Source organism: Aplidium turbinatum, chromosome 3 (assembly GCF_918807975.1).
Source record: "Aplidium turbinatum chromosome 3, kaAplTurb1.1, whole genome shotgun sequence".
NCBI classification, from domain to species: domain Eukaryota; kingdom Metazoa; phylum Chordata; class Ascidiacea; order Aplousobranchia; family Polyclinidae; genus Aplidium; species Aplidium turbinatum.
Genome location: NC_137474.1, coordinates 12,629,886 through 12,691,640, shown reverse-complemented (window position 1 = coordinate 12,691,640; position 61,755 = coordinate 12,629,886). Strand labels below are relative to the sequence as shown.

The 61,755-nt window shown below is 37.0% G+C and overlaps 4 protein-coding genes and 1 long non-coding RNA gene across 7 annotated transcripts; 4 read left to right on the top strand and 1 right to left on the bottom strand.

The window, feature by feature from the left end:
• The first annotated feature begins 6,757 nt into the window (after positions 1-6,757).
• On the top strand, positions 6,758-8,161 carry LOC145767376 (cytochrome c oxidase assembly protein ctaG-like). The gene has a single exon (XM_082579185.1). The coding sequence runs from the start codon at positions 6,762-6,764 to the stop codon at positions 7,746-7,748; it is 987 nt and encodes a 328-aa protein (XP_082435311.1). The 5' UTR covers positions 6,758-6,761; the 3' UTR covers positions 7,749-8,161.
• A 115-nt stretch (positions 8,162-8,276) lies between these two features.
• LOC145766321 (transcription initiation factor TFIID subunit 6-like) lies at positions 8,277-22,913 on the top strand. Its single transcript, XM_082578003.1, has 12 exons — positions 8,277-10,776; positions 11,237-11,308; positions 11,767-11,935; positions 13,719-13,894; positions 14,387-14,515; positions 15,241-15,420; positions 15,977-16,159; positions 16,388-16,462; positions 16,735-16,860; positions 18,594-18,776; positions 19,311-19,472; positions 20,054-22,913. The coding sequence occupies exons 1-12, from the start codon at positions 10,597-10,599 to the stop codon at positions 20,102-20,104; spliced, it is 1,686 nt and encodes a 561-aa protein (XP_082434129.1). The 5' UTR covers positions 8,277-10,596; the 3' UTR covers positions 20,105-22,913.
• Positions 22,914-25,477: 2,564 nt separating this feature from the next.
• Positions 25,478-26,533, top strand: LOC145767302 (uncharacterized). Its single transcript, XR_014288759.1, has 2 exons — positions 25,478-25,597; positions 26,163-26,533. It is a non-coding gene; the product is annotated as an uncharacterized LOC145767302 (long non-coding RNA).
• Positions 26,534-29,677: 3,144 nt separating this feature from the next.
• Positions 29,678-43,019, top strand: LOC145766749 (integrin-linked kinase-associated serine/threonine phosphatase 2C-like). The gene is made up of 11 exons (XM_082578454.1): positions 29,678-29,830; positions 31,705-31,739; positions 33,291-33,336; positions 33,759-33,830; positions 34,866-34,989; positions 37,917-38,023; positions 38,634-38,727; positions 39,824-39,911; positions 40,360-40,481; positions 40,985-41,186; positions 41,880-43,019. Exons 1-11 carry the CDS (start codon positions 29,731-29,733, stop codon positions 42,027-42,029), a joined length of 1,140 nt encoding a protein of 379 aa, XP_082434580.1. The 5' UTR covers positions 29,678-29,730; the 3' UTR covers positions 42,030-43,019.
• Positions 43,020-45,309: 2,290 nt separating this feature from the next.
• Positions 45,310-51,354, bottom strand: LOC145766300 (uncharacterized). Of its 3 annotated transcripts, none has more exons than XM_082577977.1 (5): positions 48,271-51,354; positions 47,939-48,064; positions 47,380-47,829; positions 47,203-47,234; positions 45,310-46,747 (listed from the first exon to the last, which is right to left on the bottom strand). In XM_082577977.1, the coding sequence occupies exons 1-5, from the start codon at positions 48,605-48,607 to the stop codon at positions 46,409-46,411; spliced, it is 1,284 nt and encodes a 427-aa protein (XP_082434103.1). In that variant the 5' UTR covers positions 48,608-51,354; the 3' UTR covers positions 45,310-46,408. The 3 variants fall into 3 exon arrangements, with proteins under 3 accessions (XP_082434103.1, XP_082434104.1, XP_082434105.1); XM_082577979.1 differs by having other exon boundaries at positions 46,535-46,747; positions 47,489-47,829; XM_082577978.1 differs by lacking the exon at positions 47,939-48,064.
• Between the last annotated feature and the right edge of the window lie 10,401 nt (positions 51,355-61,755).

The window sequence follows — 61,755 nt, the reverse complement described above, 5'->3', positions numbered from 1 at the left end:
CGAGCAGCAGTAACGCGGTTAAAAGCTGCTTTAACATTTCCAATCTTAACATTACGCACAGGAACTCTGGCACGAGCATCATCTTTCCCAACAGAATCCAGAGAATCACGTGACGTCACATAAAAATCATGCAGAAGAAAATAGTGTTTCCTATCGTTGTTAGGCCCACACTTACGACAGTTATTTGCATGAACGCAATCCCTAACCATATGCTGGCGCAAACAATTCAAGCATTTGCCAGCTTTCACAATGACATCTCTCCGATCTTTAGGTGTCAAGCGCAAAAATTCTTTACAATTAGACAAAAAATGATATTCAACTTGACCACGTGACGAACAACAAATGCATGCCGGTAGGTTTTTACGTCTGGCTTCACCACCGCGCGGTGCGCCAACAACAGTCGAGTACTGCGAACTCCCTGACATCACATCATCATGGGGTTTTACGGACGTCTGCCTAACCGGACATGAAGGCAATTTTCCTTTGCCAAACTTTTTAAATTGCTGCAACTCACCAGAATCGCCCATTAGCATAATGCTAAAATCAGTCGACTTACGCGTTTCCTCTCGTACAACAAAATCGAACAAACTCTGAAAAGTAGGCTCACTAGTGCCACCATACTGATCACCTAAAAAGTCAAGATAACGCTGCTTAGCGTCAAACGGGAGTCGCTTAGCCAAATCCAAGACAAAACGTCCTTCCAATTTGTCACGCTGACCATAAGCTTGCGCGTAAAGCAAACACTGTGATAATTCATCCTTAAACTCTTTCAGATCACTGGAAGAGGTCGAAGTCAATTTGCTACCATAGCGATACTTTCTAATTTCTGGTTCTGCGAAAAGACCTCCACGAACCCCAAAACGCTGGGACAAGCGAGCTAACGACATTTCTATCCTGTCTTCCTCTGACAAGCCAGGGGTGTCAGAAACCAAATTAGCAATCGTTTGCGCAGCTGTTCTAACACAAGCTGCTTGTAACAAAGTCAAACAAGTCCCCTTAAAGGGCGAAGCTGCCATTAAGGCCGTAACACAATTTTTAAAGAAGATAAATGGCATATTATTACCATCGTAACCAATCAAGGCCGCCTTATCGAAAAACGTCCTACTATTTTGGTATTCAAAAAAGCAATCCTGCTGTTGAGAACTCGATTTAGCGGGAGAAGACAAGCTATATCCCTTAAGGGGCTGAGTGGGCTCAGTCACATGCACAGCCCGATCACGATCCTCACACACGTTAAAATCAGGAGACGCGATACGCCTCTCACAACCACCCAAATTACGTGCAGCTGGGCGATCAAAACCTAGCGGCGCAGAAAACTGTGAAGGGGGCAAAGCATTACTACTAATGGCGACCCCGTGACCTGTACGCTCTGGGGGAGGAGTTCGGTTGTAATTCGCAGACCTTGGCTCTACAGCATTCGGAAGACTCTTAGCCGCGGCCCCGAGACCTCCTGAAACAGCTGGAAAACGTGTGGATTGCCCTGGTCCACTCACAGGTTGAACGGGCGTTTGGAAAAGGTTATGTAAATTAAACTGCGATTGATGTTCATTTCTGGAATGCCTAGAAGAGCCCTTCTTAGAGCTACGCCGAGAGCCCACCTCTGATCGATATTCAGCTAAAACTACCTCTTTACGTTGTTCAGCCCTCAACTGAGCGTCTTTGAGTGCGAACTCAGCAGCTCTAGCTTCGGCTCTCGCGGCGGCCTCAGCAGCTCTCGCTTCGGCCTCAGCTCTCGCGGCAGCCTCAGCTCGAATGGCCTCAGCTCTCGCGGCAGCCTCAGCAGCTCTCGCTTCGGCCTCAGCTTGTATCTGGAGCTCCTCTCGTCTTAGCTGCAGGTTAATTTGTGCCACTATCCGAGACGAAGTCCTAGACATCCTAGTGCTTACATTTGAGGCGCTATCCTCAGGATGTATGTCAGCATCCAACATATCTGAGAACTCACTTTCTTTTTGTTCAAAGTTATTTTTTAACGAGTTAAATTCGGGATCTACCCTATCACGAAGTTCTGCCAAGATTGCAGAGTTAAAGATTTTAGTCAAAAGAGCATGGAAATGCCGTAATTCCTCTTCTAAAGTAGATAACTTAGATCTAAAAATTAACAGTTCCTGCTTATCACTCAAAGAACCTAAGGCTACAGAAAGTTTCCCAATTTGAGTCAAAATATCCCGTCTAAGATGCCGGGCCTCTCGAACTGACTTAGCCTCATCGTTACTGGGTCCCTCCCCAGAATGGCCTGCCCGACCGCAAAGAACATCATCAGGCTTAAACTCAGTCGAGTCTACGGCGGTCGAGTCCTTGTCGCCACCGAGTGTAGACATATTAAATGTTGGGGCTAAATTAACAATTAAAAAAATTAAGTTACACAAACACACAAAATTATTAGGCTACAGTAGTTATGAAAAACTTAACTGCAAAGACCGTAAAAATACAAAAAAGAATTTAAATGCACGATACCGTAGCTGTACGGGTATGAAGTCCTAAAGTCCACAAAACTTGCTTGGATTCTTCCACTTGAATCTACAAGCACAGATGGATTGTCTTTTAATCTTCTTTCTTGCCAATGAATGTCAAAGTTATTTTTCTTCTGTACCAAACTGAGAAGAATTGTCTTTACTTTTCTTTGCTTCTGTAAGAGTGTAGACTACCAACCAACAAATCTTCTTTTATTATTTCTTGTACTTCTAAGTAGTTCTTCTGCACTAGCTGACAACAAACACGTCGTTTATTTTTATGCCTTCAAGTGCTTCTTGGCCTACCAGCTAACAAATCGTTTTTTATTTTTCTTGCTTTAATTTCTTCTTGACCTACCAACTGACAAGAACTCGTCTTTTATTTTTTTTTTGTGTGCTTCTAGTGCTTCTTGGCCTACCAGCTAACAAGAACTCGTCTTTTATTTTTTATGGTCACAGCGGTAAACCATAATCTCTTCGTGGCAAAATTGTAACATAAGATTCCCAAATCCGTTCGTCTGCATGTAGGTGACCGAAAAATAAACACTCTTTCGAAACGTCTTTTCAATAAGTGTATTCCTGTAAAATTAGCCCGCGGCTATCGAAATCGAGATGCAAAGCCGTACACCTCTAAAACTGTCACTACGATACAGATTACTTGGATAAAAGACGGAGAGTTTGTCCAGCTAGCAAGCACCAAATAAACCAGTTAAATGTGCGACCGACTTCCAACAAACAACTTCAAGAATGAATCAGAAAAATTTGTGATAACTCAAAGGCACGCCAGCAGTAGCGCGACGCGACATATCATGTCCAAACAGGTTTCAAACTGAAACAGGTTTAAACAGGTTTGACACAGTCTTACGAACGATGGCGCAATTTTGGCTCATGTTTTAGGAATTTCCATGACGTAATATTCAGTAGACTTGAACGGTTTTTATATGACGTTTGACCAGGCGAACAACCGTCTGGAACAGCTGTTCGTATCCAAAGTTCCAAACAATAGCTTATTATCGACACATACTATTCCTTCTGCTTTAGGCTGTCCGTATCCAAAGTTCCAAACAATAGCTTACTTGTTCTGAAATTCTTTCTTCAGCCATGTATTTTTCGAGAAAATGATCTTTCACCTCTAAAAAACTTCGAGAAAATGATTTTGCACCTGGCGCCAAAAAATCACGTGATTCTCGTGACGAGATGAACATGTCACGCATGATTGCGTACCTCTTCGACCAGTGGGTAATGTTAAAGTGCCTACCACAGAACAGAGGCTGCACGGTTGCCAATTTGTTTGTTTTTTGGCTGTTTTTTAACTCCTTAGAATTAATTTTTTAAATAAAAAAAGCCAAAAAAATTAGGCTTTTTCTGGCTTTTTTTCATGTTTTATCAATTTTTTGACAAATTAATAAAAAGCCAAAATAATTTTGGCTTTTTTTGGCTTAATTTTTTCTTTCCCGATTTTTTTTAGAAAAAAAAATTCAGTCAGCGTCAATCGGAGCAGTAGCCTAGTTTGTAGTTTCTACCTTATATTTGGTTGTAGGTGTCCGACTAAATGTCGTTTTGAAGCCGAAACTAAAAAAAAAATTCTAGTTGCTTGTCTTTTCATTAACTATGTATCTCCGTTGTCGCTGAAGTCAAAGTTGGGTGGGACACTATTTGGTTGTGCACTTTTTATGTATATGTGTATGTTTTATTAATGAATACTAATTGGCTTTTTCTTGGCTCTTACACGTATTTTCTTCTGGCTTTTTTTAGACTTTTTTGGTGAAGACAGGTTGGCAACTCTGAGAGGCTTTTCATCATATTCAAGTGGTAGCATAGACATCTTATTATTAAGATGTCTGTGAGTGGTAGGCACTTTAGCATTACCCACTCGTCGAAGAGGTACGCAATCATGCGTGACATGTTCACTCGCGATTCATCTGATTTCAGTCATGTGACTCGACACGTGATATTCTGATCGAAAAATTTTGATACAAAGAAATTTAACTGAATGCTTTGCCACAACCACCGTTGCCTAATGGATAGGGCAGAGGAGTAGTAATTTCGATTTCGTGGGTTCGATTCCCACCCTCTGCTAATACTATTTTTTCTTCTGCAACTGAACTGAGTGCAAGAAGGATCTTAATGACTGCAATCAATGGAGTTTATAAGGACAATTGTGACTAAACAAAACACAAAGCAATTTCACATTGAAAAGCAGGCGCTCTTCGACGAGGGGTGATGTAAAAGTGCCTACCTATTCAAGTAGCCAATTGCAGAGTTGCCAGATGGCATTTTTTAGGCCAAATTCCAGAAAATTGGCCTTTTAAAATTGCAGTTGGCCTAAAAATAATGATGCAAATAAGGCCAGAAACAGAAAATCTGGCCTTATTTGGCCCTTTTTATGGCTGCAAGTTTTGACCGGTTTAGAAAGTATTATTTTAAGGAAATTCAATTTCAATTGTAATATAAAAGTATCACTTATCAATCATCATCACTTAGAGGCTGACCTATATTCGTTTTAATTTTAATTAGTGAGTAGAGACATAGGTAGATAGTAGAGAATGTGTTAGCGGTGGACAGGGCGGTTCTATTAAGTTGCACCTGCCTTAAACCGTAAAGTATACACTTGCCTTGTTTGTTAATGTGATGTGTTTGCATTCCATTTGTGCAACCTTGTCGTATTTTGTTTGCTGCTAAATAATTTCAAAACCGAGTATTAGTTTTAGTTCTTATGACATCTTAAACGTATTGATTTCGTACTGGGTTAGTCTGTGAATAAGTTTATTATAAAAGCCTACGACAACACATTTCACTGATTGTTGAACACTCCACGTTTACTTCTGATCCGGTTTGCAATACGCAAAATGCTACAGAACGACAAGGAATCTTTGCATTCGTTTATTTTTGATTTTTTAGATTCGTGGTTTTAAACTTCTATACATCAAATAAGTTTTGATGTGAGTGAAGGCTATATTTTATATTGTTATTGCAAAATTAAATTTTATACATTCTTTAGTTGATACAAACAGTGTTTTATTTTAATAATTCTTCTTTAGTCATGTATAGCACTGAAAATAGTTTCCAATCCTGTAGTTGTAGACATCCCTGGTACATATACTCAATAAGACAAATTCATGCTTATTGCTTAGCTAGATGTTCCGAATAGCACTGTTCATGAATTGAAGTGATAATGGTTTCTAGTTTATCTGTTACTACAGTAATTTTTCATTAATCAAATTATGCAAACGAACCGGTCATTATGCTCTGACAGTGCTAAATTATTATCTGTCATATTTGATCGTAAAAGGGCATTTTCAAAAAATTATTTCAATTAAGTTGTTAGCGTTTATTTAGCCTTAGAACTAAATAAAAAATTTGGCCTTTTTTTGGCCTTATTTTATAATTGGATTTGGCCTTACTATAGCTTGAGTATCTGGCAACCTTGGCCAGTTGCCTACTGCTTCTGTATTATGTAAGGAGGAGTATTGCTAATGTTAGGTTACAGCCTAAGTAGCTAATGAAAGTAAAGTATTAAGAGTGATATTAGTCATGAGGATGTATTCAATTTTATTTTTTTGTTGCTGAGGCGAACATCTAGGCTATTCTAGAGAACAAATAAAATAAACACATGAATTTGTCACCAACAACACTTTTCATTAGGCTGTCATTCATTACTACATGTGTGCTTCTCTCTGTTTTTGTTTTATTTTTTGCTATTTGTTTTTTTGGGTTTTGTGGCCGTGCTAACTACTGATATATGGCCTACTACATAATTTTTCATTCAGGCACGTTTTAAACCTTTCAAGGTTTTGCCACCTTTTCCCGTTCGTTAACGTGCTGGTAGGTTTATATCAATTTTTGTAGTTAGTATCTTTTTCGTCCCGGACGCGTTAATGACGAAAAATAAAATGATTGATTAGAAAGATGTACCGGTAACTGAACGGTATAAACCATAAAGCTTAAAATATGCATCGATAAAACAGTGTTTAGAAAAGACTATCTTAAAACTGCACAGCTACCAAACCTAGAAAAGAAAGACAAGAAAATAGAATCTATTCGAATAAGCTTAAGTGAAGATGATCGAGCTGATTGAAATCGATTTTTAATTATTTATGATTGAACTGACTCGTGTGAAAATAAATTCTTTTGCATGTTTTAAATCCTATTGATACACATTGGATTGCTATTTTTTTTAAAAAATACGTATTTCAGGTTATGATTGGTAAATAAGTTTTAGTATTCATTGGTTAGGTCTAAGCTAAGAATTAACAAATTGTTTTTGAGCGGTAGCCTATTGGCTTGCTCTGATTGTTAATGCACTTTGAAATGAAAAACAGAGGCTGTGTGACATTGCTAGCATGCTTGAAAATTGGTTGCAACATTCAAAGTCGTTATTTTGCACAAAGAACTAGCTTTCATACCAGAAGCATGACTCAAGTGAAGTTGCATAGTTTGTACTCACTTAACAACAAAAGAAATGCTGTTGTTCCTGTGTTAAGCATTTCAAGTCGACTTGTCTGCTTCAATTCTCCATATGCAAAACACTACAAAGCTACATTTAACTTTTACGACTTGTTTGGTTCAAAGGCTCAAAAGTATTTTCAGTTTAATAATCTTCAATCAGATGCAGTATTTCAAAGATTTTATTCCTTATCTTCACACCACTTTCAGTCAGAAGGACATTATCATTTTGCGCAGAGTGGAAAAAACAACAGCAAAACATCATCTGTGCTTTATTTCTCCTCTGTTCTTGTGTTTATGGTTGGACTTGCTTATGCTGCAGTTCCTCTGTATCGTATGTTTTGTCAAGCAACAGGTATTGGTGGAGACCCAAAACTTGGCCACAAGATAGACAAAGTTGGGACGATGGAACCAATCAGAGCGAGAAAGATTCATGTAAGCTTCAATGCAGACCATCATGCTTCCATGCAATGGAATTTTAAGCCAAGTCAAAAATCCATTACAGTGGTGCCTGGTGAAACAGCACTGGCATTTTACACTGCAAAAAATCCCACTAATAAACCAATAGTTGGTATTGCAACATACAATGTAATTCCATTTCAAGCAGGGCTGTACTTTAATAAAATTCAATGCTTTTGCTTTGAAGAACAGTGGCTTAATCCCAATGAAGAAGTCGATATGCCAGTGTTTTTCTACATAGATCCTGATTATGATGATGATCCTCAGCTGGCCAATACTGACGACATTATTCTAAGTTATACATTTTTTAAGGCTGAAGAAGGTCAGACATTGCCGTTACCTGGCTTTATGAAAGCTAACTCTGTTGTAAATTTGAACACAAAGTCAGAATAGTGTTGTTATTATTTTGGCTGAGACTTATAATGTTCTTCTATTCTTATGTTTATTTCAGTCTGCAATGTGCATTGTGTAACAATGGTTGATATGCCAATTTCGAAAAGTCGATTTCAATAATTTGCATAATTGAGTTAATTTTGAAATCTTTAACATACGTTACATTTTTTAGTTAATTCATTCATTCTTTGAGTGATTGTGATCAACTTGTCACCATAGCCTACTTCAGCGGTCGGGAACCCATGGCTCGCCAGCCATATATAGCTCTTTTGATTACGGCATGTGGCTCACGGATAAATCTAATCTTTAGTTCAAAACGCAAAAGTTTTATCTTGACTTTTCAATGCAATTTTGAGCTAAAAATATTCTCAGAATGCATTAAATTAAATGTAATTTCTCAAAAATTTCTAGGATAGACCACCAAACTCCTCGTTGTTTTTGTCGTCTTCAATAAAGAAGCGGCACCATCTTTCACAGCTCACCAGCTCCACTACATGTTAGTTGTATTAAGTGACATTAAAACATTATATGACTCTCACAGAAATATATTTTGAAGAATGTAGCTTTCATGGGTCATGAGAAGTTATGTAGGCTATAGTGCATATGATACACTCACAATTGCTTCCATCCAGCTGATTTTACTCAGTAGTAGCAATGTTTATTTGATAATAAAAGTAATTTGCGTTCTTCTGGTGACTGTTTACTAGGTTACCTCCTGATGTTAAAGATGATACACAGTACACGTTTTGCATCATCAAAAAAACTGCAGTTAATGATTTTCACAAGCACCTTAACAGCATTTCATCATCCATTCAATTTACCATAGAACATGAAGTCAACGGCATAATTTCATTTTTGGATGTTAAAGTGGTTCGCCATAGCAACAACAAAAAACTAACCACTACCATACACAAAAAACCAACACATACAAACAGATACCTGCAGTTCAACTCACATCACCCCAAGCATCAAAAACTCACAGTGGCCAAAACATTGTACAACAGACTGGACACTCGCATAACGGATGATTCTGAACGTTCACACCACAAGAAAAACATTCACAACACTTTAATGCTCAACGGATTTCCACGAAAACTTGCTTGCATACAGCGACCCAAACCGAAACCTTCGCTTCCTCTTTATAAATCTTTTACTTGTCTTCCTTACATAAGGGAGGTAACCGACAAAATTCAGCGTATCCTCAATGGCATAGGAATCAAGGTTGCGATGAAACCCTATCTGACAATAGGTAAATACCTTCCCTCGGCTAAAGACCCCATGAAAGAAGGTGAAGTTTTTGGATTGATCTACCAAGTTCCGTGTCATGACTGTGATTTAATCTACATTGGACAGACAAAACGTGATCTTAAATCTAGAATCAACGAGCACCAAAGAGCTATTAAATTTCAACATCCGGAGCATTCCGCTCTTTGCAAACATTCTATAAATTCAGACCATAAAATTACTTGGACCAACGCTACCATTCTTAAAACTGAAAAGGATTATACAAAAAGATTGTTTACAGAAAAGTGGTACATAAACCAGAAAGTACAACATGCTCTTAACCAGAAAGATGGTCAGAATTTCCCCTCTGTGTACAAAAAATTACTTTAACTTTAGCTTCACCTTTTCCATTCTCAGTGCGTCTTCTCTATCATTGTTATTGGTAATCCCCTTGTTTTCTGTCTTGTCTGATGTCTTTTCAACGTTTCTTGACGGTGGCCCAATAGATGGATAAATTTACGCTGTTGGAAAGCAGCCTACTGGTTTTAGGCATTCACTGCATTCAGTTTAACCTCTAGGTATCTTGTTGCGTGTTTATTTCTGATTTTTGCTGCTTTACTTTATTCATTTTATCAGTACGTTTTTGTGTTGTGCCATCGTTGCTGAACAGGTTGTGTTAACCTGTTTTAGCCACCTTGATAAAGTCAGTCGTGCTGACTGACGAAACGTCGGAAGTACAAAAGCTAGTTATCATCTTTAACATCAGGAGGTAACCTAGTAAATAGTCACCAGAAGAACGCAAATTACTTTTATTATCAAATGCCTGGTGAACAGTCTCGCTCTGTTTATTTGATATATATTAAATGAAATAATTTATATCTAAGTTTTAAAGCATTCAACATGTATTATGGTTTTATAGGAAAACTCAATCACGTAACATTTCACTGAATTATTGCTCAGCAAACGATTGGAATATTTCAAAATCATTTTTATTTGTTCTGATAAAAATACTTCTTTGTATTATACCAGCTTTCATAGCATTTTTTATTGTGGAATTTGAACAATGGTATTTATGTAGGTTACAGTGCTCCAGTCCAGATGTATGTTTTATATCATACGAAAGAGTCATTGAAGAAATAATGTCATCAGCAACTTTATTTTTGTTAGTAAATACCGCTACACTAAATTATAATGCATTGTTTTTAGTAACAATAAAAAAATGTATTATCATGTGTAGAATTGCAACAATAATGCTATGGTCGTCCCATCAGTAAAGGACTTTCATCCAAACTGTGTATTTACAACAGCCATTTGGGCACCTTTACTTGTTTTAGTGCTACAGTGGTCAATAGGCTATAAAACACAGCTACAGTGCTACATGGCGATATTATATATCATTGGTTGATATGTGATTATGAGATGGAATTAACTGAAAGAATTAACTAAAAATACTCAATTGTAAAGACTTTTTATTGGTATAATTTCACAATTAACTGATGTAAAAAGACGTTATTAATGCTTATCGTGTGATTGTGGTAAGAAAATGTTTCATTTATATATATGATAATAAGTTTTTTTATGAGCCTTCGTATGTTATATAGCACTGATGTTGTTTTCATGATAAATGGCTGAGCAAAAGCCTGCTGGATCATGGGGAAAGGACAAGGAAAAGAATAATCCCCTTGCCTTAAATCATGAATCAATTAAAGCAGCTGCAGAATCTATAGGATTATCACAGATTCCCGACCATGCCACAACGTACCTGAGTGATGAAGCTACATATAGAATCAAAGAAATCATTCAGGTAATTTTATATCAACATAGCTTTTTGTTATTTTAATTTTAATCATACCTACAGTTTACACGAAAGCCCTTTGTAGCATTCAGCTAAATTAAAAAAATTACTTGCACATATATGTACTGTGCATGTAATTGTACAATTAAGACCTGAGTTAGTAGAACTATTGAAGTTACATTTTGTGAAAATTGAGTTGTCCCCAAAATAAGTTGTATTATATGGTTGTGAATGCCTTTTCCTGCTTAAAATTTGATTTAGAAATGGCTTAATTTTTATATAACACATGCTGATTGCTGGTAGTGGTAGTAGCATAGAAACATGTAAGCATTAAACAACGCTAAAAGATCTTTCTTTTTTCTTCATCTCAAAAGTCATAATTTGAACTTAAGTATTTCTTCAACTCAGGTCTTTAATTTTACATGAACTTTTATTAAACCTTTTATTTGAACTATTACAATTTCAACAGGAATCTTTAAAGTTTTGTCATCACAGAATGAGTAGCACATTGTCCTGTCAGGACATAGACAATGCACTGAAGGTAAGCATTTTATTGGAAACGATTGGTCTTAGCAATTAGAACATTTGTTTTCTTTCCATAGATGCTGTTGATTATTTTTTTCTAACAGGACACAGCGCCAAAACGTTATAATTTTTCCCGTTATTGGTATTGCTACTATGTGAACAATATCATTTAATATTCATAATTATGTCCTTCAACTTTATTGCGTATATTGTCAATCACCTGTTGGTAACACAACAAAACTACTTTTTTCCCAAAGGATATAATGCTAAAAAGACACAAACATTTTATATATGATCAGTTGATCCCCAAATTGTAAATTTGTGTGTACGGTATATGGATTGTGGTTACAACACTTGTCATAACTACAATGTGATTGTGAGGTTTCATCATGTGCTTTCTTCATGATATGCTATCACAACCATTTTTTGCACTTTCTGCATGACTGAAAACATTTGCTTCCATTAATATTTCAGGCTAAGAATTTGGAACCTTTGTATGGATTTGTTGCTAAAGAATTTATTCCTTTTCGTTTTTCAAGTGGAGGTGGGAGAGAGGTCCATTTTGTTGAAGAGAAAGAAATTGATTTGAATGAAATAATCAACGATAGTTTACCAAAAGCTGCTCACGATGTAGCAATCAAAGGTATAATGAAAGTTGTGCTTGAGTACATTTTGTTACATACTCTACTTCAGAAATTTTTGCTGTAAAATATTGAATTCAATTTCTGTATAATTTAAATCAGAATTTTCCAAACTGTGCGTTAGGGGAGGGTTGTAAGTGCAGTCCTCGAAATTAGCGGCGGCACGCGGCAATTGCCGTGGTAAATGCTGCCGCAAACGTCGTAATGGCCATTCTGCTACGACAATAAAAATGCCGTCGCAAAATGAGCATTTAATAAAAAATAAAAATTGTTCAAAATTTGTTCCTGTGTTAGTTACTCGAAGCGGGAGGTTAATCAGCAGAAACATCGCACCGAGACCTCATCTCGGACTATTTTACTTGCTGTAAACACTCACGCAGTCTTCGAAATTAGCATATTTTTACTTGGCAAAAGCGTTGCCGAGGCCAAACGGCAAAAGTTGAAACAGCGTCGGCAATTGCTGTGAACGTTTATTAGTTATTACGAAAACATTGTACCAAAACATGTAAAACGAGAAGCGAAAAATGTACTGGAGTAGTCTATCACGACCGCACTGTTTGATTTTTTGTGATGTAATAATACCAAAAGTAGCGATAAAGCGAGCAACGCGATACGCACGCTGTTACGTAATTCACTTTAAATAACTCAGGGCGAAAAGTAAGTTAATTTTGGGTTGATTCAACGTTCGAGTCAGCACAAATCGATTTAATTTTCTCGGCGGGTTACATTGCGTGACAACAATGCCAAATAAGTTACGTTTGTTTTACATTAATTCGACATCTAGCGACGTTGAATTATCATAAAATAACGTTAATTGCTCAACCAGGTACAGGTAACAAATTAATAGCTCCCTTCAAGAAGATTGCCTCGATTTACGTATAAGCTAACATAATTTCGGCACAATTGGGATACTGCGAACACTAACTTTTCCTTCTGTTCCCTCTGTTTGATAACTTATAGCAGGTAAATTCCACTTTTTAACTGTATTTTCCTTCACCATGATTTATATTCGCAACGACACCGGTAAACGATAAGCATTCGATGAAAGAATAACTTTTGCGTAACAGTTAAGCCAGTATTTATGAGGTTGCAAATTTTTTACAGTTCACAAGAGCATTGTCAGCGCCCAGCGCGTAAAATAGCTTGCGTAATGCTCTGGGCTACCGCCGTGTGACACGATGAAGAAGCGCATTGTTTGCCGTCGTAAATGAAAGCTAATTTCGAGGTCTGAAGTGTGTCGCAAAAGTCTGGTGATTTGAGTGTTAGGGTGGCACAGAACTACAAATTATCGAATTGGTTTATCATGAGACCACTTAATACTTCCTCTATTTTACTGTCTTATGAAAGTTTTCATATAAACATCACAGTTAGGAATAATAACATATATATATACAATGTACATATTTCATTCTATCATACTGCTATTCGATAAATTAGACTTTTTAAAGAGACAGCAGAGAAAGTTAGTTTGAGCAAAAAATCAACTAGTTATGATTATGGATAAATATTTCATTAGTAATAGACAAGGTGCAGATGTCTTTAAAATGGAATTGTCTCCGAAAAATTGAACTAGGTGTGTCATCATAGATTATGAAGTTCTTTGGTGTGCCGTAGTGTAAAAAAGTTTGAGAATCACTCAATTAGATAATTTACATTTTATAGGTCACATAATGGAAATCAAGCTTTTACTTCAAGTTTTGCATAATTGGATTCACCACCACCTCTAAATAAGTGACATAAGCTATTTGCTTTCAACAGTTGTAGCAATTTTGTTTATTCTTCCAGCTCATTGGTTGGCCATCGAGGGAGTGCAGCCTAGTATTCCAGAAAACCCTGCTCCGGAACGACAGTTTACCATCGATGTTCTGAAAAAACCTGATGTGAAAGAAGTCACCACAGGAATAAAGCCATTGAAGCCATGCCATGTTTCTAATAATAATCCACTTACATCTATTTCCAAGGTTGGACGTTGTTAATGTGTTAGTTAAACTTGCTGTTTATTCATAAACTTTCACATATTGCATTTTTATTTTTCACAAAAATTAGCCTTAATTGATTTAAAATGTGATCTTCAAATACAGGCTTAGAATAGCTATTTTCCCCAATATACTTCAGAAATTTTTAATCCCAAGAATTAATCGCTGATATGCTTCATGTTATTGTTTGGTACAGGAAACTAAGTTATACCAATGTTGTAGTCTTCCATTCAACAACAAAATATCTTTATAATTTCATAAGTTTGTTATTTTTCGTACCGATACGGTCAGTGATGTCTCTTTATATCAGCAGTGCTCTGTGAATCAAGAGCGAGCTTGATTGCCAAAATTCATACTTTTTGCCTTGATTAGTCTGCATTTGGAATCGATGTCCAATAGACGGGCTTTTCCCCGTTGGATGAGCCTTTCGTTTTAATCGTAGTCCAAGATTATTATTTCTCCAATGTACCTGCGCAGAAAGCTGATCAGACGGCCGGTGTGGTGGCATTGAAAGCTCGATTCACACATGAGCTCTCTGTGGAACAGCAGCTTTACTACAAGGAAATAACAGAAGCAGCGGTCGGGTCAAGCGAAGCCAGGAGAGCGGTGAGTGCACATTATCAAACAGCTGTCGTGGAACATCGGCTTGGAAACTTTGACTAAACATGTATTGAACAGTCCGAATGCTTTTCTTCATAAAAAAAGACTTAAAAAATTATTCTGAACGTTTTGCATACTCGCAGAGAGGTGGACCGTTTTCACGATGTCGAGCTATGTCGATCTGCAACCGTTCGTTTGTCAATCAATCGCTGAATCACGCAACAGTTGATTCTGTTTTCCCTGCGAGCTTTTTGTATACATGTTGTACGAGCCTTGCCACTTTGGTTTTGTAACTTTCTTGCTCAACCGCACACCCGTCACGACTTAAATCGTGGTTCTTCGATCTCACAACTTTGACATTCCCTTTTATCGCTCATTGAGCCACTGTTGACACAGTTACTGAGATGAGAATGGAGAAAGTCTTGATACTGGCCCGGCTATTTCAGACTGTACCCAGTCTGGTGTCGCAGCTTATTGGGGTTTACAACAATTCCCTTCCGTCATGATTGAACGCTCATACCTTCACTGTAACTGTGGCAAGGGACTTGAAGGGGTCATGTTGTGTTGTAGCACGGGATTTAGACTTGGGTTTGAAAAAACAGGCCTGTTCGAGAGCAAGGAGATTAAAAAGTCGGAGTTACCAGTGCTCACGGGGCGCGTACAGGTAGAATTGCAACTCCGGCCAGTGCAAGGTTTATTACAACTCTTGAACTGGGTATTTTTTTTCACAGGAAGCTTTGCAAAGCCTTGCCACGGATCCTGGATTGGCACAAATGCTTCCTAGGTTCAGCACGTTCATTTCTGAAGGCGTGAGGGTAAACGTGGTTCAGAATAACTTGGCCCTTTTGATCTACTTGATGAGAATGGTGAAAGCACTTATGGATAACCCTACCCTCAACCTTGAGAAATACGTAAGTTAAGATCGCTATGATTGTTGCTCAACGGCTTATTTATCTTTCCAAGCTGTTTTTGCTAGTTATTGGATTTATTTATTTCTTTAAAGGACTCAGAAAAGTTAAATAAGTATAAGAATCGTCTGAAAACATTTTATTTTACACTTCATTATCAGTAATTTGCCAAATATGCTTTGTTTGGTATTGTCGTGCAGACTCACTCAGTAGGGTCTGCTACTATTCGGTGAGTCCGATTCGGTGAGTTCCTAACCTCTAACTCCAAACCACTAACCCTAAAACGGCAATGATAATTAGGCTACGGTACACAATAATTTAAAAAAATAAATTGAAAAAATCCCCCGTTAAGGGATCGGACTCACCGAAACGGGCCATTCCGGACTCTGTAGGTGGGGCGTCTGAGAGCGTGGTTCGTGCGAAAGATGTGGCACTATGTATTTATAAATACTATTTGTTATCATTAACTTGCGCAGTGAAGTTTTAAAAGAATGCAGGAAAATTCCACGTGCTGAGCTGTGTTTTACGATTTTGATTAATTTGTGTGTGCTGCTTTTAGCTTCACGAGACCATCCCCGCTGTTATGACTTGCATTGTCAGTCGACAGTTGTGCACCCGACCTGATGTGGACAACCACTGGGCATTGCGCGACTACGCGGCTCGGCTGATGGCGCAAATATGCAGAAGCTTCAGCACTTCGACCAATCTGATACAATCAAGGATTACTGGAACCTTTTGCAAGGTTAGTTGTCGGATTGAAATATGAAACTATTTCGTTTGAAATTCAGCAAAAAAGATTAATTTTATACTTTGGAAACTATTTCTGTTTTTTTTTATGCTTTGAAACCAACTAATGTAACAACAATGCATTTTGTTCATCTGCCAAGAAATATCTTAAATTTTTTAGTTCATTTGGGCGGTTCTATGTTATCATACGTAAGCTGTTATACGTAAATTTTTATCCTTGCAGTGTTTGCATGACGACAAGTCCTCACTAGCGGCTAGATACGGAAGCGTGGCCGGGTTGGCAGAACTTGGATCAGATGTAAGGAGCTACAAACACTTGTTCGGCTAATGAATGGTTCACAAGATCTGCGAAGCTTAGTGGTTCAGCATAAAGGCGTCGTATCGTTGTTGTAGTTTTACAAACAATATTTTCGGTAACTAATTTACGCAATATTTGGTTGCACACGTTGAAGGCGAAAATCCTGTTGTTTATTTTGAAGTTAAACCAACGTCTTCCAATTCTGATATCATGTTACTACTTATCCAAGCGTTAAAACGTGTAGAATAACCGCATGTTTTACATTCATTTAGGTTATCCAGAGCCTTGCACTTCCGCGTTTGCGTGTGGAAGGAGAGCGTATAAAGAATATCCTAGAGAGCCCCTTGCTGAACGCCATCGACCGCACAGCCGCCGAGCATTTGAGAGGTTTGCTAGTGGTAAGTATTTGCTTGCTGTATCAGCAACAGTTGGCTGCGGGACGAATGAGAAAATGTGTTCAAAAAACATTTGTTTTAGTCATCGTTTTATAACTTTTTTGTGCTTTTTCATTCTATGTGTTCATTTTCTATCCTCTTTAAGTAACAATAGTTTTTAATGAGCATTATTAAGAACTGTGAAAGCGAGCATATCAATAAAGCTGCAAAAATATGCTGGTTAGCCGGTTATATGTTAGATTTTTTTAACTCAGTTATGACTATATTATTGTTTATCACAAGCCTTAAAGCAGCCGGCGGCCATCGCGGCCATGGCCGCTAAGTAGTGCTGGAATGACCGCCAGTGCTACCTCCTCAGTCGGCCAATTCGGCCGCCGGTTTCTTCTAGCTAATTATTTAATTTCGCAATAGAATGATCGTGGATTAACTGTCGAAAATATGTAGTATCAAAGAGTGACGCAGAATTAGGTCAGCGCGTCATAATCACCACTGTTGTATTGTACGGAAACATTTGCTATTGCATGGAAAATATCCAGCTGCGATCACCCAAGTCTTGTTTGTAATTCCCGACGTTTATTTTAACAAAGTGTCAATCCGAAGTGCTAATTTACATCGGCTGGCAATATTGTCGTTTTTATGTCGATTCAATGCTGTCGGACATTGAATCGTTATTAAAAAGGAGAACTACCCAGACAACAAAATTCGTCATTTTTACCCTGATTTAACAACTGCAAACGTAAAGTCAATGTAAAAATTACGGATTTTTGTCTGGGTGGGTTAGTTGACATCCAAGGGGAAAACACGTGTCTTCAGAGTTGAGAAATGTTTCCGTTGTGGGTTAGTGACTTCACACCCTCAATGGTGACATCATAACGGTATAAATGATCAGGTTTTGTGAAAAGCGGTATGCAGTTGAAACAATTTAGTGTCGTTAGTTGGTTTCGCAATACTGGATTACAATCCCGATAAAGCAGTTATTGCGTGGTACAACGATTCCATAGCAGGACGTCGCCCAGACTTCAGCAACACTAAGTGATCATTTTGGCATTGTTGCAAGTTTAATTCTATTTACTTGTGCTGTCGTTATTTGTATTTTGGCCTCCAAGCACGCAGATTTGGCCGCCGAGAAGGAGCTCTCGGTAGGCCACGATGGCTGCCGGAAAAAAACACGAGTTTTAAGGCCTGTTATCATGTTATTGCAATACAAAGAGTGTGAGTTACTGTTCATCAAAGGCAATCAATAGAGTCTGCAGTTGTTACGCTGTAGACGTCTTGTTCATTTCAGAACTGCAAAGACTCTGTTTTAATATTGAACTTTTGTGTAGATTGTACGCAAAAAAGAAGTTGTTTTTTTAGTTTCGTAGCCCATAACAAAAAAACTTTTTAAAAAACTGATCGACTTGCATCTGGTCGTTTAGTTAAATTTGGACACCACAGAAAAGGTTAAAACTGGTTTGAACATGGTAGCTTCATGGTTTTATGATAACACTGCCAGATCAGTGTTTTTACAAACCTTGGTTTGTCACCCAAAGTTGGGCCACCACCACTGCACAGTTGAAGTTCATGTGGCCTGATTTGTTTTCACAGCAAATTACGGTTAAAACATTTATTATGTCGCTGAACGTTTTCCAATTGCAGTCCTTGCGTGGACCTTATTTTAACCCTCTCTAGTCGCAAAGTAAAAGGCTTTGGACAGACCGTGCCAACAGATTTGACCAAATTTTTTTTTTTTTTAGAAACACAGTGGATTGGTGATCAAGTCATTGCGACAGCCCCCGGATATATCTGAGGAGTACACGAAAGAATACGGTTCTCTTGGTTCGTTCATATGCTCCCATGTCATCAAACTACGCGAACAAGAAGCGCACAAAAGTCGACTTCTTGCCAGCGCCGGTTTAAACCGGCCTGCAATCGGTGTGGTAAGTTCCCGCTTGAAAAATGTTTAGTTTGGGTGTTCATCGGGATAATTATATCATTTTGAAATATATTTTTTTCTATTTGAATAAGTTTGTACACTGATGAAGCTACAGTTTAGTGGCGAAAGCTCTAATGAACTTGAATTTGCCATTTTAGTGTGGTACTCTCTACTATTTTTGTTAGGGTTTGGAAAATTAAAATTTTGTTTGCATGATCTTAGGGAATGTAGATTATAGGGATGCGAAACTACATCCGCTTTTGGCTTATCCGCAACACTAGAAGGGTTACGATTTTTTTCTAATTTACAAAATATTGTACTTTTATGGGTTGTATAAGAAGAGTAAAGTTGGTTTTAAATAATTTAAGGTTCTTAGCTAAAAGCAAGCCAGCATCAAAGCGAAAAAAATGTCAAATTGGCAATTGACCCTTCCAATGTTGGCGAAACAACGGAGTTGCGTGTCCCGTAATGTACCGTCCCTAGCATGATCTAAGTACATTCAGTGATTGATGCCGCTATGATATGTTATCCGTTTCAGAGTGGAAGACCAACTTTAATGAGTACAGGAAGCTCCTCCAGTCAGTCTCACTCGCTTGCATCCTCTCCGGGCGTGGACAGACAATTCTCACTCACATCAAACCAGTCTGGCTTTGGTAGTTCAAGAATGACGTTTTACGGGACCAACAACAATAACAACAAGGTAGTTTTTTCTTATAGCAGTTTCACATGTTTTAACGTGCGGTCCTGTTATAGAAGCAAGTTAAAACAGTGGCTCATTTTCGGCAATTAAGAGGATATCTGTGAAATCGCATTTTAATCTCTTCCTTGCTATTAAACTTTTATTTAATTAAAAGATGAACAGAAAGTTTTACGGTAATTTTCAGGACAACGCATTGAGGATATCGTATCTCAACACTCCACTTATTCAATCAATCAATCAGTTTATTTTTCGTCATTAACGCGTCCGGGACGAAAAAGATACTAACTACAAAAATCGATATAAACCTACCAGCACGTTAACGAACGGGAAAAGGTGGCAAAACCTTGAAAGGTTTAAAACGTGCCTGAATGAAAAATTATGTAGTAGGCTATATATCAGTAGTTAGCACGGCAAGATATCATAATCACTTCTCTCCTAATCTCTTGAAAGTTTTTTTTAACGTTAAAATGTAAAAAAATCTGTACAAAATGGTGTTTAACTTAAAAAAAATTGTTCAGTTACTTTTACGTTATTCTATAGAAGATCAGTTTTGGATCACATTGTTAAACTTGTTGTTTCAGCAAAACTCTGTGTTTGACGGTTCTAACGTGGCAAGAGATTATCATTTGTGATGAGAGAGATGACGTCACCATGTTTCTCCGGTCGTGAGTCGTCCACCGCGAAACACCACAATTTGCGAACGATCCGCCGTCACGCGATTGGCTTACATAAGTCATGTGATATAAGATGGTCAGTACGGTACCACGTACCACACAAGCCGACTGAGAATGGAAAGTGACATTCACAACGAAAGAACTTGAATCACCAAGAAGTCTGTTCTGTTGATCAGTTTTGACTATTCTGTGGTGCATTACTTTATGTCTCAGACTTAGTTATGAACAGCAATCATTTTTCGCCTATTGTGTTAAAAGTAGAAAGATAAAACTTATTTTCTACTGTTTATGGTGACTGACAAATCTTTGTTTTTAAAAATATCGTCATCGACACTTGCTCATGTCCATTGTCTAAGCATGGGTTTCGTCTTCAAAATTGGTTTTACAATGTTGCTTCATCCATAAATAGGGGAGAGTTGGGCTAGTCGGAAAGATTTTTTTTTAAAGTGAAATTTAAAACAATTGGTGCATAACCTGACAAATTGAAGCGGCTTAAATTATCATCTATGGTGTCCTCTATCATACAACCAAAAATAAGTATTGAGTCAATTCAGCTTTTAATGAAAATTTAAAATAAACAAACATACAATTGATTTTTCAACTAACCCCATGCCTGGGGTTAGTTGAAAAACGTCAGTGTAATGCCCACTAATGAACTGGATACTCTTTTTTCATCCAACAAACATTTACATGGGGTTGTAAGCAAATATGTTTACTTGCTTTAAAATCAAAATGCAATGAATTCTACATCTAATCACCGTAAAAACATTTTTAATAAACGCATTGTTAAAACTTGTAATGCCGCATAGGCTATATAGCACTTTCCAAGTTATTCAAATTAAAATTTTACAATGTATGTCTGCTTAAAACAAGTACACTGGAGCTTATACTACTTATTATCATACCACGACGATATACTCGTAACATACTACATAGTTATACCGCTATCAAAACATTTTCCAACTAGCCCCACCCACTATTTTCCAACTAGCCCTATTAGCATATGACAAACTATTTTCCTAAAATATTCAAGCATAGTGCATTGGACTAAAATTTGTTTATTTCTTAGTGTTGTAAAACACCTATAGCTGACACACACCAAAAAAATTGTGCCTATCGTTAACGATATCGACGCATAAGATGTTTTTTAATACGCCAAAAAATTTACTTCGAAAGTAAAAAAACACAAAAATGTCAGCCAAACAAACATACCTTGACTCAACAAATCGAAACTAACATGGATTATGTGTTTTTATAAACTACTTCACATGTTTGCAGTAAATATTTAAAAAAGTTATGGAGAGTTAAAAAATGATCATTTTTCAACTAACCCCGCCTTCCATCTAACCCCACTCTCCCCTACTATAGATTTCATTGTGACTGTGAGATGACTAGAAATTACCACCCAGCAAATTAGTCCTTATTTAAATTGTTTCAGCGTTTGTACATGTTAAGTCAATATAAAAAAGGCTGATTTTCTTGCTGGGTGCAGTTATGTATGCCAACTCCATGAGTTGAAATCATAAATCGGTGTAACCACAGTTTATTTGCATTGTTTTGTTTAGTAAGTCAAGTTAGTTAGTTTCAATAGCGAAGTAAGCCCAAGAAGAAAGGATTTCGATCACTTTGCATTCTTACATTGCTTAAAATCATGAGTTGTATTTGAACTGCTATTCGTTCATGAATACTTGAAGTAAATATAAGTTTATTCATGCTAAAACATTGCATCTTTTCAAAGATAGTTTAAAGGGTTAGGCAGCGAAGTCTTTCCGGTGAAATCTGTGCAGTAGGCTATTTAGTTTCCGACTTGCTTCGATCGATTTTTAAAAACAGGCAGTGGCATTAATGTCCAAAATGTAATCAGTTGGTTTAATTATCATTTTACCTGGTTTAGTTTTGAGCACAAACTTCCAATTTACGTCATTGTTCATATGCCATTCAGGCGAATGTTGTGGTGTAGGCAGGGATATCTAAAGAAGGGGATACGAAGGCTTTTATTACGTCTGACAATAGAAGGGCTTTTGTTTATTGTAAATAATTTGTGTTGATCGTAAAATAACAATTGGCGTCGATAGTAGTTTAATAAATCTTGTTATGATAACTTGCATTGCGCTACTAGCATCAGGCCTGGATATTCACAGCATGCTCATGGTTGCTTGTTAATTCAACTACCCATATACTTGCTTTACATCTAGCCTTCTGCAAAGGCTTTGTTAATAAAAACAGCTTACTGGTAACTTTTCAACGGTCTTTGTAAACAAGTATTCTTTAAAATATGCTCCACATAACATTTGCTAACTGTCTTCTGTAGCTCATTGTACCAGCTGCACCACAAAACTTTCTACAATTTTAAAAAGAACCACATGTTTAAAGCACTACAAACTACCGCCCTGGTAGTGTCACAAGAATAAGGCAATCGCTGCGAGCCTTCATATCCCCTTCTCTAGATATCCCTGGGTGTAGGCTACGAGTTTTTTTTGCTGGTGTCAGCGTATGTGTACATGGCCTAGTGAAGAATTAGTGAACCATTTTTTGGGTGTTCACTTTATTCAGCGATCTTCAGTCATATATTTTGATTTGCACAATGCATGTCATTTTGATTTTATCTGGAAAGCCACTGTGGAAACTTCAAACCAAATATGCTCGAAACTTGCCGAAAAAAGTTACCACCCATAAACTAAAACGACAAAGTCAAAACGTTCGATTTTTTTTAAATATCTCGTCTTAAGAAAATACAATTCTCTTGAAAATAAAATAACTCTATCAACTGTAACGATTGATCGTTTTTATATTGCAACAAAATATTACTACCGTAGCCTACGTGCTTTTTCACCAAAAATTGTCCCTAAGTGTTCAGTTTTTTTGTTAATTTTGGTTACAAGAACATAGCAAACAAGGAGATGAGGTTAAATAACTTGATGCGTTATACTGATGCAAATTAAGCTGAACTATCACAAGATTTATAGGGTAATAATCTGCTTTTGTTCCGACGTTTCGTCAATCCGACATGACTGTCTTCTTCACGGAGCTAGATCAAGTAGCCTAGTGACTACCCGTCGAACAAGGTGAAACACAGGACTATGTTGCTGCAAATTAACTAAACATGGAAAACTTCCAAATAAAAATTATCGAGAACGTATCAAATTATTTTACTAGATGCGTGGTAAACAGCCTCATTCGATTTTTAAACAGGTAGCCTAGGCCTAAGGTATTGACTGGTATTTCAGCACAATTTGTAAAAAATCTTTTGCACAAAAGTTCCAAACTTTCAGATTAGGGTACGTGCATGCTTATATAGCGCACTGGGACATTGAATCAATTTCTTTGAAATAATGCTGTCGTATGGTTCACTCAAATAGATATACTGTAGTTTGCGAAAAAAATTTGTAGGCCTAGCCTAGGGATGGTAGAAGTAGGAGATTGCTCACTCAAAAGTGAGGTGGACAACTGGAGGGTCACAACGTTATGACAAAATTCGATGCAACTACAGCTTGAGATCTACTGCCATATGTCGCATACTCAGGTGCAGTTTATATGACCTGCCCACGTGTGTACAAAGTGTGTATCACCAAAATAAATGTAGGAAATATGTGATATCATGTTCATTTAATAGCATTCGTGTCATGATAATGCAGGGGTAGACTTCACGCAACACCGGTAACGGTAAGTAGCCTCAAACTGCTGTAGTGAGGTTTTGCAAATTTTGTAGCATCCAAAATTTTAACTAAATAAAGCAATTCATTTGATGAGAATAAATTCACCTAAAAGCAAAGAAAACGTTGTGCAGTTCTGCTAATTTTTGAATTTCTTAGTGACCCTCCAGCTGTCCATTTCGTAGAAAAAATCATTAAAGTGAGTCGTCCCGGTATTCTACCAGAGTCACTATATACATAGTCTGGAAAGTCAATGGCAAATCTGCCTGAGGTTGTTGTTTACAGCGCCACCTAGGAGAGCTATGGTTAAATCACAGAATCTGCTTGGAAGGTATGCAAATACAGGCATATTGTCTACTATCAACGGCGAAACTGTGCATGATATTGTGGTTGCAGACTTGTTTTAAACTATTGTAGAATGTTTAGGATGTTAGTTACAGTTATTATCCAGAAAAATTCGTTTGGTCTACTTTTCTGAGGCTTAGTTTAGCATGACTACAAGTAGTTAAAAGATGATGTGAGTTTTCAAATTACTAAGGAATTGATTAGTTTATAGTTTGAAGTAGTGGTCTTTAAAGTTCATAAGTTTCAATGTACCAAGTATATACATCAGCTTACTAATTGAAGGGATTAATTACTAAATATTTGTGAAAGCTTTAAGCTGAAGTAGGCTTGAAATTAGTACCGTAATTGGCAGATGCTACTTAGCCAGCATCATTTCCAAAAACATTGTTTGATCGATTAATTCAGTTGACAGTTATTTTAAAAAGGTCTATAAAGTTGTTTTATTATGTGATACAACAAAACGGTGATAGGTTTCAATCTGTGATACTCAAAATAACCGCTCCCAAAAATAATGTATAAACAAAGAGCATTAGCAAGACAAATTTGAGTACCGGTAAGTATGTAGGTTCAGTAATTTAAAGCAACAATGTCATAAATATTAAAAGTCCTGAGATTTAACTTAAAACTAGTTAGGCTGAAGGAAGATACAGCAGAATCAGATACGGTACCTACCGTAACTTGTTCCATATTTGGGGAACCTGGTTTGCGACATAGCATAATTGGTTATGTAGGCTACAGACTGGAAATTTGATTGAATGGACCAGTTAAGGCAGTTATGCTGACAAAGGTTATGTTTTGTTTATTTCCTTTGTGTTGTAATTTTTTATTAGCATGCCATTTTTTTGTAGGTCATCAGTCTACTTTGAGACTGCTAGCAAACACTGGTTTAATGCAGTAACCGGTTAACCACTACTTTGCTTTGTATCATCTTCTTTTCGCCCTTTTTCACATCACAGAAAACATAGGCTAGCTTATGACTGCTTGAGGTTTCAGTGGCATGGCTGAAGTTTTTCTTGTTGAAGTGGCTACCGTTACTAATTGCTTGTGATCTGCTTGACATATGTTACAAAATACCTATAGGCTATCATAACGTGTCAAAATCAACAACTTGGCATTAGGTTGCATCCCAATTTCTTAACTAATTCACATATTTAAAATGAACTGCCAAGTTGTTGATTTTGACAATTTGAATATTTCAGATATGTTACATTTTAGCATGTTACTTGTGGGCCTGTCATTCCTGATTTTGAAAACAATTTATATGCTTAATACAAATAGAGAATGTTCATAAATACAGTATATAATATATATATATATATATTTCTTACAATGCAGCAATAAGTGTACAAAAAGGTTTACAATTATACAATTCTTAAAAGTCATTAAAATGTTGTCACAATGCTTGGAAGCTCTTCAAGACATGAGTGAAGAACATCTTATATTTTTCGATAAGGTATGTTGAGCTTGACTTCTTTACATGCAAAATACTATTCAACCAAATATAGTTATTACTATCTAAACCTAAAGCTTACTGGTTAACAATTCTCCGCAACAGCATTATCTGTTAACCGGGTTATTATATTGTGATTATTCTTGTATTTTTTTTTGTCTTTTTGCATGTATGGTAATTAATATGGACTTATTGGTGTGATGCAAATAAATTGTAATAATAATATTATCAATATGAAATTTGGAAATCTAACCAATGAAATACTTAACTGCTTCAGGGCCTTCAGGTTGAAAAAGTTAGCTTTCAAAAGCATATTATGCAATATACACGATTATGCTGGTGCTACTTTAGAAGTGCATTAATTCAATAATTTTGAGATACCAGTAATGAACGTTCTTCTTTGGATGCCATTTTTTTGCATACTATATATAGCAATTGAACGTGACTTATTTTACATTACTGGTATGCTAAAGAACAATGGCATCACATGGTCACCTTAGTTCGGAGATATTAATGGCACTTGATGAAGATGGTGCATTAGGCTACTGAATTTATTTGTATTTTACAGTTGAATGAAGATTTGGATGGTGGAAATTCGCCTATGAAGGGGGAATTTTCTTCGAAAAGTGGGGAATTACACTGACATATTGCTCAATGAAATCAACAACCTTAATCTGCCTAATGCATATCATGAGTATTGTAAACTAAATGTAAAGAAAGCTTATTGCCGGACTTGGACTGTGGAAGGTATACAGCAATTCATTAACTGGAACCTCTACGATGGCGCTTTTGAAGAACTTTTCTAGACCCTTGCTATGTTGACATGTATTGCTTTCGCTGTGATGGTCAGAAATAAAAAAAAAAACTGAACTTATAAAAAAAAGTGCTGTATGCGTATGAGGAGTCATATTTTTACTTACCACTGCAAGACTTCTTACATGGTAGAAACAAAACAGCTAAACAATTGCATAAGCCGAACAGTGCACTTCGTAGGCCTAGCACTCCGAAAAGTATAAACAATTCTAAAAGCAAACATTGAAGGGGGATTCCTGTTGTATTTTGTTATCCGTTTTTGATTTGTACAATAAACATCGTAGCATGCTTTTCAAGCTGATTTCACAGCACATTACTTTAATAAAGAATAAAATAGGCTTTCTATTATACCGTAACTTAAATACTGTAAAAAGTACACAGAAGGGTGCCAATGCGGCAATGATGTAGTTGCAGTGAAAGTACAGTAAACCACTTTTATAATCCCCATTCATTCGAATGAACTAAAAAGTATAAGAAACCATGCGGATTAAAATTCTCGTTTATATACCCATACTGTATGTTATATGTGAGGTTTACTGTACCAGAATATACAGTATGCATTGTAGATACGGAGTTCCTTCAATGCAGGTACGGATTCTCAAAGTGCCAATTTCAATCACTGTTTTATGCAGTTTTGAGTAAAGCGCAGTATGCCAGAGTGGTTAGTCTAATGTTCACTCTCAACATTAGATCTCTTCACTGCAGAGTGCTTTACAATATCTAAACTTTTGGCGGTACTGCTAAACATTCGAACTGTAGACGCAGTATCACATGCAACTCTTTGATGCTGTCGACCGAAGTAATGTTCAAGAGGATCCTGCTTTATTCTTGCAAGTATGGTACATAATCTGCGCCAGTAGCAGACGTTTCCCAAATTATTGCTGGTAAGGACGATACGAGAAGAGCATCTGAAGCCTTACTTAGTAGCATATTCTCTCTATTGACATCCCCAACTAAATCTGAAAATCAATGACCTATCATAAATAACATAACCAGCTCGCTGATTTCAGCACGTCAGATGCCTGGTCCGAGGAATTGAGCACTGTGCCAAAAATAAAGTCTCGCCTCGTTCTATTCGATGTCTCTCCTGCCTCTTCACTCCCACTTGGTTCTGAGCTTCAGAGAAGGGAGTGGGTGACACTGAACCGAATAAGAACGGGAGTTGGCCGCTTCAATGCTTGCTTGACACGCTGGGGCATAAGGGACTCTGCTGCTTGTCAGTGCGGTGCGACGGAGCAAACAGCTAACCACATTATCTTTGGGTGTCCCATCTATTCCCCTCCCAATGGAATAACAGGCCTCCGTACACTAGATGACTTGACGAAAAGTTGGCTCCAAGTCCTTCCATTCGGCTGACCATAAACTTTCTGCTTCATACGAACGACGACGATCTGATTCTGCTGTATCTTCCCTCAGCCTAACTAGTTTTAAGTTAAATCTCAGGACTTGTAACCTTTGTGACATTGTTGCTTTAAATTACTGAACCTGCATACTTACCGGTACAGTAGCCTACTCAAAATTGTCTTGCTAATGCTCTTTGTTTACAAATTATTTTTGGGAGTGGCTATTTTGAGTGCCACAGATTGAAACCTATCAACTTTTGTTGTATCTTTATACACTTTTTTTAAATAACTGTCAACTGAATTAGTTGATCAATCAATGTTTTTGAAAATGATGCTGGCTAAGCAGCATCTGCCAATTACGGTACTAATTTCAAGCCTACTTCAACTTAAAGCTTTCACAAATATTTACTAATTAAACCCTTCCATTAGTAAGCTGCTGTATACACTTGATACATTGAAACTTATGAACTTTAAAGACCACTACTTCAAACTATAAACTAATCAATTCCTTAGTAATTTGAAGTCACATCATCTTTTAACTACTTGTAGTCATGCTAAACTAAGCCTCAGAAAAGTAGACCAAACGAATTTTTCTGGATAATAACTGTAACTAACATCCTAAACATTCTACAATAGTTTAAAACAAGTCTGCAACCACAATATCATCAACAGTTTCACTGTTGATAGTAGACAATATGCCTGTATTTGCATACCTTCCAAGCAGATTTTGTGATTTAACCATAGCTCTCCTAGGTGGCGCTGTAAACAACAACCTCAAAACATGACTTTCCAGACTATGTATATAGTGGCTCTGATTCTACTGTCCCTAGCCTAGCCTATGGTGCGCATAAAGTTGAGTGATGTGACAGTGATTTACTTGCTTTTGGCAAAGAGTTTAGATATTTATCCAAAGGCTGAGGAGTCATTCCTTCCTCCATTTTTATAAATTACTGAATCAAATTTGTTAGATAACTCCATTAAATTTAAAAATTTTATTGCTAAAATATGTTGGCTGCATTATTTACAGAGCCAAGAAAACAATTTTAGAAACAAAGCGCAAGCGTTATGATCTTGGCCTGTGTGCTCAGGAATAATATAGCTCCTATAGATGTTGCAGAGATATTACAATTTCTTCAAAATTTTTGTTGGCTAAAGTTAAAACCTTTTTGGTAACGTTATTTCTGTCAAGTTTCTCGGTTTTAAAAATGCAGTTTGTCATCTTCACAACTGATTTTGTAAATATCGATATTGAAATTTACACTTAGGCTATGCTTTCATTTGTCATTCAAAATCTATAATAGTAAGTTTTTTTTTTGGGAGCTTGGTTTTATTGCGAGTTATAAGCTATGTGCAATTGTGCATATTGTGTTATGAAGGTTATTTACAAAAAAAATTGGGTAACTCCTGAATCCTGATGCTTCTTTATAGCATTGTTATAGTAGGCTTACTAGGCTACCTGCAGAACTATGCATCTGGCAACATTAATTGCAGTGTCTGAGTTCTGACTGACTCTTCCAATCAAGGCAATGTACCAAAATTTACACTTCCTGCTGTGTTCGAGTGTGCGACTGAGTGTAACCATGATTATATTTTGAAAAATAATTGACTGTAACCATGGATAATATAGCCGATGTACTTGAACAATTAATTGTGGGTGCGAAGCATGCTTGTGAAGAACACAGAACCAATCAGTACCGTAATACGAGCATAAACATAGCTGCAGTTATTTGTTACAAATTTAATAGCCTGTCAGTTACAAGAAATTCGGATTAGAAAAGTACCACCTGAATTCATTTAATATTTTCATCTTATTAAAACTGTTTTCTTTGCCAAGACTAAACTATAAAGTTTGCTGCAATAGGCCACTCTGCATTTTGGAGTAAATTTGTGATTATAGGCTTGGCCTATTTTGTTTCTCAGAATTTACCAGGACTTCCTTGATAATTTTAAAGATATAACTTACATACATAGTGTGTTACAATGTCTCTATTCAGTGATCTTCCACCACCATCATCAGTTGCTTCAACTTCTGCAACTGGAACGAATCCAAATGCTTCGAAGTTTGACAAAAAGAAAGCAGGTAGAGTACCTAAGTTATATGCAGTGAAGCTCAGTTTTTGTTATGCATAAAATATTAAAAGGCTCTTGTTAAGGCTTCAGTTGCTTATATATTGATGTACTTCTTCTTGGTAAGAAATCTTAGCAGCATTTTGTAAAATAAAAAGACAAATATGCCTTTTTAGGTGTCTGTTGATCAGCCCTTTAAAACTTTATGTTTTAGTTGACAAGGTTGGTCATCCTAATGCAATAAAGCATAGGCTAGTGAGATACAGCAGTCTATTTTTACAAGTTTTGTTTCACATTAGGCATATGCAATATACATACATTTAAAGAAAGCACGGGTATTGCAATTTGTTTCTGTGTCTGCACTTCAAGATTACTGTAGTTCTTTTATTGATAAGCACACAGATTTTTATGTATTGATAATATTATGACTTTATTTCAATATGTTGCAGTTTCATATTGCTGGTCACCTTTACTTAGGCTAATTTTTTTTCACTTATTACAACTACAGTATTTTGTCATTTATATGCTACGTTATTATCAACAAATGTTCACTTTTTTTCGTTGATAAGCATTTTGTAACTTTGGCTGATGTTTTGTTAAAAAAACACACATGAAATTGTAATAATTTGAGAATTCTTTTTGGGTTATGATAACACAAGAGCTCTGTCTACAATATAATGATATAACATAAACCCTAGATCATTAGGAAATCAGAATATCACAGAAAACATAAAAAATAATAGTAAACTTGGGCCAAAGCCACCCCGGTTTACAGTACTTCTCTATTTTCTAACCTTAACCTTCAGGGTTAGGTGAGGGTTTTTCTTGTGGTTAGAAAATAGTAACGCAATTTAGGTAAAGTAGTGAAAACATAAAACACCTACTTTACCCTATTTTTTTGGTCGATTCCAATCTGTGAAGTTATGAAATTTTTGGCCAGGGCAGAAACTTGTACACCAGCTCTGAAAAGCCTTAGGTACCGGTAGTGCAAACTTATCCTTGTTAGTTTTTGCTATAAGTGTTTTGGCTTTGCTTGCTGCATTGAGTATTTTGTAGCCAAAATCGCTGGTAATAGTTGATAAATATAGTCTTTGTTTATATTTTGTACATATGATTTTGAGTTACTTTTGTGCTATTGTTACCATTCAAATAATGGACTAGATTTTGACACTTGTGCTGGAAATCCATAAAGCGTCTGGCAACACTGGTAATTGGAAAAACAATTGTAATTTTTTTTATGTAATTCTAGAAGTTTTGCAGTGATTTGAGATTCAGTGATCACACTTTGTCAATTTAGATTCTCAAAACTATCATTTCAAAAAGATATTATATATATAAAGTGAATTTAGCTTAAACTCTAAAATGGAAAATACATCGGCCTTCAATCACGTCTCCAGTTCACACATTGTCAATGCCTATTGCTATGGTTTATACAATATTTTGTAATCGAGTTGTAGGATAACTGTATTTCAAATGTCTAATCGGAAAAGAAATTCTTGTAGTCCGCAAAATAACTTTTTATTTTTTATCGTAAGTCAATGATTTATTTTATTTATAATAGGTCAATTTTAGCTCTATCTTTAACATTTTTTATTGCTGGGTATAAAAGTAACAGTCATGTGTTTTTTGTTTTTGGAAATTGTGAAATTAATTTAATTGTTTATGTTGTTTAAATGTCATTTGAAGCGATGTTTGCTTTTGCTGTTTCTCATTTGATGCCAAATATATATCATTTTTCATCAATGTGGATAATGCAATTTGATTACTTTCTACAACCCTCATTTTGACTTCAAGGTTGTCACATGATGTTCAAACAAGTCCTTTCTTGAATTGCATGCATGTGTTTATAAAACTCAGATACCGTAATCAAAACCTTATCATTTGCAGACTTGACATCTTCAAAAGGAAAACAGTTTCTGCAGGTAATATTTTTATTGTACTGAAGTAGAGGCATCATAGTTTAATATGTATATATGTACCATTTTTTAAGGCAAACATTCAACTCTACCATTTCTTTCATATGCAACAGTAACTAGCAGAATCTGATAAGACTCTTTTTTAGGAAAACTCCTTATGCTTTTGTCTAGTTATTAATCACTTTGTCACTTGAAATCAGTTAATTTTGGGTCCACGTCTATTAGGCGCTGACAGTTAGGCGCTGGTCTAATAGGCGCGCACACTGTGGCGTCTGGATATTTAGGTGCGGAGCACTGTGGCGCCCGGTCATTTAGGTGCTATTCCTAGTAAAGTCTGCAAATTGTATCAGCTTGGCAGGTAGGGGCGTAGGGCACTAGGGCAATGCTTTTCACACAAAATATTATATTGAACAGAAAAATATGTTGTTTTGTTAATGCGTGTGCGTTGTTGGTCATGGCTTCAGTGAGTGAAGTTGCTTAAACCAGCAATGCTTTTTCACACAAAATGTTAAATTGAACAGAAAAATATGTCATGGCTTCCGTGAGTGAAGCTGCTTAAACCGGCAATGCTTTTTCACACAAAATATTATATTAAACAGAAAAATATATGGGTGAAGCTGCTTGAACCGGCAATGATTTTCACACAAAATATATTATTACCGTAGCCAAAAAAGGACAGGCAAAGACTATGGATCTGCCATGATTTACGACGTAGGGATACTTCCGTAGGATTACTTTCAATAATGTTCGGAAGCTTGAATAATTTATTGATAAAGCTTTCACCAACACAAACCTGGACTAACAACAAATAAAACAATAATAAATCAATAAAACAACAATATATTTTTCTGTTCAATATAACATTTTGTGTGAAAAGCATTGCCGGTTTAAGCAGCTTCACTCACGGAAGCCATGATATAATTTTCTGGCAAGCTGCCAAGCTGTTACAATCTACAAACTTTACTAGGAATAGCACCTAAATGACCGGGCGCCACAGTGCTCCGCACCTAAATATCCAGACGCCACAGTGTGCACGCCTATGAGACCAGCGCCTAATTGTCAGCGCCTAAAAGACTTGCTCCCTTAATTTTTGGTCCATACTGATAAAATGTAAAGATGCCAACATCTAAAAATAGCATTTTCTTGTTAATAGCTTATGTAACTGGTTACTGTCTAATGTGTTTATAAAGAGACTTTTGTTTAATGCATTTTGGTAATTTTGTTTTAAAAACTTAATAGATTTTTGACAATAAATTACTGGAAATTACAACACTAGTAGAGTGGTAGTTAAAGTATCTGGTCAGAAAATAAAATGGGTTTTGAGTGAAATCATCCATTCTATAATGAACAATTTTATCAGCAGTATGGTATATATTTATTTCATTGATGTATTTTTTTGCATGTTGTGTTTTAATTTTTAATTCTTTACCTGTGTTATTTTCAATGCTACCTGTCTTGTTTTCAATTTATTTATCTTGCATCTGATCTATCAATATGTCAATGTCATTTTATCTTGAATATTTTTAAGCACACGTGTAAAAGAATTTTTTTGAACAGGAGCCAAGACAAACAGAAGCTTTATTATCAACTCAATTCCCACCAAGTAAGTAGTAACAATATAACCATGAGAACACACACTATGACACTAATGTAATGTTTTCTGCATGCATGCAAGGTAGTGTTACACTTGTCAACTCCTTTGCTGAATATAGGAGTGCTGGAATGTCACAAGTGAAATACAGTACAACGTATTGTTCTCGATTTAATTACTGCTACCATAACTTAAAGAAGAGTTAATAGTGAAAAGTTTACTATACAAGGATACATAATTGTTTGCGTGCAACTGTTTTTTTTATCATGTACAAAGCTTTTTAATTCAACAAAGTTACTATATATATATACTTCATTTTTCTATTCTAAAAGTTAAATTAGAACTTGATACCACTTTTTGGGATAATTCAGTATTTCAAAGCAATCTGTATAAAACAATGAGTTCCAGTAACGTTTTTAATGTCTGATTTTAAGATATGTCAAGAAAGCGTTCTTCAAATGACACTTGCCAAAGCCTTGATTCAAAGCAACTAAAGTTAGACAGCGGTAAGTGCTGTATGTACAATACGGTATGTTACAGCTTGTTTGTCACGATTTTCTATTACAGTACATCACTCAACTTTAGTTACAATATTATGTGTTGTATGCATTAGCCATTGTCAATATATAATACAGTATATTCGAAAGATGTTTTGTCAACGTTGGTTGCAGTGAATTAGATCTAATCATTACCCATGCATTGATACACTACACCATGCTGCTGTGGCAATCACCTATTCACTCAATAAAACACGCTTCACTTGTAATCATTATATGTAGCCTGGTGCGAAACTAGTTCGATCACAACCACGCGTGAAAGTCGCGTTTCGTCGTTCAAGTCTGTGCTTCAAATGCCGAAGTACCGCCCACTTGATCTCTTACAGTTGTGCTGGTGTATACGTTTTGGTTAAGGTATTTAGTAATAAGCCATAGTGCTCAGTGCACTTCTATATTGACTGCCCCGGCCAGTAAATCAGTTTTACACTGACATTTTCAGACGTTGAATCAATGTAAAACAGAACTAGTTTAACGGCTGAGGCTAGAAAGTACTATTGGATGAACAAATGCTGGTCTTTACTTATTAATATTGTATTTTAAACTGATTGTTTTGAATGAGACCATTTGAAATTATTTCGTTCTTAAAATGTAGCATTCATTCCGGGAAAATTTCCTGCTAAATGTGGTGTGGAATGAAAAAAGATTTTTTTTTTATTGGGGAGAATATTAATAAGGGATATTTTATATGGTTCTGTCACCTCTTGTCATCTGCTGATTATATGGCATTTGCCACTTAAATTCAGACAATTTCCAGCTTCTAAAATCTGTTCTTTTTACATTGATGCAACGTCTTTAAACATTTAATCAATGTAAACTGAAAATAACTATTTTGCAAGTTACTCTACTTTGATTAAAAAGTACAGGTATCGAGAATTTTGCTTTTTTGACGGATCTAAATTGAAAGTTGAATATGTTGAAATATTGCTTTGTTATGACATGATATCATTTGCTAAGAATTTATAATATAGAAATGTTTTGTTTCAGTGGGTTTTCTTGCTTCATTAAGGAGCTACGTGGCAGAAAGAAAGGGCGAGAGGGATGATATGCAAGACGCACACGTGCTTTTGGAGGATTGCTCAAAAGATTTCCAGCAACTTTCCCCAAAAGTGTAAGGACCTCTCATAAACATCATATTACAACGAACGAGCCAACTTACTTTTCTGGCATAGTCTCTATTTACGTGAGGTCAACGTAACAAAATAAGATAGATAGGGCCAAGGCTATTTCAATTATTGATTTATTGTATTACGAGTTTCTATTTTACTCTGCTTTCGTTGCTTCAGCGCTTTACAAATAATAACAGGGCAACAGAATACCTTAGCAATAGCATCCTAAACTTATTTTCTCAATGATATGTGGCAGACAGAAACGAAGTTTAGTAGTCATCTCATTTATATATATATATGATCTTTGGTATCACCTGGTAGGGTATCAGACCCGACTGAGTATAGGCTATATCACTCTGTACGCCACTGAACTTATTGATCTCAAAGAGGTCGATTTTGATGTTTAACTTTGGCAAGAAAGCAAGTGTGCTGTTTTCTGTATCTCTTTGTAGTCTGTAGGTATCATAGCTGATACAGCCCTCGACCTCGATGTACAATGATGTTATGCAGCTGTACAATGATGTATGCTGTGCTGTTTTCTGTATCTCTTTGTAGTCTGTAGGTATCATAGCTGATACAGCCCTCGACCTCGATGTACAATGATGTTATGCAGCTCTTAAAAAATTGCGGGTTTTTGACGAGACAATTTACTTAGAATTGCAGAAATTATGTGGTAGAATTTCAGAAATTTTATCTCACAGCCCAGGGGGCTTTGCTTGTTTAATGGATGCTACCGGAACACAACGTAAAATTTTACAACAATGGTGGCATAAACAAATTTGTTTGTCGCTTTGTGTACATTTAACAGTATAAACACCACGTTCGATCACACGCCAACAATTACACACCGAGCCTTCTTTACAGTACACAGCACCCACCTTGTAAAATCCGTTCTTTTTTACACTTATTTAACAGTTGCCCGAGTTGAATCAATCAAAACAGAACGGGTTTTGCTAGAATGGCCGTTAATCTTTAAATTTGTTATAAAATCCATGGCAAACCACTTCTTTAAGTACGTCTACGGAATTTTTGTTTGTGGTATGAGTTTCACTGAACGTTCAAGTGCGTTATGGGCAAAAAAGTTTTCAGTTTCTTATGAAATCAATTTTAAATCAAGATCAAATAATTACTTGTTTATACAACCAAAAGCACTACGTGATTGTACTGCATGATATATAATGCACGGGATAGTACGGTACTTACGTGGTATGGTGTATATTGGGCGTATACCTAGTTCTATGTTACAGAGAGAAAAGGCAGTGACATTTTGAAAACACAACAAAAGCTTTTGTGTATTCACTAAAATTAAAAAGTGCATGCTTCTTACACTCATGCAACACGCTAACATCTTCCCTTAAGCCTGTATTGCTAACAATTCTTCACAGGTTGTTCATGTTCATATTACAATTCTTTCGACTGAAAAAGCTATAGTAGTCGTTTTCGTTTCTGTCGCGTTAGTTTCAACTCGACTTATGGCAATTGTGATGAAAAGAACGACAGTTTTTATTAAAATTCAAAGAAAATGAAGGGGTGTACCAGCAAACATCTATAGGATTGGCCCATGATACTAAAGAAGGATCCACAAAGGATACAAACTGATATGAATGAATCAACAAGTGAATAAAGAAATAACATTTAACCTCTCAAGTACATGTAGCTCCACACAGAGTGAAATTTACATGCCTTTTGACTCTTTTTTTATTTCTTTAAAAGTAATGTCTAAAAGACATTATTGACCCAAAAAGAATGTCTAAAAAGACATTATGAAAAGTAACTACGGACAAAGGCCAGTGTTTCGATCTTCCGATCTCTTCAGCGTAGTAAAGTGAAAGTGGAAAGTTGTCTTGAAGCGTTGGTTGAGATGATGATTTGAAACTTGAGTGATTGTTGTGAGACAATGAGACTGGATTTAATTTTTAATTTCGAACTCGACCGAAACGTAATTTTATAGCCTACTAGAAGGTGTGATTTTTTTGAGAGAATTTGTGCTAAGAGTTGACAGGAATTTGTTAAAAATAAAAACTAGAAAAAAAGACAAGAATTTGCAACTGAGCTAGGACATAACAATCATCTGAGATGGATCTTAAATACAAGAAATTAGATTCTAGTGGCACATATAAGTATTAAAATGCAAAGAAAATGAAGGGGTGTACCAGCAAACATCTATAGGATTGACCCATGATACTAGAGAAGGATCCACAAAGGATACAAACTGATATGAATAAATCAACAAGTGAATAAACAACAAGTTTTTATTAACCCTCGAATTCTAAGGCAAAATTGCCGCCATCACGTTTTAGTCGTCTGCTGTACCATACCTTTCTGTTGTCAATAATACCTGTCACATTTGCAACTAACGTTGTATTTGAGGTAATTTGAATCGCGTTCGAGCATAAGCGTCCTTTCCCAGACAGAAAAATGTGTCATTTTTACAATGATTCAATGTCTGCAGACGCTCGTTTTTACAGCTTTGTTTCCCCACGTTGATAACTGTTTGAGCAGTAAATAAGCGATTGATATTTTTTCTTGCGTATCTCTAGCGTTATTTTCATTCAGATTCTTTCAGTTTAAGTTAAACAACTCGGGTGTATAATACTCGTTGTCTTCAGATTGAATACTGCAGTTAGTGACTCTCAGAGTGAAGAAACTGTACTCAAGATACAAAATTGGATTTCAACCCGTGATTATGTTGTTGGCATCAAAATAAAATCATGTTGTTCTGCATAGTTCTCTTTGTACTGCACTATTAATGGGAAGAAGTAGAAATATTAAGTGCTCTCACGAAAAAATGTCACCCCAAACGTTTTTTTTCCACCCACTCAACTGCTGTAGGCCTACTTGCCAAGTTTTATCAACTTTCACTTTAAATAAATGTTCACACTCTGTGAGGCGCGAGATTGGTAGTTTACCGTTGGTCTTTGATTTTCAGAAGCAGAGTGGCCTACTTTGCTGTATTCGACGGCCACGGCGGAAATAAAGCCTCTCTTCATGCCTCCAGATGGTTGCACGTCCATCTTTCTCAAAGACTTCCTAACGGTAACCAGACCCGTGTTAGTGGTTTTCATTTTCAAGCACGTTTCCATAATATAATGTTCATGGAATTCTTTCGTGTTTTCCTTTAGAGTTGAAATGTGGAAAAACAACTTGCTCTGAATTGCGTGTGGTGTGTTCTAAAATGTGAAGTGCACTCGAAAATCACCTACAAAAGTAAACACACATGTCGCTTGTGCAACTTTGCATAATTTTACCACTTATAAAATTGTGACGTTTTGCAACGTCTAAAAATGTATTTCATCAATCAACAAATAAGGTAGAAAAAACTACCAGGCGGAGTAGCTATGACATTTTCGGTAACCAACTTTTGTAAATGAGGCTCGTGTTTCAATGAACGATAATTTTGACTTCCCCCTATTACGAGAAATACAGTGTTGTTACTGCGTAAATTATCTGCACCTACCTCATCTGTTTCCTTTATTTATCGGTTTAAATGTCTACAATTTTCTCACTAACGTCTCCTAATCAAACTGTTACAGAAAATCGGGGCAGATGTTGTTTGCTTAGGATTGCTTACAAAGCATGCTGCCTAAGTAGGCGGTAGTAAAGTAACTATTTGCAGCCGTTTAATGGCTATTTATTGGCTTTGCAGGTGACGTAAATAACTTTGAAAAAGAATTGAAACGACAAATCTTGGACTCATTCAAGAAACTAGACGAGGATTTTCTTAAGGAAGCGTCAAAAAAGTAAGCCCTGAAATAGATGGCGCTTTTGCTCTGTTTTGTTCACTTTCTCTTATTCAAGCGGACCTGGTGTGTACTGTACTTTGGAAACTCCCTAGCAAATCGAAATAATCCGGTTTGAACACGTAAATTCCAGTTTAGTTATTTTTAAAAACGGATCCGTGAAAATTCTGGATAAACATTTGTATTTGTTAACGTTGACTCAGACAGTTTCAGTCAATGACAACGACCTTTATAAAGTCGTCTGTGAGCTTTAGTTAGCGGCCGAAGTTCAGCAAACATGAAGCAAACATTTTGCTAGAGATCTTCTTCGTTTGAGCTTCTGGGGCCGGCAGCCTTTCCTTTTATCACCCCAGATTCACGATGTTTCCTGGGTAGGGTTGTTCATATCTAAATAAAAAAAATTAAGAACCGGTTCCACCGGAACCAAACATTATGGAACTTAAATAAGAAACCTGTCAGACACCCACACAGCAAAATCCGTCATTTTACATCTTACATACAATGTAAAAATAATGTGTTCTGTGCCGTGTTCTGGCTCTGATCACACACGACTTTTCCAGTCAGCAACAGTTAGCCCTACTCTACTTGTATCGTTTCAACGTAACCAGACGGCATCTTTTCTTGGCTAGGTTCACAAAGCCATGGTTGTGCTCAAATTCAATGCGTGGGTGCGAATCTCGCACACACCTATCGTAATTGCATGCCTTCATACCAATATCAAGAGCTGGTATTCTTGATCAAAGTGAAACACTTTCTAGTCATCTTAATCTTTGCTAATTGCTTTGTACTGGTCTGAAGGGGCGGGTCAGCGCAGAAATAATTTCAACATACAAAAATACGTTTTCATTCACACTAATATTAGTTTCATAAACCTTATCAGACTCGATGGTCTGAAGTGATTGCAAAATCATGAAATAAAAATTGGCATTGTTACAGAAAATTTAAGTATTCTGAAATGAGCACTCCTCTTCTTGCTCCCCTACTTTCAGCTTAAAAGGTTTTACAAACTGAAACACGGGAGCTTTATTTGCTGTAATATTGCAAATCCTTTATAATTTCTTGTCAAGTTTTGCATCCCATATCTTTTTATGTTCAGCAAGCCAGTATGGAAAGACGGCACCACAGCATGCTGCATCCTTGTTCTCAATGACACCCTATACATTGCCAACCTCGGTGACAGTAAGGTGAGTTGTTCTTGTGTGTTGGACTTTTCTACTAATCCATCGCGAGTCTATTTGGGTGAGATCAGGTTATTTTATTATTCGGTTGATATAAATGAATGTAAATACAAAGTTAAACCAATTTCGAATACGCAAGTCATTTTTGCATACGCATGTCATTTTTGTATGGCCACAGAAATAAGAGGTGGACAGCTATTTCGGCCTCCTGTGCTTCTTCAGCGTACTCCACTGACGCTGCCCGTGCTGTTCTCAGCTAGGACACAATTGGAGTTTTTGTAATAGTAAGACGCATAAACTGTGTAGAGCTTTATCTAGTTTCATGCTATGGAACTCTTTCAAGGCACAAAAAAGAACGTTTGGATCAATGTAAAAGAAGACAAATTTTACTAGAGGTACTTCGCTCTACCCTTTGTAGCAGTGTAACTTGCTTGATTTATGTTATACCTCTCAGGTGATATTGTGCCGATATCAGAGCGACTCAAAGAAACACGTCTCAATTCCACTCAGCAAAGAGCACAACCCAAGTAATTATGAAGAAAGAATGAGAATACAAAAGGCTGGTGGGAGTGTCAGGTACCTGAAGACATGTTTTCATCCGACTAAAAAGGATATGTCTTAAGGCATTTTTGCAGATTTAATTTTAGGAAATCCAAACCTCTGCGTCCAGTTTAACATTAAAAATGTTTTTCAAGGATGTCCAAAAATCACGTAACACCTTATTTGGCTGTATTCGTGGTGGTATTGAAAAGAAAATTAATAAAAGTATTATGATAAAATGCCAACCAATAGTTCTAAACAACGCGACAGGAGAATGACAAAAATTTTCTAACTTAAAACAATGCTTTTATTTTAAAAGTATCTTCGTCATCTGTAGTGGATATCTTCACTGAGAAGAGGCTTTCAACGGTTTCTTTGTGGCGCATCTATAAATCAGAACTTTTTGCTCGAAAATTGCTCGCGATGACAATGCTTTAGTTTGGTACCTTGTTCAAACTAATCTCACGGACTAAAGTGTCGATGCATAGGCAAATAACTTGCAACTGATGCCAATTACTCTTTTTGTCAATATCCTCCAGAGAAGGTCGAGTCCTTGGAATACTAGAAGTTTCTCGGTCGATAGGAGATGGCCAGTACAAACGTTGTGGTGTGATCAATGTACCCGACGTGAAGAGATGCCAACTCAATTCAAACGATAGATTCCTGTTGCTAGCCTGTGATGGCTTGTGGAAAGTGTTCACCCCAGACCAAGCCATTCAGTTTGTCCTTCAAGTTTTACAGGCAAGTACTAAAACATATATTGCTCAATCGGCTACAATACGCTGTAGCGTTGACGGTGCACTTTGGACCCGGGATGATTTAAGCCTGTAACCTGTCCGGGACCCGGAAACGTGACGAAACTGCCTCGTATTCTTTCGATATCGAAACTGCTTCATTTTGCTTTGGAGGCAACCCCTGTTTTTTTTTAGGAAAACTTCTGTTTGGCACAATTTTACTAGTACTTTTCCTCGTTTTTAAAGATTTGTATTTTTTAGAAGCCTCTTGGTTTGAAGGCCCGGGATCTTCATGGTGTCTGGCCCCGATTAACCTCTCTACAGCCCTGACAATTCGTTGTCATACGCGACAAAAAATTTGTTTCTCATGGCGATAAATCATCTCCAATTTGTTAGCTCGTTTATAAAAGCTTGTGTGATAGTGTCAAAGAATGCAGATGAGTAACGGCGGTTGACTGCTGTAAGAATGCGCAACTGTTTCAGCCTGTTAATCCTTATGTGTACCTCACCACCATCACTGCGGTTGCTTTCATCAAGTCTTCAGTTGTCATAAAATTACCTTGCTATCATATGATTCTCTGTTGAAAATGTTCGTGATTTGATTGACATTCCTCGAGAAATGGATTGGCAGCAGTTGGACTTACTCCTGGCTCAGGTTATATTCACATCACATGATCCTAATAAATCCTTGTCATTTCAGGATAGTTCTCTGTCACCCCCTGAAGGTTCACACAAGAGCTTAGAGGAGTTCCGTTATGAAACCGCCTGCAACAAACTGGCGAGTGAAGCAGTGCGGAAAGGCAGCGCTGACAACGTGACAGTCATTCTCGTGTCCGTACGGAAGCTGTGATGTTACCTGACGCTTTGTTCTGTTCACATCTTTTTTGTGATTTTACGTTTAGTGTCAGTTTTTTAGCTGGATAAATACTCGCTCCATCTAAAACACATGATTTGTGTAACATCTGCAGAATGGCATAAGTATTACAAGAAGATTAAATTTTCTTGCCTTTTCTTACAGTTCTTTTTACAAAAATTTCTGAAATTTTTATGAACATTTAAGATTATCGAAGTTGCTTGGACCACCCTGAATCTTCAGTAGGCTAGGCTGTGTCACTTGCCTTTATCTGGTTTCACCGAACGAACATTTTATTAACATCAACGTAATTGTTAATACGTATGAGGCGGCAATGCACAGTTCTAATTCTGGCCGAAATCACTGCCCTTCTACTTCGCTTTTTTATTGCTGTGTTGCAACAACACCTACGTGTAATAGTCTTGTTCACATTTCATCGTCAATTGCAAAATCAAGTCATGGTTACTGCACAAGAGGCCATGCTCACGACCAGCAAGCAACGGGCTTAGCCAACAATTTGGAGCGAATCTTGCCTAGGTTTTGGAACGTCCTGCATTTGCGCTGAACTATCATTCCATTGTGTTGAAACACGATGTTTAAACTGAAATAACTATGGTATTCAGAAAAGTAGCAGCTCAGTAGAAAATCACTCCGTCATTTTAAATTCCATCGCTTTTCTGAATGGAAAGGTTTTGTCCGCTGAATTTTTACTGAATACTTGTTTTTGCACTTTAGTTAAGCTGACAGCAAAGTTGACAGTCTCATTGATTCTATATTTGCGTTTACAGTGCACATGTGAACGAGAAATTATCAAGTCATATTACTGTATTTCCCTAAATTCAGTACTTTTATTATCACTGTTGTTTAATCATATGGACTTCGCGTGTTTGCCTATCTTTTGGCAACTATTGTTGGTTTCTGCAAGTGTACATAACTTATGCAAGACAGAGGCTTCCCTTGCGCTAAGAGTATGTCGAGTTTAGATGAATGGACTGTTTTTCGCGTGATTAAAGATATTTTATGAAAGTTTGCGTTGTTTTTTTAATAAGGGCAAATTCAAACTTCTTGAGCTCGTTATGTATCATACAATTTTGGTCAAGAGGTCACTTTCTTCAACCACAGACATATATAACCAAGCAATCACACGGCATTTAACATAATCCATTAAAATTGAACATAAACTATAAGCTACAAACGTTTTCGGCCATACACACATTAGCCCTTATCAAGTAACAAAAAAATAACTGCTTATCATATCTACACTGAAAATGAATAACTGATCTAAACACTGAATTGAAAAAACGAAATGCAAAATGAAACGGCATAGCATAGGAGAAAGGCACATCACATGGCGTTTAAATTTACACGAAGCAAAGACGCATCATATGACGTATCAAGAAAATCTTTAATTGGCCATTAAATATCACATATTCGATTGTCAAACATGTTCTAATAACAAACCATCCTTGGAGTCGTTTAGAATTATGCGTAAATGTTCCACCGAATTCGACACTAAAATCCACGAGGCTTTGCTAATAAAATCATACAATCCTCGCCTCAATACACAGTTGTTTGCCTCAGGTGCTTCTTATTTACTCAACGTCTTTTCTTGATTCGTCATATGATGCGTCTTTGCCTCGTGTAATTTAAACGCCATGTGATGTGCCTTTCTCCTATGCTATGCCGTTTCATTTTGCATTTCGTTTTTTCAATTCAGTGTTTAGATCAGTTATTCATTTTCAGTGTAGATATGATAAGCAGTTATTTTTTTGTTACTTGATAAGGGCTAACGTGTGTATGGCCGAAAACGTTTGTAGCTTATAGTTTATGTTCAATTTTAATAGATTATGTTAAATGCCGTGTGGTTGCTTGGTTGTATATGTCTGTCGTTATGTATCGGACACCTGATCTACGTCTAGTTTACAAATGGTATGACGTCCTCGGGAGCAGGGCCTATGAGAGGGGGGTACGGCGTACCCTTGAGGTCTCAGGCATGTGCTTGTTGGGGGGCCCAAAATTGTGGTTTTATAGTTTACGCGCAAAAGTGTTTGGTTAAAACCATCTTAAACGACTGATTTCAAGCATAAAAGTTGTTATTCTTTAGTCCGGGGGGGGGGGGGGGGGGTCCGTAATCTAACAAAAGGGTCCAGAAAGGTAATCGAGTGCTTTGTGAGAAAATTAGGGGCCCAAAGTGGTAATTTAATGCTTTTACGTGCAAAAACGTTCTGTTAAAAGCACCCTAAATTAAATCATAAAAGTTAGCTTTTCTCCTGTCCTGGGGGGGAGGGGCATAGTGTAGCAAAAGCAGGTTTGAGAAAAAACCCGGGTGTTTTTTTGTTTTTTAAAAACTATTTGACAAAGGTAGTTTCACGCTTATTTCACCTCAAAATGAATTTCGGAGTTAGAGCAGGAGCCGGAAAATACTTTCGGAGCAGGACAGGAGTCAAAAAAGTGACTTCTCTCGTTCACCTCTGCTAGTGCTGGGCATATGGTGAATGCAAAAGTTAATGAAGAAAAGTTAGGATTGGTCACTGGTCAGATCATTAACTTGATTGTGTTTTAACAAGATGTTATGTTTGAGCCTTGGTAGAGAGCTTGGCTTGTACCAGATACATGATATGACACTCAGTAGCCTAACGTTAACGGATTTAACATTAAAGGCATACTAAAGGAAAATTTCAAACCGGAATTAAGCATTAAAATGAGTAAACTGAACATTCAAGAATACATTTCAAAAACAATTACCCAAAAAAATTTGTTTTCAATGGCGCTGGCAAGGCCCAAAGTCCAGTGTTTCATTTATTTTCATTTTTTTCAAAATGACCAAAACGTGCAAACACAGCTCAAGAATACGTCATAAAGTCCAGCAATAACAAAAACCACGTTACCAATCTGATGTTTTGAGCAAACTGTCTGCTGTTTTGATGTAAATACATACATAGCCTACAGTCAAATCGCCCGCAGTAACAATTATTGCGTGATCGGTTGATTGCTAGACTTTATGACGTAGACTTTATGACGTTCTTTACAGTCGCACGCTTCGTTGCTCAGGCCAATCTCATTTTGAAAGCTCTGACAAAAGCACGCGCACAATGGTGGTCAGACCGCAATGGGGCAAAATTTTATTGAAAATCGTTTTATGGTAGCATGTTAAACACAAAGAACGTGGAAAATCGCCAAGTCAGGTTTTTCCTTTAATACCCCTTTAAACACACAAAAAAAAAAAACAATAAAAAAACTACTAAATCCAACGTTTTCGACACCGCATAGTGTCTTCTTCAGAAATAATTATAAGCTACATCTAAGAGAAATAAAAAAATGAAGTTAAAAATTTTACATTAAAGATGTAGCCTACAATAAGCGACAGCACCATCAACAACTGACACACGAATTCAATGCAGGATACACAAATTAGCGAGGGACAGATCACATGATATGCACAACGCTAAATAATAGTTTTATTGCAGCTGATACTGTTATTGCGCACAGATGTTCAATTCTGCAGTAAAATGTTGTGTGGTGTGCAATACGTCTAAGCAAACATCACGCGTTTTGCCAAAGGGGGCCCGGAGTGAGAGGGGGGGCCCGGAATGACTTTTCGTACGGTACCCATAGTGAAAATTTCTCTGTGGCCCTGCTCGGGAGTAGGAAGTCACAACTATCATATTGCGTTTAGGTTGTCGGAAACACACAGGGTTATCTGTTTAAGCAGTCTATGCACATCGCGCCCTGCCCAACCAGTTGGGAGACCGTCCTTAGGAAGATACTGTATCTGATGCCATGCAGACACGATGATTTCCCTTTCATTCAATATCGATTCTCAGATTTGCTGCACCCTTCTCCACTTTCAGAAGACAGCAGCGTCATCTGACTAACAGTCTCTGAATTCGATTCATTTCCCCGAAAAAATAAGCTATTTTTTGGTTCAAATATCAACTGTACGTCATTCATACGACTTCACTACTGAATTACCGTAGGTTATTATGTAATATGTATGTATGGTGAATTATATACATTGAAACGTCTTGCAAGTTGTGTTGGGAAACCGGATGTGCTCAAACAAGGTAGGCCATATCAAGGGATGCCACATTACTTTTGCCAGACAAGAAGCATCATTTTTTTCTAATTCAAAAAAATATTGTGTTTGTAGCTTATACTGTAGATTATATAGCGGTTAAGTTGGTTCTCACTAGAAACCAAACTTGTAACAGAGGCGTAAAAACTGTGGAGTTACTTCTTCTGGTGTGACCGGAAAAGCGGAGCTTGGCATTTCGTAATGTGACGTCTCTACCTCAAACCTTATGAAACTCGACACCTTGGTTGCCTTTTGAACAAAATTTATTTCAATTCTCTCAAAGCATCTTATCCACTGCTTGTCAGTCTTCAAATTTAATGGAATTTGATTTTTTAATGTCAATATAAAACTTCTTTCCTTTTGCTGGGTCTTCTTTAAAACCAAGTCCTTTAGAAAGATTTTTCTCATTACGTTTTTGTAAGTTAAAACTCAATGCCGCGTCATATTGGTTTTCCAAGTCTTTCGACACATTTTGATATTGCACCCCGCTCCTTGCTGTTGTTGAGAATAGTGAAGGTTTAGACCATAGTGTGCCAACGTTAGAATTGCATTGCGCCTTCCTCCCACCCATTAGCCGCATGAACTTTTCCTGTGTGCTCTTGTTTTCAAACGAACTATTGGACCACTGTCCAACATGGTTCTGAAATCAGAAAGGGTTTATTTTGCGCACAGTCGTTTCTGTTGCGTTATAGGTCGATGAACATTTGTCAAAGTTGCTTAAAAACTGCCCATCCCTGCTGAACGAATGAAAGGATTAACAAACAAATTAAACGACATTACTTTAAAATAAAGCTATTAGTTTTGTCATGGTTCACAAATTATTATTGAAACAAGGTAATTTTCTGGGCTTTGACATAAATTCGTTTAAATTAGCTGCATCAAATTGTTTACCTTTTCTGTCTGAGAAACTTACGCAAAAAAATACATAGGCCTATTTGTGTGTCGCGTTTTTGCTGATTTGCATTAAAAGTCATCAGTTATTTTTAAATATCAAGGGCTCACTGGACCCTTGGTTGGAAACGAATGCTCTTCATCACGATTTAAAAAATGAATGAAATTTACACTTAGCAAGCAATACACAGGTCGCCTACTAACCGTTTGCGTGGTTGCTGACAAAGATTCTTTATCTGCAAAACAAAAACGCAAAAATTAATCGTTGAAAAAAACTGCAGTTAAAGAGGCTAAACATCTGTGACGGCAACAGCACTACAGTTACTATTGGGAACAGAGATTGGAGTCTAATTACACAACACATAAATATGAAATTCGTACCATTAGCAACTTGGGTGCCCGACTCATGAAATTTTTCTTGATCCAGTTGTATCTCAGTTGCATTTGGTGGCTTGCCTACAATAGTTAGTTCATCAGACGAACATTGTACCTCTTGTCGGACACGCTTGCTTTTCTTGAGTTTCTTTTTAGAGGTAAGCTTTTTGACTTCGACAGCAATGGCGCAGTCAATCGCTTCGGTGTTTTTGTCGCAATGAAAATCCGAATGTTTTCTCTTCCTCTTTTTTGAAGTGGTTATGTCAGATTCATCGACATCTTTAGGACCACAAGTTTCCTTCGCTCTTGGATTTGTTTTTAAAATGTCGGTATTTTTCTCACTGATAGTTTCTTTTGATTTCTTCTTCCGTTTCTTAGGTTTGTGTAAAATATGTTTTTCATCTTTCATTTCCAAGGCTCCAGTACCATTGGTGTCGCCATTCTTTAAACCCTTTTCTAAAAAAAGAACAATAGTTTCAAAGTAAACCTCAAAACATATTTATTAAACAGTTGCAGGTGAAACAAAACTTACAATTTATAAAAGTAGTAACAAAAACTTCCATACTTTTCTCAGAAAGTCTTTCTTTTAATTTCTTTATTCGCTTCTTAGTTTTCTGTGAAGTGTGTTGTTCATCTTTTATTATGTCCATGTCTCCGTTAGCACTAGTGTCGCCATGCTTGAAACCTTTTTCTTAAAAAAAGTACAAATGGTCAGACTTTGCTTTGTTTTTTCAAACTAAACCTCAAGAAAAAGGCTGTTGTTGTTGTTGTTGTTGTTGGTAAGCCAAACTTGCAATATACGATGTGGCAGTGAAGTCTCTTGAAATAGTTCCAAGTTTAAAACCAAATTCACAGCACTAAAACAGTTATACAGTATATACGGTAACTTACAATTACCTGCATCATTTTCATTTGTAACATTCTCTATGGCAATATTCTCCAATGCATTTACTTCACGTTTCTTCTTGTGTTTCTTTATTTTTTTAGCTGTTGTTACAGCGGTTGAATTTTCAGTTTGTCTACATTTTTCAGGACTTTTAGACTGTTCCACCTCAAGGTCTTGTATTATAGAACCAACATCCGTGTACTTAAGACGTTTTTTCTTCAGCTTAGTTTTGCTCAATTCTGGCTCTGAAGAAACTTGAGCTTTAATCGTTTTTAACTTTTTATGCTTTTTTACTTTCTTTTTAGAACTTCCATTCTCAAGACCACAGTGTTTCTCACTTGTAACCATATTGTGATATAATAAAATAAAAAACTAGAAGTTTGGCTACAAGAAAGTGACCATGTAGAAAATACACAAGCACAGTACATTCATTAGTGTGAAATGAGTAAGAAATGCCTCAACAATCGAAGAAAATAAATCCTTCAGAATTTTAAAGCATTACACAATACACATGCACACTGACAGTATCAAACTAATTAGCAACATATCAAGGTTAGGGTGGTCCCCAAAATCAAATTTTTGAAATTACTATGTCTTACCCTCTGAAAAGTCTCCAAATGACTTAAAACTAAACCTATAAAAAATTGAGACCCATTGGATTACGTTTAGGGGTGCCACAATGAACTTGAAAATCGATCTGAGGGGTCGCGGGGAATTTTTGCTTAAATTTACATAACTCCAGAACCAGATGACATAAAGAACTGTGCTTGGTGTCAAAAGATGCAAAGCAACCATATTCCTATCTGTGCTCAAGAGGAAAGTATGCTCTAACTGCTTTAATTTTTGAGAAAATCCAAAAAAACTGAAAATAGGGTTAAAAACAAACTTTTTCGCCCTATGTTGCTTCAGTGAATTATGTATGCTTTACTGCAGGCAGCCTGTATGTGGCCTGTTGCTGTAATTGTATTCATTTATTTAATTGCACCAATGCACCTATTAAAGAGGTAGTTTCCTATATACGGGGTTAATCTTCCAATCACAGTATGACACACAACCATGTGGCTTCTACTCCTCAGCTTTCCATGACTTTATTTAGTATCAATACAAGGCATAGCAGTGGCACTTGTTCACTATTTGGCTAAGAAAGTTGGTGTTTTTGTTACCAAGCAGATATGTAAAGAAATGGAAATCATTGCTGAAACAGCCTTTTTAATTTCTACTGCCCATTGTTCACTGGAATGGAAAACTCCTTCCAGCTATAACTGGTAACAAAAAAAGTTAAACGGTTACCACTAATTGTCACTGGAATGACTACTAACACATTGCTTGGAGGGCCAAAGTCGCAGTCTTCATCAGGAAGTGCGCAAGCTACTGGACTAATAGTAGGCCTAGATGTGTTAAAGATTTGGGTGTTGTTGAGTGTTGACAATGTAAGAGCAATGTGTTTTGACACGACATCCAGCAACACTGGTGTTTGGTCTGGTGCCTGTATTTAATTGCAAAAGAATTAAACAAGGACTTGCTCCATTTGGCTTGCTGTCACCATATTCTAGAACTTGTGCTGCAAAGAGCGTTCTCAACATTGGGCCATCATCTGGACAGGATATTCTTGTTTTCAGGTGATTTAAAGCAAAGTGAGATAGCCTAGTTTTGACAAAGATTGTTATGTCACCTTAGAAAATGATGACTTCTGCTGTGCTGATGAGATCATTAGTTTTTGCATAGACCAGTTGAAAAAAACTCAATCAAGAGATGACCAAGAGTTCCTTGAATTATCTATCATAATTCTTAATGGAGCACCACCACATGGCATTCGGTTTCGTTATCCTGGCGCCCTTCATCAGGCAAGATGGATGGCCAGTTGGCCACTGCTAGTATATATGCATTGAAGATTTGGCTGTTCAGAATGCAGTTTGATTTGACCAATAAGGAGCAATGTGGTTTCAAAAAATTTGTCATTTTTGTGTTAAAAGTATATTTCTTTCTTGTATTGCAATGTGCAGACGCATTGCTTATAACTTCTAATCTTGGTTTACTGCTTCTTTAACAACGTGCGACCCACGGAATGATCTGCAACCCCAGATAAAAAGACTAAAGGAATATCAGCAAGATGATTCAGCAGTAGCCAAGGAAGCAATGAAAACATTCTCAAGGCACTTATGGTACATAAGTGAGGATGCAACCTAATTCTATATACTGACCCATTTGTACCCTGAACCATTCGTACCCTCATTTTGTATCCTGAAAAAATCGAGAAAAAAATTTAAAAAAGCCAAAATAGTACACGAATTGGAGTTTCCGCTTAACCCTAACTTTAAGTGAAGAACTTATTGGCCTTGTATTTTTTGATGAAGGTGTTTCAAGTATTGGAAAAGAAGCTATGGTTTTTGCCTTGACCCATAAAAGTATGAGTAGTCCACCATTGAAGCGTATTTCTTCATTGCCAGATGATGTCTTTTCAAAAGATTTATCAGACTTTGTCACATCCAACACCATGCGATTGTTCCAGATTCTGGATTTGCCATCTGACTTTCTAAAGCTGGAAGTTGTAGCATGGGATTTGGATGAAAGTTATAATAGAGCAAAAAGGGTTGTTAGTTAGTCTTCATGTGATCAACGATTTTGCTGAAAGAGGTGTTGCATTGATGCAAAATTTTAACAATTTGCTGACAAAAGATGAAAATCAAATGCAGTATATTCTGCGTCATCTTCGAAAGTGCAATAATATGAATATTGAGAACCACTTAAAGTCCACAGACTGAATCATATTTGATATACGAGACCTGTAAATGTGTCCACTCTAGGTGGGTGCGATCTAACTTATAAACATATTCAGCATATCATTACAGTATATTTTATAGCCCACTACAGACTGGAGTAGTTGTTACTGCCAGATTTGGCAAGATTGTTGCCTATTTTTTTTCATTTGTATCTGCACTCTGCAGTGCATTGTATATTGCTGAGGTTTTGTTTTTAAGACATTTATTTAGGCGGTTTACGTATTTTGACAAAATTTTCGTATTTTTGTCATTTTTCACTGGTCATGTGGCACCTCTAAACCTTTATCAAAATACTTCAAACTTTTAGTGAACTGTTTTTTAGTGAAATGGAACCAAATGAGAGGGTAAGAACCAAACTTTTCCAACTTTAAAATTTTACCATACATTTGAGGACCACCCTAATCAAGGTATGACACAGCACTGTCAGCACAGCCAGTCAAAAAGCTAAAGCTCTCTTCCAAAAACTCTATCTTGCAATGTTAATTATTGATCTAATCCTAAACTTTGATACTCTCAACAAGATAATAAGATGAGAAAGTCATAGGTCATCATATATCCTAAACAATGGAGTCAGCACATAGATACAGAAAAAAAAAACTTTTACAAATAATGCAATCGATTTTGTGTCTCAAAAATGATTGTGCTATTCTAGGGGTGTGAACATGAGCAACGTCAACACACTTCAATAACAGCACCAAGTGGATAAAATAATTTACAACAAAAAAGCTTAAGTAAGTGAAAACTTTGTCAATTACCGGTACCGACTTATGTCAGTGATTCATGGCCTCTATAGTCTACAAGTATGCAAAACTGCCAGGAATCTTCTTCCAAAGAGGTTTCCCCAGTCTGAGGCAGAAAATCATGTTAACCACAACTTTAGTACACAAAATTACCATGAGTACGTAGGATATTACTAATTGACAATGCTGAATTACTAGCCTATTGTGCATTTATCGTTGCAATGTGTTCTACATCTCATTCACTACATAGCATTAAGAATGCTCTTTTGTTTATATGTATACACAGAATGTTTCCAACTGAGAGTTTGCCAAACAACAATTATAATTTACCCACAAGGCGTTTCATGTAATAAGTATGACACTGGTACCCTGAATATGTGGTGTCTGGTCGTTTGGTCGACAGACATTTGGTCGACAGACGTTTGGTCGACAGACGTTTGGTCGACAGACGTTTGGTCGACAGACGTTTGATCGACAGACGTTTGGTCGACAGACGTTTGGTCGACAGACGTTTGGTCGACAGACGTTTAGTCGTCAGTCATTTGGTCGACAAGACATTTGGTCGACAGGACATTAGGTCGACAGAACGATTCATTTTAGGGTTAAGGTTAGTTAACTAACCTTAACCCTAAAATGAATCGTCCTGTCAACCAAATGTCCTGTCAACCAAATGTCTTGTCGACCAAACGTCCTGTCGACCAAATGTCTGTCAACCAAATGACTGTCGACCAAATGACCGGGTACCGAATATGCATCATCAAAGACTAAACTAACATTTTTCTACAAATTATTATACCAAATCAATCGAACAAGTTAAAAAAGAAAAAAAGCTAAGAATACGCTTTACACATCTTCAATCATTCCATTATCCAATCGACATTCAACACTTGCTACAAATATATATTTCAAACACACTTCATTGAGTGTTGTTTATCTTTACAGGAAATGCAAAGCTTACACTTAGAATGGAAAAACTTTGAAGCTACTTTGCATTTGCACCATGTTGCTGTTCATTGTCTCGAGTTTTATTTTGAATTTCCTTTATAACTGTGGCTAAAACTTGAGGATTTATTCCTTGTTCACAAAGCTGAACACAAATACTTAAGGTTTCTGCATCAAGTCCAGTGTTAAGAATCTTAGAAATTTCTAATATAGTGTCCATTGCTTCAGCAGTTGGTTTGGCAGAATCCATTAAATTCTTAAATGCTTGTTAAATTTCTTTCAGAATGGTGTTGTACTGGTAATAGAAAGCAAAGGAGCTCAATTGTCTGAAACGATGATGTTAAATTATAGGATAATTTGATCTGCAGTAATGAACCTACTTTGATCTTTTACAATGCCACCAAATGTTTCCTATAAAGCATTTCCTAATAACCTGGTGAAAAACATATCGCACTTCCCTTAGTAAAATTGGCTATCTTTTGTCAGCAATAAAATACAATATTGTGTTTCAAAATTTCTGCGTTGTTGTCTACCAGCCAAACGTGAAAGCTATCCAATACATGACACTACAGTCACAGGCTACACATTAGAGTAGCCAGGATGAAGAGGCACAAAAAGTACTTTATGATTTTGTTTTTCTATTTTAATCTTTATTGTAAAGTAAGTTTACTTCGATTTTTACACTGTTTTTGACCATCAAATCAGAAACAACATTTCCCACAACATAGCACAGGTCAAGAAAAGATATATTATATATGATATATATATTAGGGTGGCCAAAAAAAATGGAAATTTTTTATTTTTGTTTGCACACCCTCTCATTTGAGGAGGATTCATGAAAAAATGACACTGTGAAAATTTGAAGTGAATCCGACAAGAGGAAGTGCTCTCCCACCGACCTCAAAGTTTGCTTTCTTTGGCATAATTCGTCAAAATTCCTTGAATATGTGACGTAATTCTTTTTTGACTTATTTACATTGCAGTTGCAGCATTTTTGTGTAAACCATTGTTTTACTCTGAATTTATGATATATACAATAAGTGTTTCCACATGCAGAAAAACAGAAATAATACACAAAATAGATCACATTAACAAGCGTTTGGTATGAAATAAAATGCACTAAACTTTAGCTAAAACCGCATAAAAGTACGTTCACCAGTCACGATCGCAACACTTTATGTGACAACACATTGCCCAGAAATTGCAAGAGAAATGTTCGTAAAGAGTCAAGCCATTGGTTGACTTTATTGCACTTGTTGGAAGCAGCTTTCTGTGGTGCTTGACCACTTGATAGAGGAGCTGGCGCTGTTGTTCATTTTTTGTATGGACTTCATTGAAGTCAGTAGCTAATTTGACTGCCCGCTCTGCACAATCATTGACGGCTTTGAGATGACGCCAAACTTTGCATGCTTCTTTATAATCATCACGATCACGCCATGTGTCAACAGAAGCAGTGACTCGAAAAGGTTAAGTGAACGCTATGTTACAAACTGTGCCAAAGAGAGACGTTAAAACTTGACAATTTTGTTTGGGGCAACACGACGAACATCTTCGGGAAATGGGTCTTTCTTAAGAGCATTAACGATTGCCTTCTTTTCATCATCTGTGTTATTATCACTGAATAAAGGCAGTGCAGCAAGATCCTCACTGATGTACCACAAGCGCAACCTCAACTTTTTTTTGCCACTTGAGAAATTGCATTGTCAACCTCTTTCTAATCCTCTGTGAGCTGTAACATTGCTAGGTCATTTGTAGGGGCAGATATTGATGAAGGTGCTGCAAACCAAAAAGTGGCATAGATGGTAGTAGTTAATATTACTTCATCTGCAACTGTACTGCATGCAAGTGGCAGTGTAATCTTATTGACCTTCATCTCGTAGTAGACGGCGAAGAACCACACCCCATACAGGCAGCTGACATGGCCCTCAAGAGAGTCAACAAATGGACACCCACTCTCTAGTGTTGACTCCCTTGAGGGGCTATGTCAGCTGCCTGTATGGGGTGTGGTTCTACGAGATGAAGATCAATAAGGTTACACTGCCACTTGCTTGCAGTACAGTTCTTGTGAGTGAAAGCTAATATCGCTACCACTGCAAAGACTCACGTTGTTACCAAACTAAAACGCATCCGTCAAGAGCATATAAGAGAATCAAAGCACAAAGGGAGGCGAAATTCAGCTTCCCAGCTGACCTCAGAAGCTGACTTCACCCAGAGCTTAAGTGCATTATTTGATATTGCACATGCTAACTGGGAATGCCGCATAACAATACCAGAAGATTGCCTGTTTTTGATAGACCAAGGTGGTGCATGACAGATACTGATGACAACAGAGGACCCAATGCATCGGCAAGCTGCTGCAAAGTATAGAAAGCGCAAAGATGATGAACAGAGACGCAACGGAAATCGCATTGATCCAGTACCATCAAGTGCTGCTGCTTTCTCATCTGAAAATGATTAGCAGATGATGAAGATTCTTCCAGTGACCCACTGTTTGCACCGTAAATCCAAATAACACCAAAACAAAAGAAAACCCAGTAGGAGCAGCCATTACCAAAACGCTGCATTATCGATAATCCACTGTTTAATGCAGCACTGAACAGAACTATAACATCAAGTCGTCAAGCAATGATGATCGTCACTCCTGCTCTTGCTGCAGCTGGAATTGATATAAATGAATTGACAATGTCACATTCCTCTGTCATGAATGCTCGAAACACCTCATGTGAAAGCCTGGCAGCTGCAGTGCTGCAAAAATTTAAACCAACAGTTACAGTTCCACTTGTTGTTCATTTTCATGGTAAATATTTGACTAATGCCAATGGCACAAAGTGCGAATCTTTGGCCATTGTAGTTTCTGGTATGCATGTTGAGATACTGCTTGGCATTCCGAAGCTGCCTGTTGGAACGGGATCACTAATGGGCCAAAAAGTAGTGGAATTCATACACGAGTTGTAGCAGAGCACTTAGCTGCACTTTGTTTTGACACGACATCAAGCAATACGGGAATCCACACTGGAGCTATCACTGTCATGCAGCAGGCATTTAATCGAAGGCTGCTAGTTCTTGCATGCCATGATCTCAAAGTCGTCAATGATTGTGCAGAGCGGGCACCGGGCAGTCAAATTAGCTACTGACTTCAATGAAGTCCTTACGGAAAATGAACAACAGCGCCAGCTCCTCTATCAGGTGATCGAGCACCACAGAAAGCTGCTTCCAACAAGTGCAAGTAAACGCCAACATGCCAACAGCTCCATTAAATAAAATCAATGGCTTGACTCTTTACAAACATTTCTTTTGCTTTTTCTGGGCAATGTGTTGTCACCTGAAGCGTTGCGATTGTGACTGGTGAACGTACTTTTATACGGTTTTCGCTAAAGTTCAGTGCATGTAATTTCATTCCAAACGCTTGTTAATGTGATCTATTTTGTGCATTATTTATGTTTTTCTGCATGTGGAAACACTTGTTATATCATAAATTCAGAGTAAAACAATGGTTAACACAAAAATGCTGCAACTGCAATGTAGATAAGTCAAAAAAAAATTACGTCACATATTCAAGGAATTTTGATGAATTATGCCAAAGAAAGCAAATTTAGAGGTCGGTGGGAGAGCACTTCCTCTTGTCGGATTCACTTCAAATTTTCACAGTGTCATTTTTTCATGAATCCTCCTCAAATGAGAGGGTGTGCAAACAAAAATAAAAAATTTCCATTTTTTTTGGCCACCCTAATATATATATATAATACAAGTGATAAAACAAGATCATTGGACTAACACCATGGCAATGTACATATATACACAATAGCTTTGACAAACCTTCCATCATATTATATTGGCTGAAAAGTGATGTAATTTTGATTCTAACGTTTATGCTAAAAGTGCCATTGTTCTATTTCAAATGAGAGATATTAGAATTCAAATTTGGCAAAGTGTAATGGCCGGCTCAAAAGTAATGGTCCATTTTACTTTTTAAAAAGTGACAAAACCTTTGGCTTTGATTATTGTATTAACTGTTACCAAAGTTGTCAGATCTTCTTTGGAGTCCCAGCACAAGCTAAAACTAAATTAAATATTAGCGTAATAACACTAACAGCCAAGAAAAAAAAGCACACCAAGACACCATAAAAAGACATGTTTATTATCTAATAATCAGATAGTAACTTTTATAAACGATTTTTACCGCTAAGTTAGCCTCTTGCCAAATTTGTTTGTAAGCTTGCACTTTGACAAGACAATGTGCCTATGTGTCATTTTAGTTGAGACATATGCAAGAACAATGATTTTCAACTGGGGTTAAAGAAGAAAAAACAAACTAGATGACAGAAAAGTTTAAATCAAACGCACAAAGTCAAATCAAAAACTAAATTAGGCCTAGACAGTCGGCAAAGAACAACCCAACATAAAAAAACTTCATTATTAAACTTTTCATCATAGTTACTTAAATGCTTGCCGACTAGGAATAGGATGCTTACTGTGATAAAATATTTGAAACAAAGTAAACAGTATATCACACTAACTTAGAAAAATCAGTTTACTTTTAGAGCTTTCACCACACAAATGTGACTTTTTCAGTATAGCCTTATTCAAATAGAATCATACAACCTGACTGCCTCTGCTCGAAACCAAAATAATATACCGTATTATATGTCAAATAAATGGTAGCTTGAATCAACAGGCTACTTTCCCAGAGGACTTTGGCACTTGACTAACTTGGCTTGCTGGTGATTCGTAGTTCGATGCTTCTGCCCTGCATCATGCATGCATGTGCAAGTGCAATCCAGATGAGCTAACCTGCTCAGGGTTGCCAACCTGTCTTCACCAAAAAAAGCCAGACCTAGTCACAAAAAAAAGCCTGAGAAAAGCCAGAAAAAAATAGCTGGAAAAGCCAGTATAAAAAAGCTGAAACAGCCAAGAAAAAGCCAATTAGTATTCATTAAACATACATGTATAAAAATTGCACAACCAAATAGTGTCCCACCGAACTTTGACTTCAGCGACAATGCAGAAACATAGTTAATGAAAAGACAAGCAACTAGAAAATTTTCTCGTTTCGGCTTCAAAACGACATTCGGTCGGACACTACAACTAAATATAAGTTAGAAATTACTGCTCCGACTGACGCTGACTGAATTTTTTTTCTAAAAAAAACGGGAAAGATAAAAATTAAGCCAAAAAAAGCCAATATTATGTTGGCTTTTTATTAAGTTGACAAAAAATCGATGAAACATGAAAAAAAGCCAGAAAAAGCCTAATTTTTCTGGTTTTTTTTATTTAAAAAAAATAAGCCAAGGGAGTTGAAAAACAGCCAGATTCTCAAAATCTGGCTTCAAAAAAGCCAAATTGGTCACCCTGAACCTGCTTTTGCTTTGTCAGCTTAGAACTAAGGTTGCCAGAGGTTAATATAAAAAAGAGCCCAAGCTTATGCAAAAAGTAGCCCAATTTTTTTGGGGGTTTTAAAATGGAGCCCAAGCAAAGAGATAGGCTATTATACAAATTTCTTCCAGAGCGCTTGATCATCAGTCCCAAAATATAACTGTTTTTCCAGTTCTTCACATCTTTCAGACATATTGGCAATCATGCATTCACTCAACTGTTTGTTAAAATAGCTACAAACAAGTATCGGTACCTAAACACAAAAAATGGCTTAATTGCTTTTCGTTGATGAGCTAACGCATCAAGAGTGTTCCCCTCAAGACCATCAACAGTTTTGATAACCCACCAAGTTCGATCACCGTGATTGCATATAAATTGTTAAAAAATATTCACTAGCCTTTTTTTCTCCTTTTTCTACATTTGTAAAAACTCTATTAAGGTGTTGAGACCATGTTATAACTCAGTGCTTCCCAAATGGTAGGTCGGGAAGCTATTTCAGGTGGGTCGCGAAGCATTTCTAAATGTTACTGAATGTTAAAATTTTCTAAAAAATACCGACATTACTATGGATCTCACCAGCCGCAGTTTGGTCTTGAACAGTACGCTACTTCGCCATCACAATAATTGTGCACCCTGTTTTCTATTAGATCGGAAAATTATTGCATTATCATTACGTAACAATTATGCAACAATGTATCGGTAACAAATACGTAACAATTAGATGTGTTGTGTTGCATTAACTATTTCAGTACGTAGGCTACGCCAGTAGTAAAGATGCCATAATAAAGATCAATCAATCAATCATTTTATTTTTCGTCATTAACGCGTCCGGGACGAAAAAGATACTACAACAAAAGTCGATATAAACCTACCAGCACGTTAACGAACGGGAAAAGGTGGCAAAACCTTGAAAGGTTTAAAACGTGCCTGAATGAAAAATTATGTAGTAGGCTATATATCAGTAGTTAGCACGGCCACAAAACCCAAAAAAACAAATAGCAAAAAATAAAACAAAAACAGATGTCATTATCTCATTGTAGGTCGCACAATAAAACTTGCATTAAAAGTGGGTCGCGCAATAACACTTGCATCAAAAGTGGGTCGCGAACTGAAAAAGATTGGGAAGCACTGTCATAACTGATTGTCCTGCTTTGGCATCATGCACGTTATAGCGTCCGTGTTTTGTCGCTTCTACCTTTTTCTAGACCCCTGCTATGTTTGACATAAATTATATTGTTTTTCGTTGTGATGGTCAGAAAAAAAACAAAAAAACTGAAGTTACTGAACTGATGTCCACTACATTTTCATGAAAACCTGGATCACTTAAGTTGCCAGATATCAAAGCCTAAACATGCACATTTTTGAAAATTGGCATCTTTATACCGAATTGGTAACCCTGCCTGACCGAGGCCCGCAAAAACGCTGCTCCTCACTGAAATAGCTACGAATTAGGTAAAAATATTAAACATGATGCAATTTTTACATAAAAAGTTATATTATATTTAAAAAAAAAGTAGCCCAATTAGGCGCCATCCAAAAAAGCGCGCCCAAGGGAACGTTCAAATATTACGTAACGCTTTTTTTCCGAATTTTTGACCCCCCCCCTCCCCCATGTAACGCCAACGTAACGCTTTTTTCAATCCCCCCCTCCCCCATGTAACGCTTTTTCACTACGAATTCAGCACAAAAAACTACCATTCCGTACTCGAAAGCATTACGTAACGTTTTGCTTGAACCCCCTCCCCCCGATGTGACGCTAACGTAACGCTTTGCATAAACCCCCCTCCCCCTCGAAGGCGTTACGTAATATTTGAACGTTCCCCAACGCAAATTTTTGGCGCCTGGAGAAATCAAAAGTAGCCCAATTGGGCGTAAAAGCGCCCAATCTGGCAGCAATGGCGAGTGGTTAGCGCGTTGGGCTCGCAGTCGAAAGCCTGCATGTTCGACTCCAGCCACCCGCACTTGCTGTTGTTTCTCTGGGCAAAAAACTTTACGATAATTGCCTCTACCCAGTGATCGATTTCGAGTAATGGGTAGTACCAAATTTAAGTCATAAGTAAAGTAGACAACCGGAAACAGACATTGCCGTCGGCTGCAGCGTGGGTCAGGTGTACGTCGGAAGGCGTACACCGATGCATAGCGCTTAAGTCCGCTTTCCCGCAATGCAGGATAAAGATAAACAAACAAACCCTACTTAGAACTTAGTTAGACTGCTTTATGTTTTTGTTTGGAAAAACGACGGGCCTTTGGCAAAGTGTTGCCAAATTGGGCTTGAATATAATTTATAATGCGAGGCTTGAATACCGTACTGAAAAGCTTGGGTGTTCATCAGAACAATTGTCGTTCCACATTGGAAAGTTTGGCCTGCGCGGGGGATAAATCCCCCGCGCAGTTCAATTTCCAGCCGCGGTGTCAGCTGCGCAATTCACGAAAAATCACAAACGCAGCCGCGCAATTCACTAAAAATCACAACCTCAGCCGCGCAAAATCGCTTCGGCCAGTCGCGAGAATGCAACTAAATAATCGCAACAATTCTATCGTTTTATGCAAAAACCACTCGTGAGTTTTTGTTGAATTGAGAAAATCAACAATTTATGTTCCATTGTTTCACCTTATGTGACGTAACAACAAAAATTGCCCACCCTCGCAGTGCTTCCACTTTGAAGAATTTTATCCCGAAATTGGGATTTTTCAACGCTTCGAAGGATAAAAAAAGGAAATGAAGATCGGAAGGATTTTTAACAATTTTACAAGGAAATTTTGTCTTAAAAAGGGAATTGTTGTTTTTAGCACTTTTAAAGAAAATATTATTAACATTCCCTTTCAAAAGTTCTAAAAATGATTGGAATAACGATGATCAGCTGGTTTCCGTCGTCACTCGCCACCAGGAACCCCCTCTCACTCCCTTTCCCATTCTCGCCTTTCTGTCGCTTGATTTCTATTTTCGCCACTTTGGGAATTGGACGTGAGTGCAGTGAGTGAGTTAGTTCTCAATTCTTTTAGTTAAAATTAGGTAGGCTAATCCGTTGATTTACAGTTGAACTTGAGTATAGCAATGACAAAGTTCACTGAGCTTCGACGTAGGCTACAGTTAGGCATGATAAGCTTAGGCTAGTGGTATCCTTCCGGTTTAGAAAAGTTAGTTATAGCCTAGCCTATGCTAACCTATTATGCTGTCATAATAATAGAGCTAGCTAGGCTGTGTAGTGTGTATGTGTAGGCCTATAGCCTAGGCCTACAGCATAGATACTGTAGGCTACACAGACTGAGTCAGTATCATGAATAGGCCTAGTATCTTGAAGTTTTTCACCAGTCTCAGATCATTGTGAAGACGTTGCTGACAAAGAGAAAATTTTGGGGAATATTTGCATCCCCCCGCCAAACTGTTAGGGGGAATAATTCTCCTCTCTCCGGGATTTACGCCTATGATGGCTACTCATTGACAAACTGGTGTCGTTATTTAATGATTTTCATATTTTTTTGACGTACTTAATACTTATTCTTAAACGGCGATCAAAACAGGATATTTGTGGAGGAGTAAGTAAAAAAAGAACGAAAAGCGGACATGAAAAAACGTTGATGTCCTTTTGCTTAGTTTGCTTTGAGCAAAACAAAAGTAAATTTTGGTTTGGAAGATTCAATACTTCAACATCAAAAGCAC

What these genes read in the sequence shown, in the direction of transcription:
- LOC145766300 (XM_082577977.1), bottom strand. Translation starts at nt 48,607, where the DNA reads ATGGTTACAAGTGAGAAACACTGTGGTCTTGAGAATGGAAGTTCTAAA. An exon ending in GGGCACCCAAGTTGCTAATG is followed by an intron (nt 47,235 to 47,379) that starts GTACGAATTTCA and finishes TTTGTTTTGCAG; the next exon opens with ATAAAGAATCTTTGTCAGCA. An exon ending in TGTCAGCAACCACGCAAACG is followed by an intron (nt 46,748 to 47,202) that starts GTTAGTAGGCGA and finishes TTCTGATTTCAG; the next exon opens with AACCATGTTGGACAGTGGTC.
- LOC145766321 (XM_082578003.1), top strand. Translation starts at nt 10,597, where the DNA reads ATGGCTGAGCAAAAGCCTGCTGGATCATGGGGAAAGGACAAGGAAAAG. An exon ending in CAAGCGAAGCCAGGAGAGCG is followed by an intron (nt 14,516 to 15,240) that starts GTGAGTGCACAT and finishes TTTTTTTCACAG; the next exon opens with GAAGCTTTGCAAAGCCTTGC. An exon ending in TTACTGGAACCTTTTGCAAG is followed by an intron (nt 16,160 to 16,387) that starts GTTAGTTGTCGG and finishes TTATCCTTGCAG; the next exon opens with TGTTTGCATGACGACAAGTC.
- LOC145766749 (XM_082578454.1), top strand. Translation starts at nt 29,731, where the DNA reads ATGTCTCTATTCAGTGATCTTCCACCACCATCATCAGTTGCTTCAACT. An exon ending in TTCTCAAAGACTTCCTAACG is followed by an intron (nt 38,024 to 38,633) that starts GTAACCAGACCC and finishes TTGGCTTTGCAG; the next exon opens with GTGACGTAAATAACTTTGAA. An exon ending in CTTAAGGAAGCGTCAAAAAA is followed by an intron (nt 38,728 to 39,823) that starts GTAAGCCCTGAA and finishes TTTTATGTTCAG; the next exon opens with CAAGCCAGTATGGAAAGACG.
- LOC145767376 (XM_082579185.1), top strand. Translation starts at nt 6,762, where the DNA reads ATGAAAAACAGAGGCTGTGTGACATTGCTAGCATGCTTGAAAATTGGT.